Source organism: Symphalangus syndactylus, chromosome 2, assembly GCF_028878055.3.
Source record: "Symphalangus syndactylus isolate Jambi chromosome 2, NHGRI_mSymSyn1-v2.1_pri, whole genome shotgun sequence".
Taxonomy (NCBI): domain Eukaryota; kingdom Metazoa; phylum Chordata; class Mammalia; order Primates; family Hylobatidae; genus Symphalangus; species Symphalangus syndactylus.
This window is the reverse complement of record NC_072424.2, coordinates 115,522,052-115,594,140: the sequence shown is the minus strand read 5'-3', so window position 1 is coordinate 115,594,140 and position 72,089 is coordinate 115,522,052. Positions and strand designations below refer to the sequence as shown.

The 72,089-nt window shown below is 41.7% G+C and overlaps 2 long non-coding RNA genes across 2 annotated transcripts; both read left to right on the top strand.

Annotated features, from left to right (window-relative positions):
* The first annotated feature begins 14,333 nt into the window (after nt 1-14,333).
* LOC134733441 (uncharacterized) lies at nt 14,334-35,906 on the top strand. Its single transcript, XR_010116889.1, has 3 exons — nt 14,334-14,677; nt 21,591-21,745; nt 35,197-35,906. It is a non-coding gene; the product is annotated as an uncharacterized lncRNA (long non-coding RNA).
* An 8,230-nt stretch (nt 35,907-44,136) lies between these two features.
* On the top strand, nt 44,137-52,348 carry LOC129474197 (uncharacterized). The gene is made up of 2 exons (XR_010116894.1): nt 44,137-44,342; nt 51,922-52,348. It is a non-coding gene; the product is annotated as an uncharacterized lncRNA (long non-coding RNA).
* Nucleotides 52,349-72,089: the final 19,741 nt, after the last annotated feature.

The window sequence follows — 72,089 nt, the reverse complement described above, 5'->3', positions numbered from 1 at the left end:
TTGTTGAAGATGCTTTAGGAGCCAGAGTTCTAGGCCACTGCTTTGAGATAATCCTTACTGAGGTTTCTCCAGTGTGATGTGCACTGTGTGTATTAATAAACCTGTTTGTTTTCCTCTTGTTCATCTGTCTTTTGTTACAGGAGTCTGTCCCAACTAAGAACTCAAAGGAGGCGTGGCGCAGTGGCTCACATCTGTAATCTCAACACTTTGGGAGGCTGAGGCTGGCAGATTGCTTGAGTCCAGGAGTTTGAGACTAGCCTGGACAACATGGTGAAACCTCATCTCTACCAAAAAAAAACACAAAAAATTAGCCGGGTGTGGTAGTGTGCGCCTGGGGTCTCAGCTACTTGGGAGGTGGTGGGAGGATCAGTTGAGCTTAGGAGGTGGAGGTTGCAGTGAACCATGGTTGTGCCCCTGCACTCAAGCCTGGGCGGCAGAATGAAACCCCCTCTCAAAGAAAAAAAAAAAAAAGGACTTACGGGGTTTGAGGAAGATTTTTATTCCTTCCGTGACAAAACTCTCATGGTTCTAACTTATGCTTATATACTGTTAATATCAAAATTATGTCTTTATATTAGATCATGCCAGTGTGCTTCCAGCTGGTGAACATCTTTAGCTAACTGTCTCTCAGGTCCCTCAAACTCACTATTCTCAAACATGGCTTCCTAGCATCCTCATTCTTTAGCTAATAGTTCACTGGTTACTCAGGCTTGAAACCTGGGTGTCATTCTTGTCCTCTTCCTGTCTCTCATTTCTCATTGCCCAGGTCACCTCCCCATACTCTTTAATTTTTTTTTTTTTTTTTTTTTTTTTTTAGATAGCTTCTCACTCTTGTCTCCCAGGCTGGAGTGCAGTGGTGGCACAATCTCCATCTCGGCTCACTGCAACCTCTACCTCCTGAGTTCAAGCATTTCTCCTGCCTCAGCCTCCCGAATGTCTCGGATTACAGGCACCGGCCATCATGCCCAGCTAACTTTTGTGTTTTTGTAGAGCCGGGGTTTCACCATATTGACCAGGCTGGTCTTGAACTCCTGACCTCACACAATCCGCCCACCTCGGCCTCCCAAAGTGCTGGGATTACAGGCATGAGCCACCGCCACCGGCCCACATTTAATCTGACTCTCCTCTCCCTCCTTACTCAAAGCGCTCTAAATTAAACCCCCAGGAGCTCTCACTGACCTCCCTGACAGCATCCTGACTGGTTTCTTTGGTACTATTTTTGGTGCCCCTCAAATCTGTCTTTCACAAGTCCCTGTGAAATAGGTAGGAGGAATAAGTGAGGAAGGTGCAGGGCCCAGGAAGTTACCATAAATTAATGAAGTGGGCTGACTGGGACTATGATAAAATAGGAAGATTGTGGCCATCCAAAAAAGGTGAGCACTCCTCAGCCACAGCCATTTGTTATTTTCCTGGAATGGGAATCCGCTTTTGCCAGATCTTCGTTTAAGAGAAGCTAGAAAACCAGACTTGTATGTGAAATCTCTTGGTTTTTAAATGCTTGCAACTGCTTGGACCAGACACAGCCTGTATCTAAGCTCTGCCTCTGCTCAGTGGTACCACTTTTCTAAAAAAAAGTCTTCAGTGGCACTTAATATTTATGGGATAAAGTTCCCACTCCCGGACCTAGTGGAGTATCTGAAACAGTTTTCTTTTCCCTTCCCAGTAGTTCTGACTTTTTGCTCAGTATTCCGTAAACTATGCAGACCTGGCCCCAGGAAAGAGGAAGACAGAGACAAGTGGAAGAAAAAAGCTGTTGCTCAGCTTTGGGTTTACATGTTAAAGTCCGTAAGGAGACAGCAGACTCAGAAATCAGGCTTTCAAGAGACAGGAGTTTTCTGAGAACTCTCAGTTTACATTCCACGTATCAAGAAACTAAACTTAGAGGGCTAACTGCAGAGTGGATCACAGACCTAGGAAGAATGCAGGATAAGATGCAGTTCCCTTCTCTCAGTAGAAAAGCCCAAGGGAATTGGGAGTGGAGAGGGCAGGGAGGAGGCAGGAAGATCCTCTGGCTCTTGCATCAGGCCCAGAATCTGATGTGGGGTGGGGTACATACAGTTTCAAGGGAACATGAGAATGTTCTGGAACTCTGTTCTCCTGGGGGTAGCTGGGAGATTTGCTTGCCTTCCAGAGAAGTATGGGGTTGAGCCTGTGTTCCACCTGCGTGACCTTTGTGGCTGCGGAAGGGGCTAAGGAAGGTGGCCCCCACACAGCCTCACCAAAGGCTGTACTCTGAGGCCATAACTTAGTACCCAGGTCCCAAGGTAGGAGAGTGAAGGCCAATGGCAGTGTCAGCAGCAGGATTGTGATGTTATTGTGGAGATGAGGCTGCACTACCTTCAGAGCTCCTGGCCCTGGACGTCCTGTGACCAGGCAGGTCCACCACAGCAGAGGCCACACGGAGGGAGGCCCATGTCTGAAAAGGACACAGGTGAGTCAACAGTGAGTAGAGGACTGGAGGGTCATCCCCCCAATACAAAACAGTGCATGGTAACTTCTGTGCCCTAGGAACTTAGAAAAGAGCAGGCGAAGAAGTGTTAAAGAGAAAATCATTTGCAACACTTGTTACTTGGGAACTATCACTATAGGTATAGAGACCACTGTACTGGGCCCTTGCAGTGGGGGAGAAACGCTGGGCTCACCTCTGACTCCAACAAGGGCAAGTGGGGGTTGATAGCCAGGAGTTTCTCAGTGGAAAATTACTAAGAGGAAACATCAGGAAGAAGGGGATTTCTTCTTAGATGGACAAAATAGAATTCTTGCTGAAGGCAGGCCAGGGTGATAACAGAACGAGGGTGGGGGATAAAGACAGATTCCAAAGGAGGGGGATTTTTGCTAAACTGACTTAGCAGGATTCTTGGTCAAACTGGATTCTACAAGGGCAGAGAGAGAAGCCCAAGGTTAGGACCTCATCAGAAAGAAGCCTCAGAGGAGCCTGACTCACATTTGGTGAAAGGAGAATCTTTCTCAGAGGGAGATGGGGAAGAATCCCCAAATAATCAGGTATTTACCCCCAAAAGAACTGCGTGTGAGCTGGAAAATCCTGAGATAAAATACAGGAATTTGGCTGAAAAATCACTGCATGGGATTGAGTACACCGAGTGATATAGAAAAAGAGCTCTCCTTTAAGCAGAGTGTGGGATTCATAGCAACACCAAGTCAAGTTTAGAAAGAAAATTAGTTGTGTTTCTGCACATCTGTCTTGTAACTACTCAGCTTTTACCTACGAGAGTAGTTAAAAACAAACAAACAAAGTGCTTTCCATGCTCCATCCTTCTCACCACCTACACTTCATTCTCCAGTATCACCAAACTGCTTTATGTGTCTCATGGGAAGTCAGCGCTAGTACCATTTGTACGATTTATCTCCTTTGTATCTGCTAATCACAGTAGAAGGAAGCTCTTCAAAGGCTGGGAACAAATTTCATTACCCTTTGCATTCCCAGGACCTAGCACCAGGCCTGGGAGATAGAAGGTCCTCAATAAATGTCAGACGGATATATAGATAAAAACATCCCAACACTCGTGGTCAAATCACAGGTAGGAAAAAGCAAGAGGTTGAATTATCTGTAAATGGAAAGATTCGAATACCTTCCTATAGAATTTTGTCCTAGAAATTCTTCTACCAGAGACTCTAAAGTGAGTTAAAATGCCAGCTCCTCGCACCTTATTATTCCATCGTTATGGAATACCAACATCAGCATCTTATCACATACAAACTCAGCTGAGTAGGGGCAGAGAGCAGGGTTCCAAGGAAGAAAAATTAAGAATAGGAATGTCTGGGGAACTATGGGGTAGGCAGTTCCCTTGGACCAGCCAGGAAGAGACTTCTCATGGAGGCTGAAGGCCTGTTGGTAAAGGAGTGGGAGCAAACCCCCTTCATGGGTATGCCACCAGATCATTCACGTATGGCCCCACACTTAACAGGACCTCATGCTAAGTTTAACACTCTGCTGTCACCATCTTGAAATTCTTAATATTTTTCTAACATGGGATTCCACATTATCATTTTGCACTGGGCTCTAAAACTGAAGAAAAAGATGCAAAGAGAGAAAACAGAAAGAGGCACAAGAAAAGTTATTCCATCTTCATGGTTTTGCATAAGATCCTGTGGTCAGCAGAGCATGGTGGCTCATGCCTGTAATCCCAGTACTTTTGGAGGCTGAGCCAGGAAGATCACTTGAGATCAGGAGTTCAAGACCAGCCTGGCCAACATGACGAAACCCCATCTCTACTAAAAAAAAAAACCAAAAAATTAGCCAGTAATTGTGGTGCGTTTTTGTAATCCTAGCTGCTTGGGAGGCTGAGGCAGGAAAATCCCTTGAAGCTGGGAGGCAGAGGTTGCAGTGAGCCAAGATTGCACCACTGCACTCCAGCCTGGGTGACAGAGAGAGACTCTGTCTCAAAAAAAAAAAAAAAAAAAAAGACCCTGTGGTCAAAGCCAGGAAGCTTGCAGGATGGCCAGGAGGACAGAGCCAGCAGAGAAGAAGCCTCAGGGTGAGCACCAACTAAGTGTTCATGCGTCTCATAATGAGAGACGGTCTTCTGAGATGTCAGAATGTGGGGGCTTTGGGAACCTCTCGCTTGCCATTCTCACCACAGATTTTGCAGCCTCCTTCCCTGCCCTTCAATAAGACCATCTGTTTCTTGTCACTGAAGGCTCAGGCTTTTCTTTGAAGCTGAAGACTAAGAGTTGGATGTCTTTTGCTAATGTCACATCACTGACCTTCATAATATTCTAGGAGGTAGCCAGGCAATAAGGTTTATCATAGCTGTGCTGCACACAAAGAGACAATTGAGCAGAGATGCTAGAGATCATACAGTACATTTATCATAAAGCTGAAGTTTTTTTTTTGTAATAATCAGTGGTTATGCCTTGCTGGGAAACAGTCTCAATCATTAATATCATATCTAAGAACCTGTAAAATACCTTCCTGGTTGACACACTATGGTTAGGCATGTCCCCTATCCCTTTCATTATTTGAAACAAAAGATGACAATCTGCTTTATCTAATGCATTTCCTCTGTGAATTCATCATTAGCGTTGTCATCTTCCTTTCCAGATAAGAGTTCTTCACGTACAACGAGTCAGACATTTATGTCCTTACATGTAGTGTTTTTTCTTCAGTGCAAACGGGAATGCAAATTGATTGAACACTTTGTTCTTCATCTATAACTAAAATAAGGCTGAAAAATGACAAGCATTGCATGAAGGAAAGTCCCCTCTTTGACATTTTTATGAACAGCTTTATAAACATTTCATATATTTGGCTCTGTGCTAGACTTAAAGCAAATCCAAAGATAATCTTTGTCCTGGGGCAAGTAATCTTATATCTAGAACACGTGGAAGAACGCACACAAATGCTTCCTCACTGTTCAAGGGGGGCCGCAGAATGTGGATACAGAACGCCCATGAGTTGAGTTGCAGATATTTATTATGCTATGAACATAATACATTAAAGAACAGAGGAGCATTTCATTTTAATACAAAGAAGCAGAACGGAGACAGGGGTTTTGCTAATCCTCAAATGAAACAACAGAACTTTTCTAGAGTGACGTACCAGCACGGCCCTGGTGGCCAAAGGGAACTCCCGTTTGTTGTTTATATGTTGTTCTGGGCTATGTCCTTTGCAGTTAATCCCTCATTTAGTCTCCATGAGACATTTCACATTGCCAGCATTGCATAAATATTTGTTTAATGATGACAGATATGAATGTAAATCTTCTGCTCCCAAATAGAAATTTCACTGGGGCTCTTTTAGTCCTATAGAAATTATTTAATGAAAGTTTTTTAGTCCTGTGGAAATCACAAGGTAAAAATAAGAATGAAGAAAGTCTTTTTTTTTTTTTTTTTTTTAAGACAGGGTCTCGATCCGTTGCCCACGCTGGAGTGCAGTGGTGCCGTCTCAGCTCACTGCAGCCTCGACCTCCTGGGCTCAAGTGATCCTCTCACCTCACCTCTGAATACCTGGGACTACAGGCACATGCCTGACTAATTTTTGTGTTTTTTGTAGAGATGAGGTTTAGTCATGTTGCCCAGGCTGGTCTCGAACTCCTGGGCTCAAGCGATGAGCCCACCTCAGCCTCCCAAAGTGCTGGGGTTATAGGCATGAGCCACAGTGCCTGGCTGGAAGCCTCCTTTTAACACCCTTCTCCAGTGACCTTCTCTTCTCTACTTGTTGTCCCCAAAGATCCTCTCCTTAGGATGGAGAGCAAGAAAGAGGCAGCAAGAAAGGGTTGGTCTCCTCACTCTGGTTGGAGCTGTTTCTTCATTGTCCCAAGAGGTAACCGGAAACACAGAAGCTCCGAGGCTGTTTTATTCGTCCTCTCCCACTCAATAGGATGGTCTTTTAGTCTCAGCTTGAACAGTACAGTAAAAGGACCTCAGCATCTCCTGGAATAGCCTATTCAACTTTTGAAACAAAAATGTTAAGAAAATTATTTCACATGTTGAATGAAATATTTGTCTCTTTTTAATTTCTATCCACTGGCTTTGAACTTCTGAAGGGCTTTCTAGCCCCTTTCTCTCTCCAGCCCTTACCATTGGCCTGGAAGAGAGCCATCTTTGTAGAACAATGGAAAGCTGGAAAGGGTCCAGGTTATGCACAAATTGGGAAGTTGAGATGCTGTACTGGTCAGAAAACCCTGTCTCCGTTCTGCTTCTTTGTATTAAAATGAAATGCTCCTCTGTTCTTTAATAGGGGCCGGGCACAGTGGCTCATGCCTGTAATCTCAGCACTTTGGGAGGCCGAGGCGGCAGATCACCTGAGGTCAGGAGTTTGAGACCAGCCTGGCCAACATGGAGACACCCAGTCTCTATGAAAAATACAAAAATTAGCTTGAAGTGGTGGTGCGTGCCTGTAACCTCAGCTACTCTGGAGGCTGAGGCAAGAGAATCAATTGCTTCAATCCAGGAGGTGGAGGTTGCAGTGAGCCGAGCTCATGGCATTGCACTCCAGCCTGGGTGACAGAGTGAGACTCTGTCACACACAAAAAAAAAAAGAATAATAGGAACAGATCCTAGGGGAGGCTGGCAACTTTGGGTTTAAACACGTAAGTAATCCCAGTTACAAATCACAAACTAGAAAATTCCAGTAGGCAATCTGAAATTAAGAAGGAAGTGGTAAGAACTAGGAATAAATGAAATCATTCATGATGAGTGCACACTTTAAGAAGAGAAAAATGAGATCATTATAGCCCAAAGCAGTTATGTTAATGAGGTTACAAACAATTTAACAGCATTATGACTCTAATATCAGTTTTATAGTAAGATAGAGAATAATAATATGCCAGTAAACCTATCAGAAAGAATAAAAATAGTAAAATTTACATGAATGACTAATGAGGAAATAAGATAAGAATATGAAGTGGGAGGAAAAGAGTGTTATTGGCAATTGGGCTGAACCTGAGACCTAGCCACATGGTAGATATGGTGGACTACAGGAATTCGCACCTAATAATTGATCATTATTTGTCAAATGAATCCCTAATTATTGCATCAACTTTATGAGGTGGTGGAAATTAACATCCCCATATTTCACAGGTGGTAATAATTTGCCTAAAGAGAGCGAGCACGCCAATAAGTTTGAATTTCTTTGACTCTAGCACTTTGCTGCTTCCCCAAGATGACACACTGTTTCCCTGGATTGGGAAGACAGAGCTTTCTGGGCCAGCCAGGGTGGCTTATGCCTGTAATACCAGCACTTTGGGAGGCCAAGGCAGGTAGATCACCTGAGGCCAAGAGTTCAAGACCAGCCTAGCCAACATAGTGAAACGCTGTCTCCACTAAAAATACAAAAAATTAGTTGGGCATAGTGTCTCGTGCCTGTAGTCCCAGCTACACAGGAGGCTAGGACAGGAGAAAAGCTTAAACTTGGGAGGCAGAAGTTGCAGTGAGCTGAGATCATGCCACTGCACTTCAGCCTGGGTGACAGAACAAGACTCCGTCTCAAAATAAAAAAAAATTTTAAAAAAAGACAGAGCTCTCTGAAAGTGTGTCAGTTGATGGGATTTAGGAACTTTCTGCTAATTTTTAATAATATTAGCCCAATTGCCTGATCTGTTATGACCAATTGGAAGACTGGATAGATAGATGGATGGATGAAAGGATGGATGGATGGAATAGAATCACAAACAAGGAGGCCTTCAATAGTCAAAGAATGAAAGTATGGATCTAATCATCATTACCTGTCACTCGGATTGCCCTTGGGCCTGGCCCACAATAATTTAAGTTTGGGTCCTAGGGAGAGGGGCTCCAAACAGAATCTAAAGGACAGTTCTCTAAGATGATGAGCGTGGCATTGGGTCTCCTCATATAAATGGTGTTGGCACTCAGCATGGGGAGAGGTATTCTCTTCAGTTCATCAAAGTCCAGACTGACAGCACTGGCTTTGAGGGCCCTGCATGCAAATGCTTCAGGTTCTCAGAGCCTTTGGCTCAGTGAGTCACCTTCAGTTCTGCAGAGCACTGATGAGGAATAACTCAGATGAACATTAATGGCAGATGGTAGTAGCATCTTGGAAGCTGACTTCATAGAGAATTGCAAAATGCGCATGTTACTTCTTGTTTTTTTGTTTTGTTTTGCTTTGTTTTTTTTTTTTTTTGAGACAGAGTGTTGCTCTGTCGCCAGGCTGGAGTGCAGTGGTGCAATCTCAGCTCACTGCAACCTCTGCCTCCCGAGTTCAAGCAATTCTTCTGCCTCAGCCTCCCGAGTAGCTGGGACTACAGGTTTGCGCCATCACGCCCAGCTAATTTTTGTATTTTTAGTAGAGATGGGCGTTTCACCATGTTGGCCAGGATGGTCTCAATCTCTTGACCTCGTGATCTGCCCACCTATGTGTTACTTCTAAAATACGCAAAGAAAATTTAACTTCACTTTCTTGTTTTTTTTTTTTGAAATGAGATCTCACTATGTTGCCAAACTGGTCTCAAACTCCTGGACTCTAGCAATCCTCCTGCCTCAGCCTCCCGAGTAGCTGGGATTACAGGCATGTGCCACCAGGCCCAGCTTTAATGTCAATTTCTATAACTGATTTGGACTTTTGCAAGAATCCTCATTTTTTGGTAGCAACTATCAGGAAAAACTGTGAGAGACTTTGAGCAAAAATGTTACTATCCCATCTAGTACACCCTTCTAGGTTAACTCTCCCCTTATTGCCTTTGAGCTATTTTAAAACTCTGTAAGTTGTAGAATACTGAGAGTAATGCAGATGACTCTTGCCAATGTGTCTGGTGGAGATGAGTTAATAATTGCCTTGTGGATATTAGCCAATTTTTAAAATTCATTTCAATCTTCTGGATGGCCTGTATGTGTGTGTGTGTGTGAATTCTCCTTTGAACTGGTTTTAACATCTTACTGGCTTCCTTTTGTTTTGAAATAAAATCTTTAACAGATGAGAGTCATAGTTTTGACCCTTAAAAATACATCCTTCAACACAAGAGAAAACTAACTTTAAGCTTGACAATATGCGACCTCACCATTTCGTCAGGCTTCATATATTTCAAATAATGACTTGCTCTTTTTTTGTTTCCTGCTGCACCTCCCACTGCACCTTTCCAAGGGGGCATCTTGATGTGAGTGGGACGAGGTTCATGTGACTTGCTGTGGTGGAGGAGACAAGACCTGAGAATCACATGGTGCATGTGTGGTCATTTGGTCATCATTCTAGAACCACTGCCTGACAGGAGACTGTGGGCCTGGGAAGTATACTATGTCTTCTTTTTCACCCCAAGTCTTGGTGCCCCTCAATATGGTACATGCAAACTGCTAGTTACAGTGCATGGTCTGTGTAGACCATGGGAAACCTGGAATGCTCCCTGACATGCAGGTATTTAGCCACTGCCCTTCACCAATGCGGGTCTGTGGCTCCTTCTCCATGCTGCGTGACTGCATCCCAGAGGTGCCATTAGGCCCGGAATGCTCTTGGTTTTTCCTATACCCATATGGACATTTCTGCCATTAAACTGATAGCTTATAAGTCTGAACCTTCTGCCCAATCTTTTTCCTTTTTTTTTTCCTTCCCATCATCCACCAAGACCAGATTGGCACTTTCACTTCCAATCTTAGGGATCCTTCTTCTACAGCATACATGGTGCCCTTCTGAAGTGTCACACACTCTCTCTCTTCTTTCCCTTTGGACTATAATGGCACAATGGCTCTTAGGGAACACCATATATGGAGAAAGGACATGGAAAGCCCATTGATGTAATGGCTTCAAGACATTTTCACTATTATATAGAGTACTGGAGGCCTTGAAAGTAGAAATTCTCACAGAGAGTGACAGCCAGTGAAAGAGAGAGAAATTGTAGAAACCAGAAAATAATGGAGAAGGCTGTTTAAACAAGGAAAGCTAAGACAATTCTTGGGACACTCCTTGTGAGTTTGAATAGTGCAAAATCTTTATGAATGCATCTTTTGCATTAAAGGAAATCATTTTCAACAATCATCAAGAAAGTCTATTTATTTGGGCATTTTATGCTTCTAAAAACCCATATTGGCCCCTAGGGATAAATGCATTTTAACAAATTTACTCCCAAACCACATGCTTACTAATAAGTTTAAGAAATTTGTCAAAAACAAACATTAGGTCACTATTCGGTGGAATGCAATTTCTACTTCTCTTCATAAAAAAGGAACATTTTACCATTTCAGTCCTCGTGAACTTTTTCTGTTGTTCCAAATACCAGAAAATGAATGATTACATGGACGCTCCAAAGACAAATAATATTCTAAAAATGTATGAATAAATAACTTTATCTTCATAAGGTTCAGAGTCTTCAGATGAAGTATGGATTCCAGTGCATTGTGCTGGAAGGCTCTTGAGTACCTGGAGAAAAAGTCTTTTCCTTTTTCTCTCAAAGGAGACAGACATCGTGTCTCCCTGATAGGAGATATTATTGGCTCTGGGCAGTAACTATAACAATACTTAGACAATTCTGATTCTAATTCTAATATAACAATGTTAGACAATTCTGATAACATGTACAGGTTAAGCAGCTGCTTATAGAGTTTCCTGGTAAAAATTAGTGATGAAAATGGCATTGTATAATTGAAACAGTAAATGCCTCTTCAGTGTAGCATCATCAGTATTAACCCACACATAATTTCCTGTCAAGTATATGACATTATAAAATAAACACACACACACACACTTAGTTGTCCGGAAATAAATGTTTGGCATGTTCTTCATATAGAATGTATGTGTTGGACTCATTCTCAAAGGAAGTCATTGGCTAATGAGTCTTACCTTTAGTGGCAAAGAAAGAGACAGGAATACTAGTTCCTCCCTAGCTTATGCTGCACCAACACCAGTTCAGATTTCTCCATATGAAAACATTAATTCTAAAATCTTTCTTATTTGAAGTCATGGAATATCTGTTATCATCTAACATGTATGAGGATTCATTCTGAGCCAAACACTAGGAATATAAAGATGGGAAAGAGGAAGTCTCTGTGTTCCAGGAGAATGCACTTAGGTTAGATAATGGCTTACTCTACTGGAATTTAGATATTGCATATGTCAGTTCCTTGACCCCAGGTCTCTACTACACCAAGCGCAAAACAGTCTCAGCCCTGGGGGGGCTCATACATGCCTGCTTTTTGGAAGCTATGGTGGGATTGTCAATGTTTTGTGCTCATGATAAATTGCTTTCTTTTTGAGACACATACTAAATTATGTTGAAGTTTCAGTCTTTATAGCTCAGCCATGTGTGACAGAGATGGCTACCTCTAGTTTTTGGCTCCTTGTAAAGCAATTTGTTTATAAATCAAAATTTAAAATTCAAGAAACACTAAATTTGAACTCATATGAGAATGCTAAAAATCGCTGTCCTTATTTTCAAAAACATTGTTTGCTTAAAGTTTATCTTCATCACACCATGGATCTATGGTGATTATAGGGACAATAGTGTTGGGGATGGTGACAGTGATACATCATTTGGCTGTTGGTGAGCTGATGCCAGGACCAAATATTTGTGTCTCACTCCCTTGCCCTAATTAATATATTGAAGCCCTAATCACCAATGTGGTGGTTTGGACTTTAGGAAGTAATTAGCTCATGAGGGTGGAGCCCTCATGACCACATGAATGGGATTCGTGACTTTATAAGAAGAGACTAAAGAAAAACTTTCTCTCAGTCAGGTGAGGATACAGCAAGAAGGCAGCAATCTGCAAGAGAGCCTTCTCCAGGGACCAAATTAGCATCTTGATCTTGGACTTCCCAGAATAATTCTGGAGGCTGGGAAGTCCAAGATCAAGATGCCAGATAATTGTTGCTGTTTAAGCTGCCCAGTCTACAGTATTCTGTTATAGCAGCTGTAACTGTCTAAGACAGCAGGGCTCTCAGCAATCTATTATGAGACCAGTGCCCACTGTGGTTCAATATGCCTACTCAGACAGCCTCATGTTGAATCCACAAGGGGGTGGAAATGAAGAGGTGAGGTAAACCCTGGATCTCGATATGTGTTACTGACCATGAGATGTAGGAACTATGTAGTTCCTGACCATAGTTCAGAACTAGCATTGTTTTGGTTGACTAGCCAACCCAGAAAAAGGTGAACCTAGGCTCTGTCATGCACCAATTTGCATATAAGGAGCACGAATTACAATTTGAAAATGGACTAAAGATGTTTCCTTGAAGATTTTTGGTGCTATGATGGGGAGTCTTATGGCCTAGTAGATAGTAAGCCAGTTCATCATAACATCAGCTAGCATTTACTGGGTGTTTTTTCCATATGCCAGGCTCTGTGCTGAGGACTTTACATGCATTAGGCCATCTAATCCTCATAACAACCTTCTGGGGGAAGTACTATTATCATCGTTTTTACATATGAGACCATTGAGGTACAAATAAATTTACTTGTCCAAGGTGTAGAGTTAGAGGTAGTGCCAAGATTAGAATGCCAACAGTCTGTGCTCTTAATCACCATCCCACATCCCTTCATTAAGTGAAGCCCAATTATATAATGCACACAGCAGCACCATGCTATAGGCACTACCACAGCCCCATTTTTACATGGCAGGAAATGTGAGTAAAATAAGGGACTGTCACTAGCCTCAGTGTGGGTCGAGGGGTACATTGCAGAGTTTGAACACAGGTATACCAGACTCCAAAACCTGCTTCCTTCTCATTAGCACAACACAATGGCTCTGTTCCTCATTCTGAGATGTCCTTAGGAACTTGGAAGTGTTGGCCATCCTAATCATAAAACTATTGCCTTCCTACTCCCTGCTAAGAAAGCTGATAACGTGTTTGGGATCAGATGCTCTCCTTTGCCATCCCTCCACTGTTCTCTCTACACAACCCTGTATTCACTTGTTTTTGCCTTTCCATTCTTCCTTTTAGCTCTTGGCTTATTAAGTCTCATGCTGTGGGCACCTAACAGGGCCTGGCACAGAGCTCGCACTGAGTACATGATTGGTGACCTAAGAAGTTATTACACAATGGATTATATGTTATCCCCTCAGGTAGCTTTGCATCAACAGTGGTCATGATGCAATAGAGGAGAGACTAAGATGAGACTTCTAAGCAAAACGGTAGCCCCTGGGGGCATCTGTGATCTTTCCCTACAATAGAGAACAGTTCTGGAGAAGAACAGAAAGCCTCACTATGGGAATGTAGGGCTAGTGTGTTTGTGCAAACAGAAGGGGTCTAATAGGTGCTTGAGGTTCCCCAAGATGATGCTGGCAAAGCAGGTCAATAGGGCAGAGCTGTTGGCTGCATACTTCTGCCTTCTGTTCCCCCAGCACACTCCAATCCTAGTTCTTTTGAAGAAAAATCATAGGATAAGAAGCCAAGAGGGGAAAGCCTATCCTATTCACCACATATTAGCTGTGTGAGTTTAGAAGTCAGTTTGCCTCCCTAGGCGGTCATTTTGTGACCTGTAAAGTAGGAATTATAATAATATATGGACTGACTACTGCTTAGGTTTTGTAGATCAAAAAAGATTGTAAAAATGAAAGTCCTTTGTGAACCAAAGCACACTGCTTGTCTAAGGTATTATCTTCATCTGCACACTTGGTCTTCCTGGGGTGATTTATGTTTATGGATTTCTTTGATATGTCTCAGGAAATTCCTGGCAGTCCTGACACTCAGGTGTCGTTTACTTGTCTCTGTGCTTTAAGACATGCTGGGAGATTCTCCTTATAAAATGTTCTCTCTCCGGGGCTTCCATTTTTTCAGCATCTGTAAAATGAATGTATAATGTGTTTTACAGCCAGTAAGTAAAAACCACATCCCTTTATCTTTGTTCTGAGAGGGAGGTCAAATTACAGGTTCTGTGAGAAAGGAACGTCTTTGTTCCTCTTCTTGCTGAGAATAAGTCTTAGATTGCTAAATCATTCCCAGAGATGCACGTTGGGGCTAACCAAGGGGTCACCCCAGCAGCTTATGTGCAAAGGCAAATGAATCCACTGTAGTTTAGTGATTTCTGAGTAGAACAGCAGTTCCTTTGCAACAGCAAAGGAAGAAGGGTCATGAGAAGAAACGGCCAAGATATACCAAAGAGGGCTGGAGAAATGGCAGGAAGCAAGAAAGAGAGCAAGGGGAACATTGATGGAACAAGAAAGGAATTTTGGTGGTGACTCAGGCCTGTCCAATCTGGGGCCCCAAGAGCATTAAGTGGTTGAGAAGCAAGGTCAGCTGCTTGGGTCCTGATCTTCCCACTCCGAATTCCCATTGGTAAGGACTTCCCTCTCACTGATTTTTCTTCCTTTAGATTTCATGTTTTCAGTGATGTAAAAAGAATAGTTGTTTTGTTTGCAATAGCCAACGAGGTGAGAGGCAAATATGGGGAAAACTTTTCCTCTACCCTCCTAGGTTCAGTGACTGAGGCCTGCAAATTAAACTGACAAAAGACAGATTAATAGAAGAATATTTCACATGTACACAGGAGCTTTACAGAAAATAAGTGAAAAACCTAAAAAAATGGTTAGGCCTAGAGGCTTATATCCCATTTTAACAAAGGATGATAAATCCTAGAAAAATGACTAGACAAAGGAAAAGGAATTTGAGCTTCTGATGGGAAGGTAAATATTTGGGGGAAACTAATGACAGATAAGGACAATTTTATAAGGCTTGTTATGCAGACTCGAGTTGGTGCAACTCCAGTGACAAGAGTTGTCTCTCTGGTCATTAAGAGTCATTCTCCTTTTCCTGGTACAGCAGAGGAGGACACCTTTACAAATGGAAATTTCTGTTTCCTTTGCAAAGGAAAATGTATGGCCTCCTTTAAAAAAAAAAAAGTCTTCTTCATAAGCAAAGGCACCCTTGCTTCAATTCAAGTCTCGGTATCTTCCCTGGACTATACAGGATGACGCTGGGCACAGGGTGGACTCATGCTACGTCTTCCTGGTTTTGGGTTCTATGTGTAAAAAGGTGGTGAGAAGGATGCTAATCTAGCCAGAAAATGCAAGCCTCGCCAGCTATCTACTTGAAATGCTCTGTTATCTGCCCTAGTCCACAGAACCCTGAGATCAAACTGTGCTTGGTCTGCTAGCCCTCCTTAGCCCTAGGGTTGGAATGAAGTGTTGCATCCTAAAGACAGTCTAAAAACCTAAAAGAAAAAAAAAAATCACAGAATCTTTTGGAATTATCAGAGGATTTAGGGAGCTCTAACCTAACCACTCCTCTCTCCCTCCACAAAAGGAGACTGAGTTTCAGAGACAAGACTATCATGTAAGGTTAAGCAGATTGTCTACTGCCCAATTCTAGGGGAGATCAGTTGCACTGTTGTCATTAGAGACTTTTTTCTCCCACTGAATGTGATAAAGTGTCTTGAGCAATGTACATATTTTCCTAGTGTGTATGAGGGTCCTGTATGGACTAGCAAGTGTTTTACTCTGAGGGGGTCAGAGGGAGGTATACCGACTTGTTCAAGAAATAAAAAGAACAGAAAATTTTTCATCCACTGTCATTCTTCTTAGTAGGTTAAAGTCATTCGAACTACAGCACAGTTATGGAGCATTGTTTATGTAGTTACAGTTATCACTCCTTCAGAAAAAATTTTCTAAAGGATTCACAGTCGGTAAGTGACAGGTCTAGAATTTGAACCCAGGTGGTCTGGCTATGGTACCCACAGTTTTAATCACCTCAATTATCCAAGACTGTACCTTCATTTTAGAAACAACATTATTAGTCTAGAGAAGTTTCTGGTGGAATAAGTTGAGGAAAATTAAACAATTAGCTATGACTTCTGCCTTACTCTACGGTATCCAGCAAAGAGAGTAAAATGAGGCGGTATCTCACAGTTGAGTCCTTTATCCCCATCCTCTTATTGTTAGCTCCAAACTTGGACTTGATTTTCATGTACTGTATCTCATAGGTGTGGCCAGAGCATCAGGGAATATAGGTGGTTTTTCCATTATATTGAGTTTGCTTATAATAATGGACATAATAATAAGTTACATTTGAATAATTGTTTACAATTTTAAAAGTACTTTCACGTTTATTTCCTCATTTGAGCTTCACAACAACTTAGGTAAGGAAAATATAATTATCCTATTATTATTACTATTATTATTATTATTATTATTATTTTGAGACAGAGTCTCGCTCTGTCACCCAGGCTGGAGTGCAATGGCACAGTATCGGCTCACTGCAACCTCCACCTCCTGGGTTCAAGCAATTCTCCTGTCTTAGCCTCCCAAGTAGCTGGGACTATAGGTGCATGCCACCATGCCCAGCTAATTTTTGCACTTTTAGTAGAGGTGGGGTTTTGCCATGTAGGCCCGGCTGGTCTCGAATTCCTTACCTCAGGTGGTCCGCCTGTCTTGGCCTCCCAAAGTGCTGGGATTATAGGCATGGGCCACTGTACCCGGCCCTATCCTTTTATTATTTTACAAATAGAAAACTGAAGTTCAGGGAATTTCCAAAGGGAGAGATGTATAGATTGTTCTCAACCCAAGTGTCTTGATTCTTAATTTTATGTTCTTTATACTATATTCTGTATGGATATCTATATAGATGTGTGCATGTGTGTTCAACTATATAAATATTTTAAATCTTATTTTCATCGAAAAATATTATTTTAAAATGCACTTTGGACACAGTGTGGATTTCCATGTGAGCTTTGTCATGTTTTCTGGGGAAAAATGGGTCCAATCTGTGGGGATTTATTGGTGACACAGCTTTGGGAAGACTTGGCCTTCTTGCTACCAGGGCTCATTGGGAAATGAATTTTCCCACCCTGTTTCTTTATTTTATGTGCTTATATGATCAGTTCCCAAAACTTTAAGACTCATTATTTTCCGCCTTTGGTGGGACCTTTGTGAAATTTCCCCATTAAGGAATTTCAAGTTAGTCACTACCCTTTGCTTTGACTTTGGAGATTTCTTATACACCATCTCAGCTGCAGAAAAAGAAATTCCCACAGAGGAAGCCCACGGTTGGACAGAAGACAAACACCTGCAATGCCAATTCACTTGAGTGACTAAGCCCATCAAGGTGTGTTTAAGTGTAATCTTTGAACAGGAACTTGAAATTCCATGTAGACTTCCAAATCTCTGTGCTTTTTCTGGACACCCCCTCCAATTTTCTATAGTCATTTTCCTTAAGAAGCTGGAAGACAGCATTAAAAAGCACCAGTCTTATTAGGAAAAGCAAATTTTACAGCCTTCCCAGTTAGAATTGTTTGGATCATTAATCAATCTCCTTTCTCATTTCCCTCAATTTTATGGAATGCTCCTATCTACTTTTTGACTCACATCCATCAACACATCACTGAAAAAACACAAAAATTCCAGGAGCCATGTAATCCTCTAGTAACTTCACTTCTTCTCAAGGGCTTAATGGGATTGGGGCTCATTGATAGTCTAGTGGAAGGCATCCAAAGAAACTCCCAATGCATTCAGGAAATGTTATTTTAGTGACTCAAAAACCATACTAGTTTAGCTTTATTCAAGTGTTTCAAGTTTGAAATGATTTATACTTGATCTACTCATCATGAAATAACATACTTCTTCTCTGACACATGATGCCTCTTTGTGATCCAAGATAAGTTACTTAAGCTCTCTCCCTCTAATTTCCTAAGTTGCAATAAACACAGGGCTAGGCATGTGGAACTGATTACCTGTTAAGGAAAGTGACTGAGTTCTTATTTATAACATATCCTGAAGATCAAAACTACATACACATAGCATAATTAGTAACACTTTGTAGTGCTTGCCAGAACCTATAGAATGAATGGCCATGAATGAATCAATGGCCTGGGCATTATATTCAGTAGACTAGATCTCAGAAAAGAAAGAGGAGCAGCATAAAATACGGCCTTGGTCCAACATTTTGTCCACAGAGCAAATTTAAAGAGGACCAGAGGAAACATCTCCTTCAGTGGTGGAAGTAGTTTCCACAGACACAAGATAACCAAAAGTATGACATGCTGGGGAGATGAAAGACATTTTAAAGGTCTCTGAGACTTGATCAATGACCACTTTCTTGGAGAGCCCCACATGGTGTAATTTATGCAAATCCTGTGAAGCAGAGTCATCTATCTGCTCAGGTATGCAGAAATCTTTCAGGAGAAGGGTGGGAGATTTTTGGAGGAAAAGAAGTACCAGTGGCCAGGAAAAGAATTACCTTAAGAAGGTAATATGTTGATGGGAGGAGCAGATGCCCTGGAGTAAAACTGTTTCCCAGAAGTTTCCTGTCCTAGTGTCCAACTGGATAATGATGAGCAATCCTTGAACTCCATCATGTGCCTCATGGAATAGAGTGTATTGTAAAAATGCAGCTCAGCAAACGTCTGTCTTCAAAAAGTAGCTTTAAAACCTAGGACACATTTAGCCTACTCAGGGAAAAGAAACAAAACAAAGCATTCTATAGCAGCCCTATGACCCATTGCTAAAGGAACCCAAAGCCACCAGCACAAGGCACAAGAGTCATTATGAGGCAAACAGCAGTTAACCTGTGAGCTCTGAAGTCCTCCAGAGGCTGTGTGTGTGCAGTTGCCATGGGCCGTGGATGACCCAGGGTGTTGAGTGCCTGTTCATTGCTCAACCTGTCATCCTAAATCTCATCAGTAATGGAATAAGTAGGTGAGTGCACTCATCTAAGTTTGCCTTTTGCAAGGGTCCAATTTCGTCCTCATCTTTTAGAGTAGAAATGAGAAATATTCTATATTCTACTGGGGATCACTGGAACACACACACACACACACAGCAAGTGAAGGAAGACTTCAAGTAAAGTATGTTATAGATTCATTAGGTTTCCAAGAGATTTTGTGTGGAAAAGAATATTTACTACCACTTGTACTTTGTTTAAAAGTCTAATTTAGTAATCTTATGAATTTATTTAAAAATCGTTTTAAAAACAACCTTCCTTTAAAAATTCACATACTTCTTGTCTAATACATCAAAAACATAATTCCCTAAATATGCATACATCAATTATAAATGTAAAAACATTTAAATAGAAAATGAAATCACAAATCAAGTATATCAGAGTTTCTTAGGCATTCTCTGTAGGAAGCTGATGCGTGGCCACTGAAAGATACCAGATCCTAATCTGGTAAATTTTACCTAATGAGGAAAAAGGGTCTTTGCTGATGTGATTAAGGATCTGGACTTGGGGGATTACCCTGGATTATCTGAGCGGACCTTAATTCCAATTACAAGTGTCCTTATTGGAGGAGACAGAGGGAGATTAGATGGAAACACAGAAGATGAGGAGGCCACGTGACCACAGAGGCAGAGATCAGAGGGCTGAGGCCACAAGTCAAGGAATGCCATTGTCACTAGAAAGGGATGAATTCTTTCTCAGAGCTTTTGGAGGCAGCACGACCTTGATTTCAGACTCTTTCCTTCTCCAGAACTATGAGAGAATAAATTTCTGTTGTCTTAAGCTACCAAGTTTGTGGTAATTTTTACAGTAGACACAGGAAACTAATAAACTCTCTAATACCTTAAGCAGCAGGCAAAACAACATAAAATGTCACTATGATTACAAAACTGTTTAAATATCTTCACATCATTTCTGGTTTAAAAAGTGTGATGGGCCAGGCATGGTGGCTCAAGCCTGTAATCCCAGCACTTTGGGAGGCTGAGGCAGGAGGATCACTGGAGCCCAGGAGTTGAAAACCAGCCTGTGCAACATAGTGAGACCCCATCTCTACAAAAAAATTTTTTTAAATGTGATGGATTTGACTTTGTTTCTTAATCTTCTTCTTTAGGCTGGAGTGCAGTGGCATGATCATGGCTCAGTGCAGCCTGGACCTCCCAAGCTCAAGGGATGCTCCCACCTCAGCCTCTTGAGTAGCTGGGATCACAGACATGTGCCACCACACCTGGCTAACTTGTTATTTTTTTCTGCAGACGGGATCTCACCATGTTGCCCAGGCTGGTCTCAAACTCCTGGGCTCAAGCAATCTACCTGCCTGGGTCTCCCAAAGTGCTGGGATTACAGGTGTGAGCCACTGTGCTTGGCCTGTTTCTTAATCATATTTTCTATTTTCCTGGGTTTTAATAAATCTCCTTCCTAAGATTTTAGTAATTGTACCAAATACTTTCCAATCGGGACATAAGTTTGCACATTCTGCATTTGTTGACCAGTTAACTCAGTTGGGCCCTGAGGTCTGGTTGCCCAGGCTAAGGTGATGCGAACGTGAGCTGCTGATCCCAAGCTGAGGTCCTTCTGTGATCATCTTCTCTGGTTTTCTCATAGGATTTTTTTTAACTGCCTTTCCTATTGACTTTATGTTTTTTCAGATTAGGTGTCTTTAAGTTGGTTTGGCCTATAACTATACCACAGTGACACATTCTGTAGGGTAATTGTAGCTGCTGGGACTTCCTTATAATTTGTAGAAAAATCTAGAGGATTCAGTTTCTTGGCTGGGCAAGTAGCTCTCTAATTAATTTTCTCAAAATGGCCCTGCTGGGATTGCTTTTGTACTGGTTATTGTGCAGGTCCCTTTGCGTTCAGTTCTTTCTACCTAATCATCCCGCTAGAATGTACTCACCACAATTCTGTTCTCATGTTCCTGATTACACAGATTTTTTAAATGTATATAAGCTCTCTTCCTATAAGCCACTGAATATGTAAGCATAGTCTATGCATGTGCCACAAGCAAGAGTGGGGGCATTGAGTCTGTCGCTTGAGGCCTTTCTTCTCACTCTGCAGCCTTAGTGTGTTGGCTCTTTGCATTTATTGCTTCGTGGATTAAAAATATTGCAGCTCCAAGCTTCATGCAGGTAGAAGGATAGAAATGGGCAGCTGCCTGTATATCTACCCTTCAATCAGGAAAGCAAATGCTTTCCCAAAATGCCCTCTCTCAACTAAGCCAACTTCCACATACCTCTCATTGGCCAAAAATACATCACGTGACCTCTTGGCTTCAAAAGAGACTGAGAAATGCTTAGAATTTCTAATCTCCACCAGAGTGGGGGAGGCAAAGGAGAAGGGCCGGGAAAGTGTGATTGGTGAGCCCAGCTCCTGGGACCTCACGACTTTTCTCTGTATGTCTGCTGTATACTTCCCTCTCTCCAGGCTTCTTTTTTCTGCGTCACCAGTTATAGGACCAAAAATGTCCAGCTTAGCTCTAGGGAACCCCCAGTCCAGAAGCCTATTTCCCAGATGGTGATCCACAACCTTCCTGTTTTAGATTCACCAGGGATACGCGTCGAAATACCGATTCCTGAGCTCCAAACCTGCTACACCAGACACATTTTGAAGAGCAAAGATTTTGAAGATCAAAGATCTTTCAGCTCCAATCCTGAAGATACAGTGGTGGAGCATAGAAACTCACCAGGGTCTTAGGTATGCTAAGCTTTGAGAGTTGATGAACCAGAGCCCCTGTGTCCCAATTCCAAATTCCCTGGAAAGAGCTTCTGATTGGCCTGCTTGGGTCCAGTGTGTAGAACACCCTCAGTCCATTCAACTGAGGGTGTCGTTGGAAGGCAGTGGGCTCAGACCTCATGGCCATCGCCCTCTAATCAAGGATTTTTGGAGTAGGCAAATCTGCTAACTTTTCTGCTACAGTGCTTACAATTCCCAAGGCAGGTAATTTCATACTTCACAGCTGTACCCTGAGGATCCCAGCTGTCTGCCTCTCCCAGTTTCTGCTTATGCAACTCAGTCATTGCCCTGATCCAGGGCCTTGCCGTCCTCTCTTCTGGTTGGGCCCAACCCAACCATCCCTGTCCATTCCTGGCTTCACTCATTTCCCTCAACTTTGCAATGCTCTGGGGCTTTTGAGTGGTGCACCACAGTGTAGCACATGGAGCAAGTTCAAAATTTATAGTCACAGTCCGATGTGAAAAAACGTAACATTTTTTTTTTTTTTTTTTTTTTTTTTGAGACGGAGTCTCGCTCTGTCGCCCAGGCTGGAGTGCAGTGGCGCAATCTCGGCTCACTGCAAGCTCCGCCTCCCGGGTTCACGCCATTCTCCTGCCTCAGCCTCTCCAAGTAGCTGGGACTACAGGCGCCCGCCACCACGCCCGGCTAATTTTTTGTATTTTTAGTAGAGACGGGGTTTCACCGTGGTCTCGATCTCCTGACCTCGTGATCCGCCCGCCTTGGCCTCCCAAAGTGCTGGGATTACAAGCGTGAGCCACCGCGCCCGGCCCGAAAAAACGTAACGTTTTAAATTTTTCTGTAATTGAACTCAGCTCAGCTCCAGTTGTAGACTTCATTTTTACTGATAGTCTAAAGCTTTTAATTTTTCTATTTTAAGACAACTCTACTTCTGGGCTGGGCACGGTGGCTCATGCCTATACTCCCAGCACTTTGGGAGGTCAAGGCAGGAGGATGGCTTGAGCTCAGGAGTTTGAGACTAGCCTGGGCAACATGGAGAGACCCTGTCTCTACAAAAAATACAAAAATTAGTTGGGCCTGGTGGCTCACACCTGTTGTCTCAGCTACTTGGGAGGCTGAGGCAGGATGATCACTTGAACCCAGGAGGCAGAGGTTGCAGTGAGCTGAGATCACACCACTGCACTCCAGCCTGTGTGACAGAGGGAACCTGCCTGGTTCAAAACAGCAACAACAACAACAACACAAAACAAAAAAGCAGATAACTCTACTTCTGGTTTAAAGTGTTGCCTTTTTTAGTAAGGATTCTGTGAAATTCAGAGTTCTCACTTCCTTCTTCCCAAGAGTGACCTTATGATCCATGGAGCTTAGAAGTAACCTGGGTTCTCACATAGCCTTCTCCCATTGATGGCCACTGTGTCGTCATGCTCTGGTCCTTGGGGAATTGTGGCTGGCACCCAAAAGGGGTCTCCATCCTGCCTGGTCTTTGACATGGTGGGCTGGTAGCTGCTGCTGCTGACCCTAGTCCCTGCCTCGCTCTGATCAACAGTGAAGTCCACATATCTGTGTCCTCCTGCTCTTCTCCCAGACCCCCTGTGACCCACCCACTCCTACAGCTCTTCTATTCCTCTCCTTGAGGACTGAAAACTCTCTGTTGCCTATCTTTAGTATTCTGTGATGTACATGGTTCTGCAAGGCTGTGCCAAGGCCTGGTCTGCCTCACCACCTCTCTCAGTCATTTTCGAAGAGCCGTGTTGTTCAAATGCCATTCAAAATAGATGTTTTTCTATGAAACTCTGTTAGAAACTGAATGCTTGTGTCTCCCAAAACTTATATGTTGACACCCTACCCTGTAATGTGATAGTATTAGGAGGTGGGGTCTTTGGGAGGTAAGTAGGATTAGATGAGGTCATGAGAATGGAGCCCTTATAAATGGGATTAATGTTCTTAGAATAATCTTACGATAGCTTGCTTCTTCTCCCCACCATGCGAGGACACCATGAGAAGGCACCGCCTGTGAGCCAGGAAGTGGGCCTTTACTAGACACCAAATCTGCTGGCACCTTGATTGTGGACTTCCCAACCCCAGAACTATGAGAAATACATGTTTGTTGTTGAAGCCATCAGTCATGGTATTTCATTACAGCACAGGAGGTGATTAAGACACTGGCTGCTGTCTTCTTGGGGTCTGCCATGGAAAGTACTACTAAGTAAGGACTTCTGAGTGTCTTTACCACACTCCACCTAAGGTTTGACCACAGGAGGGAACAGATTTTCTCACTAGCTATCTTATTCTTATTAAGCACTCTATTTTATTCTCTCTAAATTTCCTTTCTTGCTCACTGGGAAATCCTCCTTTCCATTGTGGCTAGGAAGGCAGATATAGCAACTGGCACTCTTCACTGTTCTGCAGACGTTACTTTTCGGTGTCCAATCCACAAAACTTGAATTATAAACCGTATAATCCAATCTTATTAATCTCAGCTTTTAGAATTCCATGGAATCAATTTAGTTCACAGAACAAAGCCTGGTTCTCACAAATAAACAACCCTTTGGCTTTCAGATTATAGTTTCTACTCTGCATTTAAGAAATCCAGTCACATTTTTAATGGACTTTTTTGTTTTAGGCTGATCTGCCCTACCCTAAAAGAAGCTCATGTAGAAAGTACCACTGGTGCCTGAAAAACCTGGAAAAAGGAAAGATAAAAGCCACCAAGAACAGATAGTGTAATATAAAACACTGTCCTCACCTCATTCACCCGCTCAATTATATTGTCTTGTGAATATTTCACTGTGTTAATTTTGCCTCTTGTAATAGATTAAAAGCTCCCTGATGGCAGGGCTCATGCATCCTTCATCTCTCCTCAACCCCCCAAAACTCAGCAAGTGTCCTTTCCACAGTTTATTCAGTGTCACTTTTTTTTGCATTTTTTTTCCTGTGGATGATTTCACTATTTAAAATGGATCCTGAGCATAGTGCTGAAGTACTGCCTAGTGATCCTAAGCTCAAAAAGGCTGTGATGTGCCTAACAGAAAATATCTGTGTTAGAGAAGCTTAGTTCAGGCATGAGTTATAGCATAGTTTGCCATTATTAATATTAATTAATATTAATGAGTGAAAAACAAATAAGGTGACTTTAAATAGAAACACACATGAAACAAGATTATATATATATGTATATATGTGTATATATTCACTGACAGAAATGTTGTGACCAGAGACTCACAAGAACCTAACCCTGTATTTCTCCTGGGAGCAATGGCTCAGTATTTGCTAATGTAGTTTTCATAGAGACTGTACAGAATGTGACTACTGCAGATAATAAGGATCAGCTGTATGTGTTTGCAGACCCATGTGAAAGTAAGTTACAGTCTTTGTAACAACTCACCACTACATCTTCAGCTATCTTTGTTATCAATGTTAATTTTCAGTGATGTTTATTTTTACAATATAATAAACTAGGCAGAGAATTACATTTAGATTTAGGCACAACTGTGAGTAAACCCATGTTCTACCTCTGAGCAAATAATAATCTCATTGATCTTTAGTTTTCTTACCTCTAAAATAAAAAAAAAACACACAAATTTGTTTTGATGGTTAAAATGAGATCATGTATAAGCCTGGCCTACAGGAGATATTTAATGAATAGTAAATATGACTGTAATTGGCACTAAACAATAGTCGATTTCTCAAGATAGGTCTAATTGGGTATTAGAGTAGAAGCAGGTAATCTCTCCAGTCTTTGCTCCACGCTCATTTCAATGCAAGCTTTGGTATGTGGCATTTGGACTTCTCACCTGATATCACATCTCTGAGATCTTCAGAACAGGTTAGCCTGAGCACCCTACCAGAGTAGAATAGAGGAATCCAACCAAAATCAGTTTATCATAATTAATGCAGGCCATCTTGGACATCACTAGAATATTAAGAAAAATACTGCTCTGAGGGCACCTTTCTCCCTTTTTTCCACCCCAAAGGAAGGATTTTAACTACACGCATCAGAAGCTACGAATCAGTGACACAGAATTTTATCTAGAATCAATGATTGTGTTTTATAAGAATTTTGTTTTAGCTGGGTGTGTTGGTGCATGCCTATGGTTGCAGCTATTTGGGAGGCTGAGTCAAGAGGATTGCTTGAGCCCAGGAGGTTGAGGTTGCAGTGAGGTACGATGGAGCCACTGCACTTCAGCCTGTGTGACAGAGCAAGACTTAGTCAAAAACAAACAAAAAAAAAACCAACAAGGAAACAAAGAAGGAATTTTGTTGATATAAAAATTATGTTTCTGATACTGCAACTGAATCATTACTTGCTTCTATCAGATTTTTATGCCCACAGAGAAATTAAGTTTTTTTTGTCTTTTTTAAACTGAATCAACTTTTATGTGTTGATAGAGGTAACTTAAGAGTTATTTAAATAAAAGTTTTTGAGAAAATTCCATAAAAAATAGTGAATATCACTTTCTAATAGTGTTAAGCTTTTTCTTTTCGATTTGGTAAAACTGAATTAGATATTTTGTATAATGTAAGTTTACATTACACTTTATATAAATATAATTTTTTTTTTTCTTTTCTTTTTTTTTTTTGGAGACAGAGTCTTGCTCTGTCACCAGACTGGAGTACAGTGGTGCAATCTCAGCTCACTGCAACCTCTGCCTCCCAGGTTCAAGTGATTCGCCTGCCTCAGCCTCCTGAGTAGCTGGGACTACAAGCACACACCACCACACCCGGCTAATTTTTTGTATTTTAGTAAAGATGGGGTTTCACCTTGTTGGTCAAGATGGTCTCGATCTCCTGACCTCATGATCTGCCCACCTCAGCTTCCCAAAGTTCTGGGATTGCAGGCGTTATCTCCCAGGTGTGGTCCTAATCTCCAGACCTTATGCCTAGCTGTCTACTTGGAATGTCCACTTAGATGTCTGACCATCTTTACCCCATCAATCCCAAACCAACTCTCCACTGCTCTTCCTTATCTTAGCAAATGACATTGCCTTACCTATCAGCCTGTGGCTCAGGTCTAACATCTGGGAATCATCTCTGATCTCTTTCTTCCCTCATATCTAATTCTTTGGGAAGTCCTGTCCTCTCTACCTCCAAAATATATCCCCAATCCAACCACATCTCATCTGCTCCATCACTGAGGATCACCTGAGCAGCCTTTCACCTGAACAACTCCCATAGTCTCCTACCTGGTCCGCCTGCTTCCAACCTTTCTCCACCCATGAGAACTCACCTTCATTCTTCATACAGCACACAGAATAGTCTTTCTGAAAATTACATTTCATCATATCACTCTCCTGCTTAAAACCCTCCCATCATTTCTCACTGTAATTAAAATAAAATCTAAGCTCAATGTGGGCCTTCAAGGGCTTACTTGAATTGACTCCACCAACACCTAGGACCTAGCCTGTACCCTCCGCTGCCACTCATAACATGCCACTTATAACACTTCTTTCATGTCCCTCATTGGCTTTTCTTTGTCTCTGGAAACGTTAAATTTGTTCTGGTTCCAAGGCCTTTGCTGTTTGCCACCCCCTGTGGCTGGAATCCTTGTTCACAAGATCTTAACCCACTCTGACTTCCTTTCCATCAATCAGCACTCAGACAAAATGTCATCTCCTAAGACAGGCCTTCTGAGGAGGCAGTTGGAGAAGTCCAACTGCTTAGCTAGAGGAGCTAGCCCTTGCCCCAAGATACTCTCTACCCTGTTACTCTTGTATTTTTTCAATAGAATATCACTTTCAGATCTCTCTCCTCTCCCTCCTTTCCTTCTTTCCTCCTCCCACCCTGTCTTCTTTCTCTGCTTACTTGCTGGCTATTTGCTCCCATCACAGCATAAACCTCATTAAGACAAAGATTTCTTTCATTCATTAGTCTAATTTTGGTATCTAGAATACTGCCTGAATTATTATAGAGGCTTGATTAATAAATACTATTTATTGAGTTCCTCCTGTGTGCCAGGCACTGTAGTAGATTCATTAGATGCCTATGGCTATTTCTCACAACAAACTTTCCAAGCTTTGGGTATGAATAAGTTGAAGCACAGAGAAGTCATGTGACATAGCTAGTGAATGGGAAGCTGAGTTGAATTCAGAAGGTTTGTCTGATTTTAAAATCCATGCTTTTTTCTGTGATTCAATCTGCTTCACTTTGCTTGATTTTCAGGCCCCACATTTATGGTTAAGCATCCTTGTGTTTCTCTTTTGCCAAGTGATTGCTTTCTTACAGCTACTGGTATCAGGTGTCTTCTGCTATCAACATAAACCTATTTTATGATCTTTAAGATTATTTTGCTTTATAACTACAGCATTTTAATTGAATATAATAAAATTGATGTTAATTAGCGCTATTGAAATTAATTTTCCCTGAGATGTTAGTACATATAGACAGACAAGAGTATTTAGTCGTTTCAACTTCCTCAGTCAATTTCTTTGTGACTTACTCTGTGACAGTAATTATACCCACTGGTATATTTCCTTCCTCTTTTCTCCACATGGTTTTTCATTTTCTATTTCAATTTATATAGAATATCAACTTATAGACCTCAGATCCTTTTTGAAAGTGGGTGTGGGTAATGGGGGAGGTGGTTGGAAGTATAAGCCAGAAATGAATTTTGTATTTGGAACTGCTGTAGCCATGAGTGATATCCTGCTGAACATCTTAAAGACAATCATGGGAGTGAGGGAAGAGCTTGTGGTGAATTGGGAGAAGATGGGGAGAACATGGGGTTGACTGGATTGAGGGCAGGTATTTCTGACTAGGGCCTCACGTACTAGCTATATTTTTATATCTCTACTTGATGGGGCAAATCTGAACACTGGTGAGAATTACCCTGGAGCAGTGGGGAATAGTGTAGATTCCACCAACAGACCTCCTCCCTCCCCATACCTTGATCTCAGACACCCACAAACTCCCCAGCATCTTCCCAACCTCCCCATCCCTGCCTGGGGTGTGTGGATGATGCCCAGAAGCCCAGGCTCCCGGCTGTTTGATGGTGCCTGAATTAGCTGTTGTATCTCTTATGGGAGAGGTCACCTAAGAATTCAGAAGAAAGGGACCATGGAAGAACTAAGACTTACCCATCAAGATGTGGAATGAAACTAGGATAGCACACCAAGGGCTGCCCAGGAGCCCCCTCCTCCAGCTTCCTTATCCTACAGCTGACCCAGTCCCTTCTCCTTTCTTCGTCCTTTTTTATCCTCAGCTTCTTGGCACCAGCTCACACATTCCTTTCCTTGGTCGCCCTGAGGATCCTGTGCACTCCCTGTGCCCTCCCCACCCTGTTCACCCATCAGCCTCTCCTGCCTCTTCCAGGTTTCCTGTGGCTCTGGGGCCTGGCATCTCTGGCCCTGCCTCATGCCAGCAGTGTGGGAAAGGGGATCAGCTGGCTTATCTGCACTCTCTCACAGGAAGTCCCCTCTTCTATTTAAGCCACACCACTCCTATCCCCTCCATTAGACTTGAAGAAAATCAGAAAGTAGTTCTCTACCATCAACAACACCAAATGCTTGAGGATTGCCAATGTGACTCTTTAGTGTTTGTAGCCCAAGCAATTTAATTTCATGCATAAGGTACTTGCAATGGCTACCATGCAAAACAAAACAGAAGTATGAGCAGTTCCCTGCCTCTTCTTTATGGTTTCAAAGAAATATCAACCCCTTAAAATTTACCTATACTTGATTGATTCTCAATCTATATTAATAGAAAGCCTGCACTATCCAAAACTTCCAAACAATTAAATTATGCTCAGAAAAGCTTTTCTTTTTTCCCACAGGCAGTTAGATAAACACTCAACAAAAACATTTAACTACTTTTGTCCATATCTATTAAAGGTAAAGGTCAGTATGTATTAATCTGCTATGTGGAAATTTTACATGAACAATTTTAGTCTGTATGTAGTAATTTTAAATTTTACAATGTTTATTTAGTACCAAAAGGGGAAAACTAAACCAAGTTGCTAAAAGGCTAACAAAAAAAAAAGGTAAAAATTACCATGATTAAGTTTTCAAGTATCTAGATATATCAGGTGACAAGCTTTTAGGAATTAAATTTTATGCAAGTAAGGACACTTTGATATTTCACATATCTTGACTATTCTTATGGTATAACAATACCATCAATATTGTGTGAATGAAGGCAATTTATTAATTATATAAAACAGGGCTATATGCTGTCAGTACAACTTCTTTATTGTACCAAAACACAATTTCTCTCAGCAAATCTAGAGCACATTCTGGCATGTCAACCTGCTTTTCTTCATACCCTTACGTGATGTGCATTTCCTTAGATAGTGAACATTCCTTGAAAACGTGATTTGTGATGATGGCAGATTACGTGATCAAATGCTGTTTCATGATTTTCTTGATGACATCCCATCAGATTTTGGTTGTTTCTTATTTTTCCACATTAAAGAAAATGGAGCATTAACATTATTTGAGCTCAAAATCTATTTTCTCCTAGCCTGAAAGTGCAAGGATTGGTATCAAGTTGAGACGGAGTTGAAATGCTAGTGTTGGACACTTGAGTCCTGTCCTGTTTGTCATGTAGAAGGCATGGGGAGTTTTTAGGTTTCAGGTTTCCTATAGGCCTTGGCTGCTGTTTCTTCCCTTCCTGGCCTGAAGCTGGGCCACCTGACCACAACTGGGCCAGGAAAGGTAGAAACCCAGCTGGTTTCCCAGTGGCCAGGACCATGCTATAGATGAAGTTCAGCACGCCTCCTGGGCTGTTCTTCGCTCGTGGCCTCCTTTTCCTGTTGGATTGCTGGCCTCTCACTTCCTTAGATCAGTCCTCATCGGATACTACACTTTTTGATGGCTTGGTTTCTTTTGGTTGCAGTTTTCAAATTTCACTTCTGGTAGCTGCACAGACGACCCAGGCTAATTTCAGTACTAAAGTCCATGTTGGGCTTTCACATTCCATGCCCAGAAACTGACCATGACCCTGCAGCTGGATCCTACTCTCTGCTGAAGAGCCCCCCCAACATCCACAGGTTGTCCCCTCCCTGCACAGACCTGGAGGATCACTTCCTCACAGACTTTCTGTTACTGTTGTCAACTCCTGTTTGCTAGCCTCAATATTCTTGGCCTTTCCTCTTCAAATATTGTCCTTAGTGTGAAAAATGATCTCTTCAGTGCCTGCAACTGTATATGTTCTTTAAATACCTGCCCCATGCCAGTAATGGTCAGGACTGGCTCCTGGTAATAATCCCTTCTGCTGCTGCTTATTCTTTACTCTGTTGGCAGATGACCTCTTCTCTCTGTGTCTCAGCTGCTGGGTCTTTAACATGGAGATAATAATAGTCTTCTATGAGGATAGAGTAGTAAGGATGCCATGAATTAACCTGTATAGAGAGCTTAGATCATTGTCTGGCACATACATATTTAATACAATTTAGCTTAATTATCACGAGAAGATTTCTCTCCAAGCACTACTATCACTTGTGAATTCAAGCTAATTTTGCCTTGGAGTCCCACCACTGTGGGGATGGACAAAGATAGGCAAGGCGGGAAGCATCTGCACTGCTTTCTCTCACTGGGATACGTTAATTTGCTTCACTGTCATAACCATCTTACTATCTCTATATATCCCATAACATCGTGTTGTAAATCTCAGATATACACAATAAAATTTATTTTAAAACAAAGGCATCTCAGGGTTGGGCATGGTGGCTCATGCTTGTAATCCCAGCTGAGGATTGAAAGGCTGAGACAGGAGGATTATTTAATTATTTAAGGCCAGGGCAACATAGTGAGACCCCCATCACTGCAAAAATAAAAAATAAAAGAAAGGCATTTCAGCCTTCCTGCCAAATTCTGAGCTAGCATTGGACTGTTTCCCTTTCATCTAAAGTGAAGCAAGGGAATAGAAAGAAGAATTTCCCTCTGAATTGTACACAAGGGGACTCTAACGAATATTCGTGAAAAGGGACACCATACGTGCAAAGGGCTTGCTTTGAGCTATATCTCCCTCTGCCTCACATTTAGGCTTAATGGAAGATAGAAGTAGGCTGGGAAAAGCATATAGAAATTCAGTACCATTATGTAACTTCCAAGAGGTGGGAGCAAAAGGCATGCTGAGACTCCTTCACAGGTGTGCTTCCAAATTGTAATCAATTTTCCAAATTTATTGGTGGCAAAAACCATTATTTATTTATTTAATTCCATTTTTTAAAGACAGTATCTCACTCTCTCGCCCAGGCTGGAGTACAGTGGCACAATCCCAGCTCACTGCTCCCTCAAAGTCCTGGGCTCAAGGGATCCTCCACGGAAACCTCCTGCGTAGCTGGGACTAAAGGTGTGTGTGCACCACCATGCCCGGCTAAAACTATTTTTGTAATGTTTATTACTGAGAACACTGAAATAAACTCATTAGATGATGGTTAATTGGTAGAGCAGGTTAACTGGCTGTAAGAGGTAAGGATCATCGTTGGATATTAAAATGATACATTCAGACGTTTTAAATGCTGTTCACTGGAATATGCAAAAACTGTGACTTGTGACTGTATCAGAGGCCACAGTCAGGGCAGTACACAGTTATTCTCACAGTGACTCTATGTTGAAGGCTGACAAAAAGAATGAGATAGGAACAGTTTTAATGGGCACACCGAGACACTGTTAGGCAGTGTTGGTGGTTGCGTGGTAATCACTTCTGATGTGTATGGTTCTGTTTAGAGCCTATTAATCCTTTCAAATATGTGCCTAAAATTCTTGTGCTAAATTTAACATCAACCAGAAAGGGCTGCCACTGCGATATTCTGAAAATGGGCAGGAAGGAGAGATGTTTCCAGTGTGTCCTCAGCACAATTGGAAGCCACACAACGGAGATGACAAGAGTTGGAAATGACAAAGAAACCTGTCAAGTGGAAAAGCTTTTGTTTAATTCTGATCTACCCATTGTGCCAGGTCTGAGGCACCACCAGAAATAGCAGTGGGTCCTGGAAGCGACAGTCGCCGTCTGAATATATAATGGAAACGGGAGGAAACAGGGAGGTGGAGGAGGTTATGCCTCACTCCTTTCAGCTACCCTTATGTCTACAGGAAGTAACGGCCAGGACTGTCATCTTTTAGGACAAAGGAGAATGATGTAAGAAAAGTCTGAAATACGAAGATCTCAAAAAATCCTCCCTAAGCCCTGGAGACAGCCTGCATAACACCTCATCTGATTTATTTTTTGAACCTCAACAGCTCATCATGCAATTTCCTTGTTTGTGTATCTCCTTTTATCCCGGGAATGAGACACATTTTCTTTTTCCCCCATCAGGATCCAAATGTCAACTTGATGACATTAGAATTCTTCCCTCAAGGGACACAACAGTGGTTATTTTAGGACCTTTTTTTTGACATAGCTCAACAACAAAATTTTGGAATGGTTCTTAATCCTACGTAAACACAGAGCAAGGGAAGGACTTTGAGGGGAGATACTTTTTGTTTCGTTTGCTTTTTTCCTTTTTTACACAAACCAAATACAGTAAGGCAGGCTAAACAATTAACTTAAATGTCCCTTTGAGATCATGATCCTTCTGATAATATAAAGCAGCCTTATTCATTTACTTTCACTTTGATGCTTATGTTTGCACATGTAATAAAATGAAGTTATTGGTGTTCTTTAGCTATTCTTATCCATAATTGCAACAACCACTATTTTTAAACTTACATTTTCCCGTAAGTTTTGGAACATTTTTTAACCAAATACCAATTAAAATGATAGTAAGTTGTAAGTTTTGAAGCTTGCTTATAAATAACATTAAGTTTTAAAGAGTTGCTTTTACTTTATTGTATATATTTTCAGTGTACAATTAAAGTACTTATCTTTGATAAATACAGTATTCAAGACAGTAGCATGTAATATATTTTTGACATTTGAATCCTTGCAGAGTAACTTTCTGCATTACTTTTGCTCCTTTGAGAATTGAATACAGGCAGCCTTTTCCTTGCACAGTGCTGTGTTAACTGAAACTCATTTGTATCAGAACAGTGCAAAGCAAGGGCTGCTGTATGCTTTTCTGTTGGTTTGTATGAACTTATCAGGATTCAAACATCACTTTTGGGAGACTGGAATAACTTTGTCTTCTGATTGCATTGGCACTTTCCTCTACCACTGAGAAGTTATTTGGGTCGTCTTTATCAGACTTACATTGCCTCTGTGAATATCAGCCTTGGTCTACTCCGAGTGCAGGACAAACACAAAGAACTCTGCACAGTTCATTACTCCATTAGGTGGTTCAGATGCAATTCCAGCCTTTGGTCAGGTTCTTTCCAGTGTCCACAAACACAGTGAGGAGAGTCCTCTAAGTGACTCTTTGTGTCTCACACAACCTCTTAGGTTCCCGGGTCACTGGTATAGTAGCCAGTTACATCCAAGAAGCCAGGTGAGCCTGTGCCACCAGTCACAGATACTCCTTACCAACCATCTGCCAACCCATGCCAGCCCTGCTGCCCATGGATGTGCTGCTGTCCATGTGCCAAGCCCCCTCCCCCCGCGCCAGTCCTCTTGTCCCTGTCTCCTGGTAGTCTATTCATCTGTGCTGAGAAAAATGGGTGATACTATTAGTATGTACCTCATAGGGCTATTGTAAGGATGAAATTAAATGCCTACAGTGCAGTTGGTATTTTCCAGGAACATGGTAAATATTCAATCCATGTTAGCAATTATCATTGCTGTTTTGCATGCTCACAGGAAATAATTTGTGGGGCTTGTAGCCACAGCCTTATAAAGCATTAATTTTTACTTTTCAAGAGCAATTTGAAGCTTTCATTCTATTCTGATCTGGGCTACTGTATTAGTTTCCTACTGGTACAGTAAAACATACCGTAAACATAGTAGATTGAAACAGCACACATTTATTATCTTACAGTTCTGGAGGTCAGAAGTCCTGAAATCAAGGTAGTAGATAGGCTACTTTCCATTTGGAGGTTCTGGGGAAGACTCCACCTCCTGACCTTTTCTAGCTTCTAGAGGCTGCAGCATTCCTTGGTTCCTGGCTCCTTTCTCCATCTTCAAAGCCAGCAGTGTAGTGTCTTCAAACCTTTTTCTCTCTCTTTGGCCTCAGCTTCTGTCATTTCCTTCTGTGACTTTGATGCTCTTGCTTCCCTCTTCTAAGAAAACTTGCAATGCTATTGGGTCCACTTAGATCATCCAGGATCATCTCCCCATCTCTTCATATCAAGATCATGGGTTTTAGGGATTAGAATGTGGACATAATTGGGGGTCCTTTATTCTGTCTGCCACCGCCAATTTTAAAATTTAATTTTATTTCTCATCTTCAGTAAAATCTAAAGACTGGGTAACACTGATATTTTGAAGTTAGGTGACTCAGAATCATCAATTAATTATTCCCAGGATTATTTATATAATATCATGTGTCAGAAATGTCCACAAAAAAACTCTGACGGACATTATGAGTTGGCTGATCCAGCAACCAATTTTAACCTTCTTCTCCCTCTATTTCCTCTACTTAAAAGTCCATCCTTCCTTGGAGTGGCTAATTGACAGCTCTTACCAATGAGATGGAAGTAAAAATCTGTTGGAGAGTTTTTGAAAACTTTGCTTTCATCATTAAAGAAGACATACATCTTTCCTTTTGTGGACGCAGCCCTGATCATTGGAGCTTCAGCAGCTATCTAGTAATAATGAGAGAAAGGCCAAGCCCAGGGAATTACAGAGACATTGGCCCTGCCATTATTGAGTAACTGAACCAACTCCAGCAACTACCCAAGAAACTTCCTGTTGTGAGAGAATAAGCAAACTCATATCTATTCTAACCCCTGTATTTAGCTTCTCTGTTACTTGCAGCTGAATAAATACAGCATTTAAAAAAATTACCTAACGTAATCATAAATGCTTCATCCCACAGAGACGACGTGTAGGTCTGACAATAGTGGGAATAAATACTGATAATATTTTAATTGATAATGACTTGATTCTATTATTTAATACTTTTTAGACTAATAGATAATTTTTAGATATTAATGGAAAAACCTCTACTTGAGTCAAAGCAGTAACTTTAAAGAACCAGAAATAAATTGTTGGCTAATGCAGGCTGGTCTAGGAAACGTTGCCAAGTATTTAAAAAGGAAAAAATCTCCCGCTTTTATGTTTAACCCAACCACTACTTGTCCATAAAAACCTTATTTTTATAATAAAATATATTTTTCTGCCTTTGTTTACACTAGACTTGGTTTACTTATTCTCTCATCATTGTTTTTCCTTGGGTCATTGACTTTTGTTCCTTTCAGTTTTGAAATGTCAAGGTTCTGTAACACTGCAGAAACAAAAACCTTTGTTTTTAAAGTATAAAATGCTTCCCTGAGAGGGGCTTTCCAAAAGAATTGAATGGTGCAGTCAGGGGTGCAAATTATAGGGAAACCCCTTAACTTCTACTGTTCCCCCAAACAGCAGCCAGCTTTCAGAAAGCATTGACTGCAGACTCAATAGAGGAATATGCACACCTTCTGACTTCTGAAAACATTTACAATAAGTCAGAAGGCTGAGTAGTTAACAGCATACATGTAGAATTATGAAGAATTTGAGATGCTTAAGTGAGAACCAGGAAAAGAAAAGAGAACATAAGAGAGAGTGAGGTCCAGTTGTCAGCCAATCTTGACAAAAGCTTTGATCATCAGAGAAAGTCTATAATTCTGTCTAAAACATGTTCATTAAATTACAAAAACTGTTCCCAATGTAATTCCTGTAATACTAAGAAACACATGAAAAATTTTGTAATTTCATGTATTTCAGCCCCATTTATTGTATGAACACATGAGAGATATTCATATATATTTAATATTTTAAAGATATATATGAATTCTACAAAGCACTATCCAGATTTACAAAGATTTTGCAAAACACCATCAATGTAAACAGTGTTTTAAGGATGAAAAAGCAACTACATTAAATGGATACATCAATTCTCACAGAGCTGAATTTCAGGAAGATTAGAAGTGTGAGAGGTGAGAATTTTAGTCTAGAGGGAAAATGGTAGTTCTTAGTTCTTATTGTTCTACCAGAGAGATCTAAGCTCAGATTTCTCACTTCAAATGTGAGAAATGTGAGCTATAGTGGAGGTGGGGGGCTGTAGTTGGGGAGAAGTTGCTGGGAAAAAATGCCAAGAGAATTGTGAGAAAAGAAAGATCACAACTTGGCTAAGATTTATACCAAATTGAGGACTTGAGTATCTTCAGCAAATTGTAAGTATTTCATAAATAGTTTTACTCATCCCGGTTTATTTGAAGGTGAACGGGACCTGCCTTTAGCAATATTGTGAAATAGGTGAAGAGTCATTATAGCTTATGGAAAAGCTCCCAGGGACATCAAGAACATGAGTTTAGGTTCTAACTTTGCAATGAATATGTGATATGACAGGGGCACAGTCTCTAAACTTGCAATATGCTCTTTTCCAAAATTAGCGTTGAAGGAGGGTTGATCTCCCCTGAAATATCTGAGCAGTTGGGAGCACAGAGTTGTATTTCTTTGGAATTATCCAGTGAGTTGGGAGCAGGGCTAGGATGGGGGTACTTTTCCCATTTTAGTAGAGTGGCCTCAGGGCCTTGGCTGGCACAATGCAACCTCGGGGGCAGAGTGAGAAGCAACACTGGAGGCAGGATCTGGCACCTGCTGCCCACTGACAAGGTTTATACTCCTTAATAATAGCCCTCTAGGCAAAGGGGCTGCAAGAGGAAGGAGGGTAAAAACCACCAAGGCCACAAAGACCACGCGGCAGCTGAAAGTACAGAAGCACCTCCACTTTCAAATCTGCAGGATGACAGATGGTGAAAGTCAAGTGCTCGTTTAGCCATTGGCCCTTAGCTTCCTGCCCATTCCTACATTCATGATAACATGGACACACTAATAAGCACTATTAACCCAGTCAAGTCCGGTAAGTGATAGAGCAGTGGATAAGAAGAGGTTAACGATTACAAAGTGACCCAAATGTGAGATAATATAATAAAGGGGGATAGACAGAGAGAGAGAGAAAGCCTGCTGGAAATGCAAATGAAACGAACCTTAAAAACAGTGAAAAGGATTTTGAAGACTAAAAGTCTATCACACAGCAAATCAAATCGTATCCTGTGCAATGTAATCAACAATAATCACATGCTTTTTACTTACAAATAAATAGACTCAGGAACAATCTTTTAAAACCTAACCTAATCTTAAAGATAGGAGCTTTTTTCCTTATTCTAGAGTGGTGTTTTTCAAAATGTAGGTCACAAATCATCAGTGGGTCATAAAATCAATGAGTGGGTCATGACTAGCATTTTTTCTTTTCAATGGCAGATCAAGTAGAATAAAAAATATCTGACTGCAACACACAAAGTAAGTTTTGTGAAACATTTCAGTTGTGTGTGTGTGTGTGCGTGTGTGTGTGTGTGTGCTGGGAGATGAGGCAAAGAGTCTTTCTTACTGTGGGTAGTTGTCAATAAAAAGGTAAAAAATGATCCTTGTGAGACATTAGGTGGGACTTCTAGAAATGTGGGGACACATTTTGTGTTATGGATTGAAATGTCTCCCAAAAACATATGTTAAAATCTTAAGTCCAGTTACCTATGAATGTGACTTTATTCAGAAACAGTCTTTGAAGACCTAATACAGATAAATATATTCAATAACAATTTAAACGTAATGCAAATTTTGCATTTGAATATGTGCTATTGATTCTGGAAGAAATACTAAGTGAATGCATTAAAAACTGCACTCAGGTGAACCAAACTATATAGAAAAACTCAAATTATTCACACAAGCACACCTCAAAACATCCACCAGCTAACCTCGGTTCACCCTGTTACGAGCTACACCTGTTCATGTCTGTTGGTGTAACTTCCCCACTGATTTCAGAAAACTTTCCTTCCACCACTTTACACTAACTCGTAAGCTGCAATCCTTCCCAAGCAAATTTCTGGTCTTTGTCAAGGTAGAGTATGATATTTATTGTAGTATTTTTTCATTTTTTAACCATTTAATATGTATGAAACTGTGCCATTCTTTTTATCAGGTTATCTCCTTTTTTTTTTTTTTTTTAATTTTGAGATAAGATCTCTCTCCTTCACCCAGGCTGAAGTGCAGTGACTCAATCGCAGCTCACTATAGCTTTGACATCCCAGGCTCAGGTGATTCTGCAACCTCAGCCTCCCGAGTAGTTGGGACTCCAGGGGCATGCCACCACACCCGGCTAATTTTCTGCATTTTTTTTTTTTGTTGTTGTTGTAGAGTCAGGATCTCACCATGTTGCCCAGGCTGGTCTTGAACTTCCGAGCTCAAGTGATTTGCCTGCCCCGGCTTCCCAGAGTGCTGGGATTACAGGTGGGAGCCACCATGCCCGGCCAGTTGCTGACATTTTTAAGTGTTGTGCCCCAATCACATTTTTTGCACAAGACCTTTGGTTGTTACCGTGTGTATTTTGCATGGCACAGAGATTTTTTTTTTTTTTTTTTTTTTTTTTTTTTTTTTTTTTTTTACAAACGCTATGTTATATGACAGCAGAATAGACTGGATGAGATCATTCAGTGGGTGAGTGTAGATACAGAAGAGGCCAAGGGTTGCATCCAGAGACACATCAACTATAACAGGCCTAGGAGAAGAGGAGCCAGCAAAGGAGCTGTCTGGTGAGATAGGAGGAAACCCAGGAGACCATGGTGTTCTGGAAGTAAAGTGAAGAAAGTTCAAAGAAGGCTTGAATGCCCACATCTGGCTCTGCAGAGAGACAAAGAAAATTAAGAGGACTTACTGTGAAGTGACCACTGAATTAGTACTACGGTGGTCTTGAATAATTTTAATAAGTTTGATTTCAGTGGAGTAGCGGGGATAAGCCTAACTGGAGATAATTTAATAGAAAAAAAGAAAAAGAAGAATACATTTAAAAAATAATCATGGAATAAATTTGATTTTGATACATGTCTTTTTCAAATAAACTTCGTCATTAAGTGCATATTTTTGTCTTCTTTGGTATCTGATAGATCAGGATCTGTTTATAATTTTTAAAGATTACTGTAAAGTTCTGGCCAGGCATGGTGGCTCATGCCTATACTCCCAGCATTTTGGGAGGCCGAGGCAGGAGAATTGCTTGAGACCAGGAGTTCAAGACCAGCCTGGGCAACATAGCAAGACACCCCACAACCCTCTTTTTTTTGTTGTTTTTTGAGACCCAAGCATTAGTGCAGTTGCGCTATCTTGGCTCACTGCAACCTCCGCCTCCTGGGTTCAAGCAATTCTCCTGCTTCAGCCTCCCGAATAGCTGGGATTATAGGCACAAACCACCACATCCAGCTAATTTTTTTTTTTTTTTTTTTTGTATTTTTAGTAGAGACGGGGTTTCACCACATTGGCCTGGCTGGTCTCGAACTCCTGACCTCAGGTGATCTGCCCTCTTCATAATCCCAAAGTGTTGGGATTATAGGCATGAGCCACTGCGTGAAGCCTTTTTTTTTTTTTTTTGATTACTTTAGAGTTCCTACTATGTGCCTGACATCATCTGTTTAAGAGAGCTGATGCTAGAATTGAGACAGACATACTTGTGAATTCTGGTTCTGCCACTCACTAGTTGTCTAAAGTAAGGTTTACCCTTTAGATTCCTAAAATGAGGTTAATATCCTAACTCGGTTGTTGTCAGGGTTAGGTAAGTGAAGTGCTTAGCATGGTGTCTGACACACAGAATGGGCTTATGAATGTTACTATTAATATTTTTCAGGCTGGGCACAGTGGCTCACATCTGTAATCCCAGCACTTAGGGAGGCCGAGACAGGTGGATTGCTTGAGCCCAGGAGTTTGAGACCAGCCTGGGCAACATGGTGAAACACCAAAAAAAAAAAAAATGCAAAAAATTAGCCAGGCATGGTGGTGTATACCTGTGGTCCCAGCTTAAATTTGGGAGACAAAACAGAAAATCAATTTAAAAAGTATATAAATGGTTGATGCACAACTAGTGCCAAAATAGGCTGAGACACCTTGGAGTTAAGATGACCAGGCAAAGTGATATTTAAAATAGAACTTAAGTAAGAAGTCGTTCTGAGAAGGGATCTTAACTTTTACTATATACCTGCCACTCTGCGTGGGGCCGTAAGTACAGTCACGTGTTTAAGCCTCACACCCAACTATGATGAGGCATTCTTATTCCCAGTTCATGGGTGAGAAGACAGGCTCTGAGATGCTCATTCACTTGCTCTGGGTCATCAGTTAGCAGGAGAGCTGGAGTCAGCCTGGGCATGCTCATCTCCAAAGTCCAGGCTTGGTGGTGACAGAGCAGCCTAGCAGGGAGGTGCTGAAGGTCAGCTCCACTCTCTGCCTTTTGCAGATGATAAGAAACAAACAAAACACCCATAGCATGTAAAACCTCATGTTAGCCTGATAAAGTACATCATCTAGAGAACTATATTAAAGCAAAAAACCCCAAAGAAACAAGCTGCATGTTTTTGCTCTGGACTTTTTTCCTTGGGTAGAGATAATTTGTGGCAAAAAGTGGTTCAAAGGAAGGTGAGGGAGAAACAAAGGTAGGGAATGATCAACAAATGCCTATCAAGAGGTGATTGCACTTATGGGAAAACAGTTCCAGTCCAGTGTGGTTTCTGTTTCCCCACCGGGCTGGCTGATCTGAGATTTCATCTCTCCATGGGTTGCATTGCAGCAGTCCTGTTTCCTGTGTAGTTCCTGCTGGGATATCTAACAGGTGGGCAGGCATTTAGACTTCCAGCATGACTCCACCCTGGCTGAGCCCCTCATTCAAGCTAAGAATGTAAAGGCAGCAAGTGGCCTGCAGGGTGTTCTCTGAGGAAAGTGCCCAAATCACTTTCCATTACCTGGCCATTAAGGGTTCTTAAAGAGCCTCCTTAAGCAGAGTTTAACTGGAAGAGATATATTGTCATTGTTGTTTTCTTAGAGTTCAGTTTTTGGAAGGGAAAGAGATATATTGTGTTGCTAGTCATCAACTTAGCTGCTTAAAGCATTAGCAAGGACAGTTTATTCACCCACTGTCACCTGGCAAAGGCTGTGACTCTGAAGGATAAACCCATGACAGAAAAGTTTTGATAGATTGAGAGAAAATGAAACATGGGTCTTTGTCAGGCTCCCCTGAGACTTGGAAGGAGGGCCTTGATGGGGAGGTGTACGTGGTTCCCAGGGCTGTCGTAACAAGTGACCACAAACTGAGTGGCTTAAAACAACAGACATTTATTCTTTCATAGTTCTAGAGGCCAGAAGTCTGAAATCAAGATGTAGGAGGGTTGGTTCCTTCTGGACATTTTGAAAGAGTCTGTTCTATGCCTTCGTTCTAGCTTCTGGGAGTTGCTTCTGGGAATTGCTGGCAATCTTTGGTTTTCCTGGGATTGTAGAGGCCGCTCTCCAGTCTCTGCCTTTGTCTTCACCAGCTGTTTTCCTTGTGTCTCTGTCTCTGTGTCTCTTCTCTTCTTACAAGGACACTGGTTGTATTTTATTAAAGGCTCATCCTATTCCAGGATGACCTCATCTTAACTAGTTGCATCTGCAATAACTCTATTTTCAAATAAGATAACATTCTGAGATCCCGGGAAGAACATGAATTCTCTGGGGACACTCCCCAACCCGGTAAAGAGGGAAGCATAAAACCATGAGGTTGTTATTGTTCAGGGATAGAGAATAATGAGGAAAAGAGAGGAAAAGTCTTGAAGGAATAGTTGAAAAGATACAGAATGCTAGTAGAGCAGGCAGGATTTAACACGAAATAGATATCCCATCGAATGGGGAACTCGAGGAGAGTTTAAAGAAAGAACTGTTTCAATGAGTGTCAGACTTAAGTAAAAAGTCAAACTAGTGGCAGTGAAGCCTTCCCCAGTAACAGTGGCAGGGCTCCATTTTCCCCAATCCTGCTGCCCTTCCCCTTGTCAGAGCTGTACCGTCAGGGCTGCTGCCAACGGCCTGCTCCATGGTGCCTTCAGGTCCTGCCCTAGGCCCTCCCTGATGCTGGGATGCCGATGCCTATGGGACCCTGCCTGGCCTTCTGGCATGTGCAACCTGGAAATGTGGGTGAGTCAGTGGGGTTGCGCTTCTCTTAAAGAATGAGGGGTGGAAGGTGACTGGTGCACATTCCTCATCTTCCTCCCTAGCAGACTATCTGAGGTGTATTTCATAAGATTCTGCAGAAGATTCTGAGGAATGAAGTACCCATTGACAACAGCAATGGCCAACTCAGTAATTCATCCCTGTTGGCTTTGAACCTCCCTGTTGTTCACTCTTCCTGCCCCTCATTCCTCTTCTCTAAGCTGAGTTCCCAAATAGATCACCTGCACCCAAGCCTTTGTCTCAGGCTCTTCTTTGGCAGAAGGTGTAAAGGGAGTGTGGAGCTACTGGGGCAAAAGGGAGGGGGAGAGGCAGGGGACAGAGCAGGAGCAAGCTGAAGGTGAAGACAAATTGCTGTCTCCGGGGAAGAATGCAGTGACTGCCAACTCTTAGACCAGCAGGCAACAGGGAGGGGAAGCACACAGTCCAACCCAACCTCCTCCCACTCGCTAGCCCCTGCAAAGACATTCCATGGCTGAACCAAACCCCAGAGAGTGAGGAAGGAATTCATTTAATGGAGGTCAGCCTCCTAGAGCACAGAGCAGGTGGGAAGGATGGAAAGGAGAGCTGGAAACAAATAGAGAAGGCCCAGCATGACTAGGTTTGTTCACGTATCAGTTTTCTCTCCTACTGATCATGAGTCCTACACAATTGACGCAACATTGACGTAATTCACAACGTCATCTTTTCAAAAGGGTAAGTGCTTCTAAGATGAAGTTACTTTTCCAACTGCACAGGAAGAACTTGTCTGCTACCTAGATTCTTCTATTTATCTAAAGTTGTTGAGCATAATGGTCTTAGTAAGCCTGGCCATCATCTGAGTTAAACAGCCTAGTATATTAGGAAGAAACTGGACTAGAATTCGGAACAACCCTGGTGCAAATCCCAGCTCTGCTACTAACAAGTGATGTGCCATTAAGCAAGTGCCCTAACCCTTCTGGATCTCAGTTTCTTATTGCAAAATGGCTTTAAAGTCTCAGCCATATATCACAAAATTTTTGTGAGGATTCAATGAAATACAATATTGTAGATGGTGGCTTTTAAAAAAAATTACTCATTTGGGTAAGTGCCTCTGTTTTCTTATATTCATAGATATTGATGGATATTATTAATGAATTATACAGAGTTCTAAACATGAGAGGATTTCTCTTAAAGTTATGGTTGGGTAATTGCAGTATTTTATCATCGCTGTCTTCTTGTGGTCAACCATATATAAAATATCCTAGAGTTAATAGTAAGTAACAAATGAACAAGGTGTTTTCCAAGTGCATTCAGAGTTTAATGATGGTTAAACCCAAATTGGTGGAGATGAAGTAATTTATGCTCAGACCTTGTGAGACAGTTTGTCTGATTGCTGATAGTGATGAATCACTGAGGGAAAGACCCACATTTCTGTGCTGCTGGAGGCTTTTACTTAACTCCTGCGTCAGCTGAGCAGCATACAAGCTCAATGGCAAAGTGACCTCTGCCTGGAAACCCAGCATGAAGGGACTTCTCATCTCGGGGCTTGCCCTCAGCTGTTTGAAAATATTTTATGAGACTCTATGACCAGTATGCATTGACGGAAGGATGTGCTCTTTCTGAGGTACAATCCATCTTGCATCCAATAATCTGTCTGTAATTTTGTGAAATAGAACATGTTTAGTTCTTTCCTTATCCTTTGTGGAAAATCTGCCCAATGCTTTTGGAGCCATGGTGTCATGTAGAGGAAATGTCTCTCTCCTGCCTTGCAAATTATTTTCCCCCTTAGTTTCTTCCTCTTTCCCAAATAGTATTTTTTTTAAGGTGAGTGAAGATAATGAGAAAAAGAAAACTTAATGAAAAGGAAGCCATGGATACCAGTTTATGATAATACTAGCCTTATTTTTTAAAAAGGAAAACAATGAAGTAGAGGCAAATTGGATAATAAAAAAATAAGATATATTATCTAAATAGTAATGCCTATGTGTCCTCTCCGGATTAGATAGTTAAACCATGTATTTAATTTGTTGAGTATTTTGTGGTTATTGCTCTGTTTATAAAAATGATTGTTGGCTTAAACTCTCATTCAGAAGAGAAACCCAGGTGACATTGTAATAAATATGTATTAGTCTTAAAATAGTGTTTAAACATTAGAGCTGATAGTTCTTAGCAGGGCTCTGGTGTTACAACCAAGGGTTAAGCCACAACAGAATTAAAAATATGGCTTACACAAGAAATTTTTTCTCAGGGGCTTATATTTTGAATCTGTTTTCAATGAGCAGAGAAGGGAGATGCTGAGAAATGCATTTTCGACTGGGAGAAGTGAAGGAGACACATGGAAGGAGACAAGAGATTGTTTCCTTTAAAAAAATAAATCACAGAAAAACCCCATTAGTAATTTGAGATTGGGCACTATGAGTACCATTGCTTTTGAGACTCTGCCAATAGAAATTTTTCTAAACTAGTTTTTTAAATGACAAAAATTATATATATTTCTCATGTGCAACATGTTGTTTTGAAATATGCATACATTGTGGAATGGCTAAATCGAGCTAATTAACACATGTATTACCTCACGTGTGTGTGTGTGTGTGTGTGTGGTGAGAACACTTGGAATCTACTCTCGTAATTTTCAATAATACAACCTATTGTTATTGACTATAGTCATCAGTTGCACAATAGGTCTCTTGAACATTTCTCCTGTCTAACTGAAATTTTGTATCCTCTGACCAACATCTCTGTAAAAATTCAACAGGAATTTTTGGTCAGAGGTCCTTGGGAAATCGACCAGGCTCCTCCCTGTCCCACATTTCTCTTTTATAGTAAGTGCCCCCTGCCATAGAATCATTGAAGCCCTTCTTCCTCCTAGAATTAGAAAGCCATTCTGGAGAAAGAGGCAGGATCTAAGGAAGAACTTGGTCTTGCTCAAGGCGGTGCAGAGTGGGAACCTGAGTTATATCTTATTCTCGGTGCCTCTCTTGCCTCATCCTTGTCCTAGCCCTGAGAGGTAACTAGTGTTGTTGGAGAGCTCTGAGATTTAGGCAAGACAGCGATTCGATTTGGACATCTCCCAGGCCCATGCATGACTGGGAGCTCACACTGGCTCAGGTGGGGCAGCAACTCCAGTAAAGAGAAAGTACTAGTTCTATGCCTCAACCTCAACTGTGCAAAGTGACAGTTTACCCCATGACTAACATGCTCTTAAAACACCCAAAATGCACCTGCAACTGATTAGATCTCCCAGAGTTAGCCCAGGCTGATCCACCTGCCTGCTCATGCAGCTGAGAATTTGTTTCAAAACTGTGTGGTTTGACTCTCTCTCAAGAGGCTTACAGATGGCTGGCTTGCTTTTCAAATAGATTTTCTGTGGTCGATTCTCTCTAATTCTGACCATCTATCCCCACTCTCCAGGTCCTGAGATCCACCCTTCTGTTCTGTTTGGTGATCAGGCAATGACTCCTGACCTTTTGCTCCTGTGATCAGAATGCCCAGATACTAGATCACAGCTGGGCTGTGTCTTCTCCATCAAAGGAAATGAGATTGTTCTTATAAAAATTTTAGAATCTAGGTGTCTTGACTGCTTGGATTTGGCATATTTAGATAAGGCTGTTTCCCATCCTCCCCAGGCATGGCTCCTTCCTCTCCACTCCCCAAAGCATCTCGATTATTTACTGCTTTCTCTGGCCATATTCACAGTGCAGGGTTTACACATTTTGTCCTCATGAGACTATGGGCTCCATGAGTCCAGGGACAGTATCTTATTAGGCATTGGCCTCTGCAGCACTTACTCCAGTGCCTGGGACTTCAGAAGAAATTCGTAAATGAATGAATGAGTGAATATTGAATGTGTAACTATCAAAGGGAGTTCACGGGAACTTTTGTTTCTCATTGGACTGGAAAGTACTCTTCTTAGTGCACAAGCATGTCTTTTGCTGGCCATTGAAACTGCATTAGGAAGACATTGTGATAACTGAGGCATGGCCAGAGGAACAGATCCAGAGAAGAGACATTGCCATGAGTCAAACCTAGGTACTTGTTTAGACAACAAAGGGTAACCAGAGTTAGTAATAAGGTAGACTAGACAGACTACCTTATTACAAAAGCATAAAATGAAGACATAATTGTCAGTTGTGAGCATGTTGCTTTAGAATATAAGTGAAAATGTTGGCAAATTGTATTTATGTTGGGTAAGATCCTCAGACTATTATCCCAAATATATTGTCAAATTTTCATGACTCAATATAGCATATCCATGGGGTTGACTCAGGAGTATCATGATGTGGTAGAAAGATTCTTACCTCAATATGTACCTCCACCACTACCTTGTGGGTGGTTTTTGAATGAAGCACTTAAGTGCTCTGGGCTTGATTTTTGTTATAGAAAACAAATAGAACAGGCGAAGTGGTGCCTCGGCCTTTCAAAGTGCTGAGATTACAGGTACAAGCCACTGCGCCAGGCCAAAATATTAATATTAGTTAGAAATTAATTAGATACTCTAAATCATAATGTTCTCATCACGATTTGCTGAACAACAGTTTGTTAGGGCTGATAGGAGGGGACTACTTCTCTCTGGAGCTGTGAGAACCCTAGAAGCCTTTATTTACAACTCTGGAGGGAAAAGTGATAAGCTCATCACAAGGAGGAAATAGGGAAGAGAGCTGGAGGGGGAAAGCAGTCATTCATATTTGATTTATTCCACGTAATTGTTCCTCTACCATGACCCACAGAGCCAGGAGGAAGTGTGGAGAAGACAGAGATGAGTTACCAATGTATTTGAACAAATTGAAATGCATGGTTCCCTGTCCTTTCTGTCTCCCGTTATTACCCCAGTGCTCCCAATTGTGCAACAGTGTGACCTTACATCAGACAGAAAAAAGAGGGAGTTTGGCAATAACGTGAGAAAAGCTTCTGATGAAAACATAATTCCTTTTGCTTTACAGAAACATATAAATTATGTACAAAAATTATTTATGCTCTAACTTGAGCATTCAGTTCCATTGATACACAGTATATGCTACCAATGTCTGCTAAATAATAAGATTTTGCAGGCTTTCTAAGCTTGTTTAATAATGAGGAAGATGGTAAGGCTTGGCTTTTCCCTGTAAGAATGCTGAAACAGGTTCTGATAAAAAACAAACCAACACAAATCAAACAACTTCCTCTTTCCTCTGTGTTTCTCCTCTTCCACAGCTTTGGATTCTTCCAGAATACTTGTTACCTCAGATTAGGGTGGGATGCCTTTGAGATAGCCCCACAAGGAGGAAACTAAGCTTTTGATGGTTTTACATACCAGGCCCTGTGCTAGCTGTTTGCATTCATGATCTCATGGTTGCCATGCAAACATTTATATGGGATGAAGTCTTCTTGATTGGAGCCATACTCTTATCTTCTTGTCTATCTCTGCCTAATTGTAATTAGTGTCATGGGAATTTTGCAACTGATTCAGAATATTTTTCAGGGGGAGCCTGGGCTCTGCATATACTCTTTGTGGATAAATTCTCCCTGAAATCCCAGAAAGTTCAAAATTGAATTGCCTGGTATATGGTTGCCTTGGCATATGATCTGTGAACAAACTGATTTTATCTGGTATGTTGTTCAGAGTGTCAATGAGGGTGTATAGTAGGTGGCAGATGTAGGAAGAAGGCAATTTGACGAATGACGGCTATAAAATGAAACAAGGAAGAAACATCATTAAATTTGCGTTCAAGTTACTTCTGCCATTTGAGGGGCCCTAGATTGGAAGTGACAACAAACTGATAGGGTCAAAGAAATGGATTGCTAAGTTTAGAAGTGTCGGCCAGGCGCGGTGGCTCACGCCTGTAATCCAAGCACTTTGGGAGGCCAAGGTGGGTGGATCACGAGATCTGGAGATTGAGACCATCCTGGCTAACATGGTGAAACCCCATCTCTACTAAAAATACAAAAAATTAGCTGGGCGTGGTGGCAGGCGCCTGTAGTCCCAGCTACTCGGGAGGCTGAGGCAGGAGAATGGCATGATCCCGGGATGCAGAGTTTCCAGTGAGCCGAGATCACGCCACTGCACTCCAGCCTGGGTGACAGAGCGAGACTCCATCTTAAAAAAAAAAAAAAAAAAAAGTGTCAAGGTTGACTAGAGTTCTTTCTGAATAAAAAAAGCTTTACCACACGATCAGCACTGACTGAAAGTGGAAAAGAGACAGAATTGGACAAGTGCCCAGAGAAAAATGGATTTTGTACATACTTTACAAGCTAACATAGACCATTCCTTGCAAAACCCCCCCCTTTGAGAAAAATCACACATGCTCCTCCATCCCCCTGCTTTGATTTATTTGTATTGTCTAACAATTTCTCTTTCTTTCTTCCTTTCTTTCTCTCTCTCGCTTTCCTTCTCTTTCTTTCTTCCTTTCTTTCTTTCATTCTTTCTTTCTCTTTCTTTCTTTTTTTTTTTTTTTTTTTTGACTGCATCTCACTCTGTCACCCAGGCTGGAATGCAGTGGGGGTGATCTCGGCTCACTGCAACTTCCGCATCCTGGGTTCAAGCAATTCTCCTGCCTCAGCCTCCAAAGTAGCTGGGACTACAGGCACGCACCACCATGCCCCACTAAATTTTGTATTTTTAGTAGAGATGGGGTTTCACCATCTTGGCCAGGCTGGTCTCGAACTCCTGACCTCAGGTGATCTGCCCACCTCGGCCTCCCAAAGTGCTGGAATTACAGGCGTGAACCACCATGCCCAGCCTTGTTTAACAATTTCATGATGCATGTTATTTCTTATTACAATGCATCCCCCGCCCCTTTATTTCTCTTGCGGAATCCAATATGAAGAATTGGAAAGAAATGTGATATCTCAACTTCTCTTTAAGACTCAATTCTAACGCTGTGTTTTGTTTTGTTTTGTTTTTTCTAAAGCCATGAAAACAAAAAGTACCAAGTCTGTGCCGGGTTCTTTTTCATTTTGTTTTGTGTCTGTGTGTGTGTGTGTGTATGTGTCAAAATAATGAGTGACTTCATATGAGCTTCCAGATTCACTGGTTCTGGCAGAAAGATATTTGTACAGCTCTTTCACAAGCTCTCTCCTGATTAGCCGAGGTAGGGCATCCAATCTACAGTTGTGGAAAAACAACATTAGCTGAAATAGACATAACACCCACAATTTTTTATTAGCGTTGTTGCTTTCACCAAATGCTTATTCAGCTCTTAGTTATCTTTCAAAACCTGCTCAGGCATTGCCTTCTCAAGGAGCCTTCTTTAGCCACACTTCTTACTCCCTCTCCTCCCCTAATGCCTCATTTTTCTTGTACTATTTCTAGACTTCGCATATTTCTACATTGAAACCATCCTCTGCATTCTGTTTACGTGTCTACCTCTCCTACCAGTATGTGAATATCTAGAGAGAATAGATGTGATTTTGCTGGTAGCCCTCCACCTAACAATGAATGGCAAAGAGTAGGAGCCAAATAAGTGGACTTTTACTGGACCTGACTGCGGTCATTTTTATAGAGTGCACCGGCAGCTCCAGAAGCATACTGTTCTCTTGGTGCAGGGTATCTGCCATTGATGTTTTATTTATTTTCTGACTCAGAAAGTTTCTTCAAAGCCAGTTCCGATCTACTGTGAAATATCCTTTTTGTGAGCCACTTCCCATTCCATCCCTTAATACAGATATGGCCCAGGCAGAGTGTTTCTTTGTGGGTTCTAGGCGGTGACGGGAAATGGAAATACTACATTGCATGAATTCTAAAACCAAAATTTTTTTCTACTGCTTCTTGAATTGAAATTAGGGAGTATTTCACAGTCAATGACATCTTATAATTATGATTAGCAGTGTTTTTTTTTTTTTTTTGAACAGTACCTGAAATAATGTGTCTTATCATTGATGGTATCTTAAGTACTTATAAAAGAAATCTTACCGGTAGCCAGCCCAGCCCTGCCAGGTTATATGTAAATTCAGGATATGTTCCAAGTGCTACATTAAAAATAAACCAAAACAGAAACAGACTTTGTAGAATAGAGTGAAAGAGTAGCCTTGAAGGATCCGATGGCAAGGTTCACATGCTATTCGTTTTTCTGTCCCTGGCATCTGATCTACTATGCACATGGCACATATTTGCCACTTAAAACACAAAAATAATTGCTAACAGTCTGAGTCCTTACTATGCAGAGGTCACTGTGTTTTAAGTATTTTTCATATGTGAGCTAATTTAATTCTCAGGACAACTCTTTGAGTGGGTTCAATTATGATTCCATTTTTCAGATGCATAAAGTCCAGCTGAGGATAGACAGATGACTTGCTCTGAGTCCCATAGGTAGCAAGTAAGTGGCAGAGCCGTGCTGGATCCCAGGGCCATTTGACTTTAAAGACAATGTTCCTATGTGCTGTGCAGCACTTTCTCCCTAATGAATATTTATTTTACATAAGTGTTATTTCTACTGATTTTGATGGCTATTTGCTTGGGTCCCCCACCTCCAGTTTCCATTAGTCATTAAATGCTTATCTGAGATTAATATTTAGATAAATATTGCTAATTTTTAATAAACAGTTCATTGGAAAATATTTTCTTTATTTAATGTTATAGGCAAAATCCTATCAAAAATAAAACTCCTAGCCAGGCACGGTGGCCCATGCCTGTAATCCCAGCACTTTGGGAGGCCAAAGCGGGAGGATTGCTTGACCACAAGAGTTCAAGACCAGCCTGGGAAACATAGCAAGACTCTGTCTCTACAAAAAAATAAAAAATTAGCCAGGTTTGGTTGCACACACCTGTAGTCCCAGCTACTTGAGAGGCTGAGGCAGGAGGAGTGATTTAAGCCCAGGAGGTTGAGGTTGCAATGAGCCCTGACCACACCATTGCATTCCAACCTGGGTGTCAGAGCGAGATCCTGTCTCAAAACAAAACAAAACAAAAAAAAACAACTCTTAAAAAAGCCATTTGTGATTATGATGGTGTTGTATTTCATAGAAGAGATGTTGTTGAGATAAGATTCTTTATAAGTAGGAAAAATGCAATCCCTATTTTGGAGAATTGTCACCCTTTCATTCCCTGTGAGAAAATAAATGAAGTTCAATGGGCTTTATTAATCTCCTCTGTTGGGACTGAGATGTGTTTTTTTTCCCAACACCAAAAACCTCAGGCATAATCTTAAGAAGTCACTGATGAAATTGCACTTCAGATACAAAAGATTCTGTTAGACCAGTTCACTTTTTTCTCTTTTCATTCATTGCAGAGGGTCAGAACTAGAGGTGGTGGAGTGAACACCACGCCAGGCAATGGAAGAAGCACTGGCCTAGACCAAGCTTGAGCGTGCACCCCTGTCACCTGGAGGCTTGTTCCAACACAGATGGCTGGACCCATCCCCAGAGTTTCAGATTTATTAGGTCTGTGCTGGGCCCTGAGAATGTTTGTTTAAAACAAATTCCTGGATGCTACTGGTTCAGTTGCCACACTCTGAGACCCACGGGCCTTGAGCTTAGAAGATGTGGGTTTAATTCCTGGATTCCACACTTTACTAGCTGTGACTTGGAGAATTTAAATTACTTACCTGAGTCTTGGTTTCTTATTTGCAAACTGAACTGTAAACTATCTGTTCTACCCATTTTATAAGACTTTTGTAAGGATAAAATAAAAGAATACATATGCAAATTATTGAAAAACCTGTCGTTGTTGTTATTACTAGTATTATTGCGAAAGAAGCTGTAGATTTATGTCATCCCCAGACAGGAGTTGACAGAAGCTTCGAGTTGCACAAGGCCTGCTGGAGCACTTCAGAGAATTCCAAATGAATCTTGATTGCATCATGGAATGTACAGCACTGGGGCCCTGGGGACCAGCATGGAACGTGAGTAAAGACAAGATAGGTTCTATCGTCCTCCAGACCTGCAGATGTGTGTTCAAATCCTGACTCCACAGGGCTTGACTCTGTATCCTATCTGGAAAAATGGAAATAAAAGTGCCTACCCTACTGGTTTATTGTGAGGACTATTTGAGATAATGTATTTAAAGAACTAGCACAATGCATGGCACATAGTGGGCACTCACTAAATATTAGCTCTTAATATAGTTATGAAAACTAAACCCAATGGGGAGAAAATGCAAGGCCATCTTGGTAATACAGCTGTATGTATTATGAGGTAGCCAGCTCTCTGAGCCCAAAAGACCGTATTCCAGGACCAGGCACGGTAGCTCACGCCTGTAATCCCAGCACTTTGGGAGGCTGAGCTGGGTGGATGACTTGAGGCCAGGAGTTCGAGACTAGCCTGGCCAACATGGCAAAATCCCCATCTTTACTAAAAATATAAAAATCAGCTGGGTATGGTGGCACACACCTGTGGTCCCAGCTACTCAGGAGGCTGAGGCATGATAATTGCTGGAACCTGGGAGGTGAAGGTTGCAGTAAGCTGAGATTGTGCCACTGCACTCTAGCCTGGGTGACTGAGCAAGAAAAAAAAAAAAAAAAAGACCATATTCCAGTGCTGCTGCTCTGAGAGAGCAGCTGGACTCACTGACCTCCCACGTTGCTTCCAAATGAGATTCTAATGTCAGCATAAAGCAAATGCATCTAGTCAGTTGCCAGCAACCAGGGCTATTTTCCCCAGACTTCCCTTATGACTGACAGCTACACCATTCATTTCTTTGCTATGACCTACCTTGTAATTATTAAGCAACACTTTCTGGAATTCCCTAGCAGGCAGAGCACTAACAATAGAAAAATTGAAATTAAATGGAGATCAGTCCACAGAGCTCTTCATTTTCCCTTGGATTATGTGACAGTGGAATCAAGCCTAAACTAGACAACGCATGACAACACAGTGAGCTCTGCACTAACAAACGCCAGATAAGCTCCCGCAGTCTGCTTTCGGCGGGTGGAAGTTCCAGGCTTGCAAAACCCTGTAGATAATAGAAGGAACAACTGGAGCACAATTGCTGACCCACTTGCCAAACTTGATGCCATGTCATGGGGCTGGAATGCAGCTCAGTTCCATGCTGGACAGACTTTTCTCTTATACTATATGCTGATCAGAAGTTATTCACCCAGGCTGCATGTCTTCTTGCACATTACATGAACTAACACTTTGCATTCATCTTGACAGCACAAGAGATACAGATGGGCAGGGTGTCCTTAAACATGCATGCCTGTTCCTGTGATAGCAAGTGATTGACTCAACAAAAATGGAAGAGAATTTGCTCAACTTTGATCTTTCTCTTCTTCACTGGGTTTATGCAGGCTAGGTGGGTCACAGGACAGGTGAGGAAATGTGAGGGTGAGGCATTTCAATGTTATCTGATAGCACCAGTTGCCTCTCTTGACATTCCTTGCTAGCAAATATGAAAAAGGCAATACCCTATATGAATACACCTAATATGTCATTTTCCCCTAAGAAGGAAGAAGTGAGATTCTAACTATTATTATTAATTTTTCCAATGGAAATGCTCACTATGATTGCAGGATAATGCATCATCCATTTTGTAGACAACTTATTTTTTCTGATTTGCTGTAAACTTTTGACTTTTCTGCCCTTCTTTGCCCAGTTACTTCTAATTCTGAAGACTTTTTTCTCACATTCTTTCATGGTTTCAGTCTCTGCAGCACTGACATCCTTTCCATGTAATTCACTGCCAGATTTCCTGGTGACTTCCAGATTCATAATCTTCTGGTGTCTTCCACTTGGATGAGCTCTGTCTCAGCCACTCCCCAGGAGGCCACACCTTGTGCTTGGTCGCAACTCAGACCGACTCCACTTTCAGGACAGCACATTAGGAAATCCCTTCCTTTTCTGCCTCCCTCCTTCCCTCTTTCTGCTTTGCCTTTCATCTTAATTGAGACCTCTACTGCATGACTTTTATCTGGTCACCTACTCTGACAATGCATTTGGTTTCATTCTTCTACATCATTCTGAACTCACTGGTGCATCATTCAGTTCAGGATCACCTACAATCCTCTTCTGTGATTTCTCTCAAATCTGTCTTTCCTTCCCTTCCTGCAGGTGCTCTCTAAGACACTTACAAGGATCTCCCACCCAGTCTCCTTATCTTCTAATCTGCTCTACTCTATTCTATATTAGTTACCCCTTCTAAGAGGATCATCCTGTTTTTAAAATGCCAAGAAAGCTTTTCCAACTCTTATCCTCCAAACCCCTTCTACTTCTCCCTCCAAGTCTCACTCCAGCTCTTTCCTCTCCTTTGAAATGCTCTTTCTCATCTCTGCCTGAAAAATACCATCTGTTCTTTCTAAAGACCATTTCCAATAACATCTCCAGATTCCTTAAACTTTACTTGACCCCTTCTTGGTGTTATATGTCCATGCTAGCTATAGTGGTTTATATATTTGTTTTATCTTCTCTGCAGTGTGATCAGTGGAAGGTTCATGAGCTCTGGATTTAGATAGAGATCTGGTTTAAGTTATCAGTATTTACTAGCTGTGTGATCTCAGGCAAGTCACTCCATTTCGCAAAGACTAAATTTCCTAATCTGTATAAAGGGATGATGCTATCTATCTCATGGGATTGTTAGGATTAAATGAGATAAAATGACTGCCATATGAAAGCCACTGAATAAATATCACTTCTTCTCTTTCTCCGCATTCGGTGCAACCTTGAGGTATGAGATTATTTCTATTCATTTTGTTTCCTTGGAAGGCCAACATTGTTTGGCGCCTAGTAGGCTATTAATAAATAATTACTGTATTCGTGTATTCATATCATGTGTCTTTGCTTTCCTGTTAAAAGTTAGAGCTCCAGAGACAATGTATTTTTCATTTGCAGTTCATTTCCTACTTAATTGTGGCAAGTTTAAAGCAGAATATTCTTTATATATTGAGCAGATAGTTAACAGGTAAATCTAGTGCCAACAATTCTGTCTTGTCTATTGAGAAAGACTAGCGGCTATGTGGTCTGTGACTGGCTTGGAGTTAAGGAGACAATTTTTTAGTGTGTGTGACAAAAACTCAGTCATAATAGTGATATTTGGGAAGCTCCCTTTTCAGCTTATTGATTCAATAGGACCCAATAAGATTGTGGCCAGTCATGGTCCTCTCCCAGCTTCATAGCCAATAGGAAATGAGCTGGTAGCACTGATTCACATCCTCGTGTGTATGTGTGTGGTGGGGCTTGGAGAGGGGGTAAATGATTCTTGTTACAAAATCTAGTGATACTACAGTATTCCTGGCTAAAGAAGTGCTTCTTTTAGGAAAAGCTAAGCTTCAAGCTAGATATGTTTTTTTAAAGTATCATGATGTACAGCGAAGATTATTGAACTTGGAGTAGTGGAGAGGCTTGGACTCAAATCTCAGCCCCACTACACATCAGCAGTGGAACCTCATGCATGTTACTTGGACCTCTTTCACTTGTAAAAGGCGAGAACAATACCCACATCACAGATTGTTGTAGGGATTGAAGCCACGCTTATGAATGCACCCTGTAGAGTGCATGGCATTTACAGAGAAAGCAGTTCACAAATGTTAGCTTTGGAATGCCAAAGTGTATAGAGAACTTCTCGTGAAAGAAAGACCTAGTTTACTTTGCAGAAATGCAATAGTAGGCATTATGTTATCATCATCTGCCTATATGCCTGTGTGATAGTTTTTATGTGACATCTTGGCTAGGCTATGGTGCTCAGATGTTAGGCCAATAGCAGTCTAGAAATGGCTGTGACAGTATTTTTTAGATATGACTAATAGTTCAATCAGCAGACTAAGCAAAGCAGATTACTCTCCATAATGATGGTGAGCTTCAGCTAATCAGTTGAAGGCCTTAAAAAGAAAAAAAGAAAAAAATCTGAGGTCCCCTAATGAAGGGGGAACTCTGCCTCCAGTCTGTCTTCAGACTAGAACTGCAACATTAGTTCTCTGAGTCTCTAGCCTGCTGATCTCTGCAAATTTTGACTTGCCTGCCCCCAAAATTGCACGAGACAATCCCTTAAAATAAATCCCTATCTACCTATCAATCTGTCTATCCTGTTGGCTCTGTTTCTCTAGAGAACTCTAACTAATACAGCCCATCTTGCTCACTGGGTGGTAATCGAATGTCAGGAACTATATCTAACTCATCTTCACATCTCCAGTACCTAGAACAATGCCAAATCTATAACAAATATTTATGCTTATTGAACTGCAGAGAATAGCAGCTCATATTCAGACACTATCTTATAAAAATGGTACTTGCACAGAAGGTTTAATTCATTCATTCCTCTACCTAGTTATTCATCCATCAAACATTTTGAGGGGAGTTTATTCCATATGACTGTGCTTGACACTGGTGATGCAGAGAGAAAAGACAGAATTCATTCTCACTATTTCATGGCGGCGTGAGGAGACGATGCGAGTGAATGGGGCAGACGCAGGAAAGGAGGGTGAAGTGAGACACTGGGAATCTGTTTATTCAGGTGAGAAAACAGGACAGCCTGGCATAACAGGGGACAATTGGGAAGAAGAGGAAGCGATGGGTTTAGGAGGTAGAAATAGTAGGAGGTGAGAAACAAGGAGTGAGGCATCTCCCATGACTGCCTGGTTTCTGGTTAAGGTGTCTGGGAACACAGAGGAGGAACAGCGTTTCTCATCATCTTATCTGATCCTAACATTCCTCAGCATCATACAACACAACCCCCTCATTTTAGGGATATGGATACAGAAACTGAGAGAGAGCAGGTCTTTTGCCACCACCCTCATAAATCAGGAGCTGGCAGAGTGAGTTTTAGAAGCCAAGTGCATGCTGTTTTGCTGAGTGTCCACTCTGGCCCACACAATGGTGCCTGCCAAGCTCCTTGCACAATGGAAGGAAGGGAAATGAGCTCAAAGAGTCCCTGTTACTTCTGTGTGGTGCGGTTTCACTCTCGTGAGCTGTTGCATAGCTGACCAGCCTGCCATGCTGTCTGAGGGTCAACTGGGACCTGACCCAGCACCAGACTCATTCCATTTGGAGGATGGGTGTAATACCAGGCCTCAGTCCCCCACCTCTACTCCAGCCATGTTCAGCTGTGAGTTCACCATCATAATTTCCTGAATCTCAAGGGACAGCAATCAGATCCTTGCCAGATGGCTAGGCAATGGGATGCAATTTTTGTATGAAATCTAGATGCTGTGACCAATGGAACTACCATTTTCATGGAGACCGGCTGAACCCTGCTAACTGAAAATTCAGAGCATCTCCAGCCATTGTATCCAGTCGATGAAGTTGATGTTCTCCAACCATACACATTATTTTGAATCCAAATTCATACTTTACTTTCCAGGGTCATCCTGAGGATTGGAGGAAGGCACAGGAAATATCAGCCATTATCCTCCATTATCAGATTATTTTACTTTTTGTGTTAACCTTTCTAGCTGTAAAATAGCTTGGAGAGGTTTAAACCATCTCTTAACCCACATTCTTTTGTAATCCTTTTTCAATTAAAAATCAGTGATATCAATGGACTTCAATATCTTACTATTTAATCCCTTGTATAGATCTGCAAGCTTTCAGTTATTTATTTCACCCTGAGTTTCCAGTTTGGGCAAATAAAGAGTTGCCACCATGCACAGGGGACTCACCATGCACATGGGACTTCCACTATGATAGAAGGTCATGGTGTGCCTGATGGCCTAGGCAAAGCTCCCCCACATTCACCTCCAGGGCTTTCCTCTTTCCCTTGGGCACATGCTTGCCATCTGCTGGGCTGTGTGTTCCATGAGGTCAGAGCCTGTGGCTGCCATGTCCACCACTCTGTTTCTAGTACTGAATCAGGGCCTGGCACCCAGAAACTACAGAATAAATATTTATTGTGTGAATGCCTAGAGACTAATCATAAGCGACGTAATCATGTTATTTGTCCTTTTCTACAACAAATGATTCTCAAAGGTCAGAAATGAGAAGACGAAACCAGGAGCAAAGCGGATTAAATAGAGGTATGACATAATTTCCTATTGTATCCATCCATCTGCAGTCAAGGTTATACTCACATCTCAGATCTTCATCAGAGTGGCTTTCCCTCTTCTCTTAAAAGAAAACAGAAGAGTTCTGTGCAGTTAAGAGGTTGAATGAAAAAAGGGAGGGAGGGTTCAGAAGAAAAAGTCCAAACATCCTCTTCCCCATGGAAATAATGATAATAGGAATAATGAGAAGGCTAAATTATTCACTTACTATGTGGCACTGCACTTTATTATTTAATTAATCCTCATGGCAAGCCTATGAGGTAGATAGTATCATGCCCAGTTGTGGGGGAAACAAAGGGGGGGAATTTAGAAGAATGTAAATAACTTGCCCAAGCTTGTAGGTAGAGAAGCTGGAATTCCACCCCAGGTCTGTCTGAGTCCAGAGATTAACCACCAACACTTAGCTGGTTTGAATATTTAAGGGCAGGGTCCAAGTCTCATTCATCTTTGTTTAACTCATAGCACCCGGCCTAAGGTCACACCTGCCACATGGAAACAGCAAATATTAGTTGATTCAAAAGTAGAGCTAGTCAAAGGCCCTGGGATAGGGTTACTTTACTGGAAAACAGGGCATGCATGAAAGGAAATATAAAAGCCAACCAAGACAAAGTAGAGTGGCACAAGTGGCCTTATATCACACCAGAGACAAAGGTTATCCTTAAATGTGTTTGGAATTCATAGCATGAAGTTAAAAAAGTATTTTGAAGTGGCTATACGGTAAGAATGATAAATCATAGGAAACAGCTGGAAGGATCCTGAAGGTCTTTTTTCTGACTTGTTCTTTTTCCAAGGACTGTAGCTTCCTTAGCTTAGGCCAGCTGGTGTGAGTTCTTGTTGGTGTGTGAGTATATGGTTTTCACAAGTAAAGCAAATTTAAGACTCGGTTATGACAGATTTGTGCTGTGTTTGCACCCCAATCTTCAGGCCACATCTCTACTGTGCTGTCTTAACCAGCTTCTCATGGGTAGGGCTGTCAAGTCAACTCCCCGACTTGGTGGGTTGTCCGCTCTATCAGCCTCCTTCAGAATGTTCGTGGTGGCATCTCTAGATCCTTCTCAGAATGCTGTCTCATTTATTTCCTGACAGTTAAAGAAAACTTAAGAAAGTGAAAGCTTACATGAGAAAATGAGTAAGCACTTTTAAAACAGAACTATTAAGCTCACTTTCAATGTTGCTAAAGTTCGCCCTTTTTAGACACCTTTAAATCCCTAATGCCCAGACAAATCAAGTGCCTAATAGGGCTTGTTTCCAGTGTGGTCTACAAGGACACTTTAAAAAAGGTTGTCCAGGTAGAAATAAACCGCCACCTCGTCCATGCCCTTTATGTCAAGGGAATCACTGGAAGGCCCACTGCCCCAGGGGATGAAGGTTTTCTGAGTCAGAAGCCACTAACCAGATGATCCAGCAGCAGGACTGAGGGTTCCCCGGGGCAAACGCCAGCCCATCACCCTCAAAGAGCCCCAGGTATGCTTGACCATTGAGGGCCAGGAGGTTAACTGTCTCCTGGACACTGGTCCAGCCTTCTAAGTCTTACTCTCCTGTCCCGGACAACTGTCCTTCAGATCTGTCACTATCTGAGGGGTCCTAGGACAGGCAGTCACTAGATACTTCTCCCAGCCACTAAGTTGTGACTGGGGAACTTTACTCTTTTCACATGCTTTTCTAACTATGCCTGAAAGCCCCACTCCCTTATTAGGGAGAGACATTCTAGCAAAAGCAGGGGCCATTATACACCTGAACATAGGAGAAGGAACACATGTTTGTTGTCCCCTACTTGAGAAAGGAATTAATCCTGAAGTCTGGGCAACAGAAGGACAATGTGGATGAGCAAAGAATGCCCGTCCTGTTCAAGTTAAACTAAAGGAGTCCGCCTCCTTTCCCTACCAAAGGCAGTACCCCCTTAGACCCGAGGCCCAACAACGACTCCAAAAGATTGTTAAGGACCTAAAATCCCAAGTCCTAGTAAAAGCATGCAATAGCCCCTGCAATCCTCCAATTTTAGGAGTACGGAAACCCAACGGACAGTGGAGGTTAGTGCAAGATCTCAGGATTATCAATGAGGCCATTGTCGTTTCGTACCCAGCTGTTCCTAACCCTTACACCCTGCTTTCCCAAATACCAGAGGAAACAGAGTGGTTTACAGTCCTGGACCTTAAGGATGCCTTTTTCTGCATCCCTGTACATCCTTACTCTCAATTCTTGTTTGCCTTTGAAGATCCTTCGAATCCAACGTCTCAACTCACCTGGACTCTTTTACCCCAAGCATTCAGGGATAGCTCCCATCTATTTGGCCAGGCATTAGCCCAAGACTTGAGCCAGTTCTCAAACCTGGACACTCTTGTCCTTCAGTATGTGGATAATTTACTTCTAGCTGCCCGTTCAGAAACCTTGTGCCATCAAGCCACCCAAGCGCTTTTAAACTTCCTTGCCACTTGTGGCTACAAGGTTTCCAAACCAAAGGCTCAGCTCTGCTTACAGCAGGTTAAATACTTAGGGCTAAAATTATCCAAAGGCACCAGGGCCCTCAGTGAGGAATGTATCCAGCCTATACTGGCTTATCCTCCTCCCAAAACCCTAAAAGCAATTATGAGGGTTCCTTGGCATAACAGGCTTCTGCCAAATATGGATTACCAGGTATGGCAAAATAGCCAAGCCATTATGTACACTAATTAAGGAAACTCAGAATGCCAATACCCATTTAGTAAGATGGACACCTGAAGCAAAAGTGGCTTTCCAGGCCCTAGAGAAGGCCCTAACCCAAGCCCCAGTGTTAAGCTTGCCAACGGGGCAAGACTTTTCTTTACATGTCACAGAAAAAACAGGAATAGCTCTAAGAGTCCTTACACAGGTCTGAGGGACCAGCTTGCAACCCGTGGCATACCTGAGTAAGGAAATTGATGTAGTGGCAAGGGGTTGGCCTCATTGTTTATGGGCAGTGGCAGCAGTAGCAGTCTTAGTTTCCGAAGCAGTTAAAACGATACAGGGAAGAGATCTTACTGTGTGGACATCTCATGATGTGAATGGCATACTCACTACTAAAGGAGACTTGTGGCTGTCGGACAACTGTTTGTTTAAATATCAGGCTCTATTAATCGAAGGGCCAGTGCTGTGACTGCACACTTTTGCAACTCTTCACCCAGCCACGTTTCTTCCAGACAATGAAGAAAAGATGGAACATAACTGTCAACAGGTGATTGCTCAAACCTACACCGCTCGAAGTGACCTTCTAGAGGTTCCCTTGACTGATCCTGACCTCAACTTGTATACTGATGGAAATTCCTTTGTAGAAAAAGGACTTCGAAAAGCGGGGTATGCAGTGCTCAGTGATAATGGAGTACTTGAAAGTAATCCCCTAACTCCAGGAATTAGTGCTCAGCTGGCAGAACTAACAGCCCTCACTCAGGCACTAGAATTAGGAGAAGAAAAGGGAGTAAATATATATACAGACTCTAAGTATGCTTACCTAGTCCTCCATGCCCATGCAGCAATACGGAGAGAAAGGGAATTCCTAACTTCCGAGGGAGCACCTATCAAACATCAGGAAGCCATTAGGAGATTATTATTGGCTGTACAGAAACCTAAAGAGATGGCAGTCTTACACTGCTCGGGTCATCAGAAAGGAAAGGAAAGGGAAAGAGAAGGGAACCGCCAAGCGGATATTGAAACCAAAAGAGCCACAAGGCGGGACCCTCCATTAGAAATGCTTATAGAAGGACCCCTAGTATGGGGTAATCCCTCCGGGAAGCCAATCCCCAGTACCCAGCAGAAGAAACAGAATGCGGAACCTCACGAGGACATAGTTTCCTCCCCTCAGGATGGCTAGCCACCGAAGAAGGAAAAATATTTTACCTGCAGCTAACCAATGGAAATTACTTAAAACCCTTCACCAGACCTTTCACTTAGGCATTGATAGCACCCGTCAGATGGCCAAATTATTATTTACTGGACCAGGCCTTTTCAAAACTGTCAAGCAGATAGTCAGGGCCTGTGAAGTGTGCCAAAGAAATAATCCCCTGCACTGCAGGCCATACATTTCAATCCCTGTGTCTTTAACCTCTTTGTTAAGTTTGTCTCTTCCAGAATCAAAGCTATAAAACTACAAATAGTTCTTCAAATGGAGCCCCAGATGCAGTCCATGACTAAGATCTACCACGGACCCCTGGACCAGCCTGCTAGCCCATGCTCTGATGTTGATGACTTTGAAGGCACCCCCCACCAAGGAAATTTCAATTGCATGACCCTTACTATGCCCCAATTCAGCAGGTAGCAGTTAGAGCTGTCATCAGCCAACCTCCCCAACAGCACTTGGGTTTTCCTGTTGAGAGGGGGTACTGAGAGACAGGACTAGCTGGATTTCCTAGGCCAACTAAGAATCCCTAAGCCTAGCTGGGAAGTTGACCACATCCATCTTTAAACACGGGGCTTATAACTTAGCTCACACCCAACCAATCAGGTAGTAAAGAGAGCTCACTAAAATGCTAACTAGGCAAAAACAGTAAGTAAAGAAATAGCCAATCATCTCTCATCTGAGAGCAAAGGGAGAGGGACAATGACCAGGATATAAACCCAGGCATTCGAGCCGGCAACGGCTGTCCCCTTTGGGTCCCCTCCCTTTGTATGGGAGCTCTGTTTTCACTCTATTAAATCTTGCAATTGCAAAAAAAAAAAAAGTCTCTAGTGCCCAGAACTGTATATTTACTATGTATTTATTGCTTGAATGCATGTGTGAATGAATCTCCACTAACTATTTCTTTAGAGGATCCTACGTGTAACATGTCATGGTGATAAATTCATCCTCACTCATCAGAATAAGAGAAGTTGGCTAAAATCCTAGTATGTAGGAAGGGGGGATAGATAATGACGAACCTGACATTCATTCTTACACATAATTACATGGGTCTCAAGGGAAGGGTGCAATGACTTTTGAAAAAAATTCAATATTCACAACTTCTTGATAAAAGGTGTGTTAGGTAGCATTTACTTCAGGGAAGAAGAATTTATAGTCCTCCGAATACACCTGGATAACCTCACCACAGACTAAATAGATCCCAAACCACTACATTTGCCCAAAGACTTTCTTGTTTCCCATGTCTTCATTTTTCTGTTAATTGTGACTCCATTCCCTAGTCACTAGGCTTTAAACACAGCTGCCAGACACAATCACTCTTTGTTTGAATTCATTTAGTTACCAAGACCTACTGATTTTTTTTTTAGCAGTCTCTGTCTTGTCACCCATTCCTTCCTTTCCATTCTTAGAGCCCAATTTTCTAGATCAAACCTTGTATTCTCAGTCTCTAATATTTCATGTGTAGGTCCAACTTGTCTCCTTGCATACATTTCTCCCTCCAGCAGCTGTTATGAATTGAATTATGTCCCTGCCCACCCCCAGATTCATAAGTTTAAGCCCTAACCCCATGTGATTGTGTTAGGAGACTGAGCGTTTTTGGAGGTAATTGTGGTTCCATGAGATTATAAGGATGGGGCCCTAATTTGATAGGACTGGTGTCTTTATAGGAAGAGGATGAGACACTACTCTTTCTCTCTGCTCCTACACAGAGAAAAGGCGGTCATCTACAAGCCAGCAAGAGGGCCTCACTAGGATGAATTTTCCAGCATCTTGATCTGAACTTCTAGCCTCCAGAACTGTGATAAATTAAATTTCTGTGGTTGTAGCCACCTGGTCTGTGGTATTTCATGTCAGTCATAACAGACTAATAAATAGGCTATCTGCCCAGTATTCTCAGAGTTACGTGCATAAAACACTAAACTGACCCCATGCTTTACAAATCCCCAAGGCTGCCACTGCCCACCCCCATGACTTGTAAGTCCAAATGCTTTGGCTTGGAACCTGAGGCCACCCTCCGTGTAGTCCCCATAGTTACGTGCCGAGCCTCTCAGCCTTTATATTGTTTAAGGCAAACATTCTGATCTCATTGTCCTCAAAACCCACATGGCATTTTCTGAAGCCACAGTGAAGCATGATGCCTTTGGGGAACTGCCCATGGTTGCCATGGCTGCAAGGTGAGTCTACACCAGAGGATGGCAGGATGTGAGTGAGAGGAGTCACGTTGCAGACATGGCTCCCTCCTCCCTCTTTTCCTTGTTAACAGAGTCCTCACTGAGTTTAGAGAGGAGAGGTGTCCAGATCAGAGGCAAATAATGATGTCTAAGCTGAGGGTCAGCAAACTATTTTCATAAAGGGCCAGGTGAAGGTAAACATTTTGGGCTTTGTGGGTGATATGGTCTCTGTCACAGCTCCAACATTTTAGTGCGAAAGTAGCCATAGGCAATACCTAAAAAAGGGAGTACAGTTGTGTTCCAATAAAACTTTATTTACAAAAGCAATTGTTGGACTAGATTTGGCCTGTGGGGCATAGTTTGCCACTCCCTGATCTGCCGATCCCAGAGCAATGACATTGTTGATCTTCTGAATCAAGTGTAGAACAACTTTTGGATTTCTCGTTATATGAGAGGCAGAAAACTATATCTTTTAAAGGCCTTTTTAAGCTCTTGCTATTCACAAAGTTTGCCTTAGACCAGCAGAATCAGCATCACCTGGGAGCTTGTTAGAAATGCAGAATCTCAGGCCCCCACTCCAACCTCCTAAATCAGAATGTGCATTTTAATAAGAAGCCCTGGTGATTGGAAGGTTTACTAGAGCTTAAGAAGCACTGGTTGGAGCCACTGTTGATTGAATGTCTTATTACTTGCAGATGAAAGCACCCCTAACCATTGCTGACAGGAACAAGTCATCAAGACCTTATATGCTTTGCTAAGGACCGTGGTTTTGTCCTGAAAGAAATTAAAGGGCTTTACGTGGGGAATGAAATGATGAGTTTTGGGAGGCATACAACTCTTCTCTCTGATGAAATAATAAGCTCCTAAAAATCAGAGTGTACTAAAGAAATATCCCTGATATTTATCCTACTTTCCAAGGCCAGGCAAGTAGGTAGACTCCACCACTGCCACACCATTGGATGGAATTCAAAAGCAGCCTCTTTTATAAGACCTGCTCTCCTGCCCATACCTACTGCCTCAGGCCTCAGGAGGAGTCTCTGTTTCTGGCATATCCATGGGGCTTAAAAGTAATTGGAAGGCTGTAACTCCAGCATTATAATTTGGCATCTGAGAGTGGAGAACTTTAATTTTAGTTACACTTAACACTGCCACCACCCAGCTTGGTTCAATTTATCTTCTGAATATATATTCACCTCTCCAATAAGACTATAAGCTACTTTGGCCTAAGCAATCATATTTTAAGATTTTTGCATCTCTTCCGTAAGGCTTGCCAAGTGCTCTGCATATGACAGTCATGATAAATACAAAATTAATTCTTAAAATATAAGCCATCATTTATTGCTTTTCCAAGCTCTTCGAATAATACCTAAATGGGATAAGCATCTTGAATGTGAATATCATTAATCAGCTAAGTTAAAAATAGTAGAGTCAAAAGGATCCAAATAACATCAAATTTTTTGAAAGGCAGGTCTTCTCATATTGTTTATGGTTAGGTTCTAATACACCCCAGGAATGGTTTGAAAAAGAATTCTGCACAAGCATTTGCCCATATCAAGTCACCACATCTTCCTGTGGTTGGTTTATGAAGAGATAAAACCCAAACAAACACCACCTCTTACACAGTCACCCAGAGTGTTAGTACTTACATGGAGAGAGCACGTCATAAACCCTCTAGACACATTATCTCACTTAAACCATACGAGACCCTAGGGTTGGGTAGATTATTATCTTCACTGATGAAGAAACCAAAGTGCAGAGTGTTGATGTCAACTTAGTGAAGATCTCACTGGTAGAAATTTGGTGGTGGTAAGAGGTGACAGTTGGAATTTAAACCCAGATAGTTAAGCCCTGAGTCTGTGCTCTGAACCATTAAGCAGTGTCTCCATAAACAGAGCTTTGCTATGTCAAAGGCCAAACTCTCACCACCCTATTTTCATCTGCAGACATCATCAACTGGGATTTTCATGTGACAAATAACCCGTGTTAAGCCGAGATATGTTAAAAATAAAATGTTAGAAGCCACTTATTTTACTGTCAAGTTCAGTGAGTGACAGTTTCTATGTTTAAAGCCTTATCCCATTATGAGTTAATGGTTTGGTCTATCACGATTAACACTGGGAAATATCTTTGAAATCAAATTAGAAGGTTTTAGTTTTTGTTTTGGCAGTTAGTTATCGTAGAAAGTTTTTCTCTGTCATTTCAGGGTCTACAGTAAAGACTGTTAAAGGAGTACCTGTAATTATGATCTTATTAATCTATTTAAATTAGAGAGTTTATTACAAAGCCTATGACCATATCCAAACAATTAAATTAAAGCATGGAACAGTATTTCAATGACTCTGAGGAGCATAGACAGCCAGGTGGGATTATTGAAACCTGAAAGTGGATAGTTTTGTCTCCAGGTAATTCTGATCATCTGTCCTGATTCATTTAAGAATTTCAACTCTTATTTTCCCCTGGATTCCAATATTGACTCTGCCATTTTCTGAATCAATATGATCTTTAAAAATCACAGATCATCTTTAGCAAAGGCTCTTTATTCTCCAAGATGTAATAACCATGACTTTGTGTTGAGCAAATTGACACCAAAGGATTACCTTTTATATGCCTTGAAATTATGTATTAAATAATTATTCCTAGAGATTTTTTCCCATTTCTAAAGCCAAGAGGCATTAACTATTTTAAATGTTAGTGAATTCACCAAGGTAAGTTTGTAGAGAAAAACTAATGGCCCTACTTTAAGTTGTTGCTACAGAAATTTCAGTTTTTAACCAAAGGATATACACTGTCTTCCACGAGTCTGTCTGTTACCACTAATTATTGTGTATGAGTCCTTTTTATATGGGAGTGCATTTCTTTTAATTGTGTGTGCATATATTGATTGGTTGTACAAAGCCTTTCACTCCTGACATCCTTTTTGGCTTTTTTTCCTTCATTTTTTCTCTTGTCACAAGTCCTTTCATCCAGAAACTCTTGTATCCATCCATCCAATTGCTCAAGTAAGGAACCCAGGAATATCCTCCTCTAAATGCAATCAATAACCAAGTCTTGTAGATCAGATTTTCAAAATAGAGGTCCAATCTAATTCAATGTATCTTTACCACTCTTCCCCCAGTCCAAGCCATGATAATTTCTCTCTCTATGTGAATTCCACCCCTGGAGACAGACACAGGGTGATACTGTTTGGACCCCTGCAGCATCCTCTTAATTAAACTCCTCCATCCACTTCTGCACCATCATCCATTCTCCACACAAAAGTCAAAGTGGAATATGTCCCTCCACTTTTTAAGTCCCCCAAGGCTTCCTGTTGACCTTAGAATAAAATGCATGCAGGGAGGGTCTAGCTGTTCTCTAGCCTCACCGAGGCCTTTCACTGCATCTCAGCCATACTGACTGACCATTTTGTAGTCTTCTCCTCTGCTTTCAATTCTGCCAAGACACCCACTTACCCATCATGGTCTTGACATGTCCTATAGGTTACAATTCCAATATTTTTTTTTAGGAGATCTCTCTAAACTTATATGCTAAATTCAGTTCCTATGCTTTTCATCCCAGTTCACAGAGTCCTTCCTCATAGAGAACCTTTGTGTTTGTGTGTTTATATATTTATCTCTTGTGTTTATATATAATCTCTTTCTCAATAGATTGTAACCTCCATGAAGGCAAGGACAATCACTTTCTGGTTGATCCCTTAGTGTTGGATCAGGCTCATGGTAAGCCCTCAATTATTATTTGTAGAATTAGTAAATCAATATAACCTGTAACACATGGAATCTCATGAAATACAAAGTGAAGGTCCCTTTGGAAAACAAAAGTAACAATTCTCAAAGATAAATGTCATAATTCAGAGGCAAGGTTTTGGGGATCAACTACATGTTAATACAGGTTTTGTTTCTGTGAACCAAACCAATAGAAATGGAAATATAATGTGTTTGAGAAGCTATGTGGCAAAATTACTCTGGAAAAAAAGTCAATATAAACATCAATGTCTACCATAAACAACAAACACAACACAACACAAAGCGGTTTTTCCCAATAGGCTTGTTCCAGCAATATATGTGCAACCTCATCCAATAATCCAGCTTCTTTCAGGCTCCCTGTTGAGCAGAAGCAAGCCTGAGATAGCTCCTTTCTCCGAGCTAGGACATGGGATTTTTCCAGAATCAGAAAATTGCCCTACATGTAGGGGAGAGGGGCTCTCACAAGCATAGTCATTAGAATCAGGACATTGGACATCTTTCACCCTGTTTATAAGCATCTATAACAAAGCAGTTTCACACTTTTCCAAAATGAAAGCTCAAGGTTAAAGTTAATTTTACCTTATTTGCTTATGTATGTACAAGTTAGTGGCTAAAAATCAGAATGTCAACATCCTATACATCAGTTCGATCCTCTACAACCAGCCCAATAAACCTTCCATAGCCCTTGTCAATAATGTTATTTTCAATACAAAGCACACTGTATTTTTACACATAAAATCTAATCTGACCTTTAAGGCAGGTATTATTATACCTATTTTACTGCTTTAGTGGTTGATACCCTAGTGTCTCTCAGCTCCAGACTAAGCTGTTTATACTCAATTTTCTGATGCTAGGCTGGACTCTGATATCCCTATTATCTCCATGTCAGCTCCCTGTTGGGTTCTGCCCCAAAGGACCCTGAGGAGAGACTGGAAGGCAGAAGGAGGGAGAAGGGATTTCATCCTCTCTATTTGCTTCCTGTGCATGGCAGTGCCAGGGGCTCTTCACCAGGCAGAAGCCTTTGCCCATGCCACCTTCCAGCTTCTTCCTACTGTCCCTGCACCAGCCTCATTGCATCACTCTGGTGCAATGTCCGCAGCATCTGGGCAGTGCCTCCTCCCCAACAGAGGGGCAATGCAGACCTCGTCTTTGCACATGCTTATTTGCATAATAATAAACACACAGTGAAAACATTGTATTCCCACATCTGGCAATAATAGGGTTAGCTACTCACTGAATACATATTGGAAAAATTGCTGGAATGTGACCCTATCTTCACATGAATAAGACAGCTTTACAGAATTATAAAGTGACATTTCAAAACTCTGAATTTTCCCTACACTATTTATTGTTCAGTTCTATCCATGTTCCTTTCTATCTGGAATACCTGCCCTTCTCCCAGACCTGGTCAAGACCCCTCAAGGCCAAGCTGCACGTTTTCCTCTGTGAAACCTTGAACCCCATGGCAGGTAGAATTAGCTGCTCCATCTACTCAGCTCCCATTACTCCCTGGATACTCTTCTCTGGGACTTGAGAGACAGAAAACACACGCATGAGCTTGGAAATGGCCTGGCTTGGATTGATTCTTGGCTTGAATAACTCATTTCCTATGTGAGTTTGGATAAGTTATTTAAGTTTCAGTTCCTTCTTCTGTAAAATGATACTAACTTCTCCCAAATTTCTCCCTCCTGCATTTGTGGCATCTCCATCTTTCCAGCTGCTAAAGCCCAAATCCTTGGATTCATCATTGACTCCTCCCTTTGTTTCTCCCCCACATCCAATCCAATAGCAAATCCCATTGGCTTCACTTTCAGAACATAACCAGAGTCTCATCTCTTACCACCTTTACTGCTACCATTTTGATCTGAGTCATGGTCATCTTTGCCTGGATCATTGCGGTAGTCTCATAATTGACCTCCACAATCTTTCTCTATTCCCTTCTGGTATACAGCAGCCAGACTGATCACATAAAAATATAAATTTGACCACTTTCCTGTCCAGTGGGAAACTATCTTAGAGTAAAAGCCAAAGTTATTCCGATGGCCTACAGGGCCTGGAAAGACAGGTCTCGTGTGACTTCGAACTTTAGTTCCTGCCACCCTGCTCACTCCACGTGGCCACACTGGCCTCCTTCCTGTTGCTGGAGCTGGCCAGGCAAACTCATGGCTGAGAACCTCTGCACTTGTGGTTCCCTATGTCTGGAATGATCTTCCTCAAGATAGCTATATAGCTTTCTTCTGCTCCTCCTTCAAGTCTTTGCTCAAACGGAACCTTCTCAATCAAACCTTCCCTAAGCATTGTATTTAAAATGGAAACCCATCTCCCAAACTCCCTATCTCTCTTCCATGCTTTATTTTGGAGGCTGTAATACTTTTTTTTTTTTATCACTGTCACGTGGGAAATTATTTCATTGCAATCAATGGCAGCCTCTGAATCCACAACTAGGCAAACTCTCCCAGAAGGGATCACAGATCAAATGAAGATGATGGAATCACATGGTTTATTAAATTGACTCAAAATTCATGCTGGAGAAGTGGGGGTGAGTTAACATGCCTCACATGGCACACAAATGGGTAAAAACCCTAACCAGGACAATGTTCACATGTCTGTTTCTTTCTCTACCACACCAGCCTTTCCTGGCAGTCACTAGGACGAGCATTGAAGTTTTTTTTTTTTTTGAGATGGAGTCTCACACTGTCCCCCAGGCTGGAGTGCGATGGTGCGATCTCAGCTCACTGCAAACTCCTCCTCCCGGGTTCAAGCGATTCTCCTGCCTCAGCCTCCCAAGTAGCTGGGATTATAGGCATCCACCACCATGCCCAGCTAAGTTTTGTATTTTTAGTAGAGACAGGGTTTCACCATGTTGGCCAGGCTGGTCTCAAGCTCCTGACCTCAGGTGATCTGCCCACCTCGGCCTCCCAAAGTGCTGAGATTACAGGCATGAGCCATGGTGCCCGGCCTAGCATTGAACTTTTGGGCACGGAGTCTCAGCAGATGGAAATGGTATGAGGCTCCAGCACATGGGCGTGGCTGGTGCTCGCCAATTAACCAGCTGAGCAGCCAAGATTCTATTTGGTTTTTGGGGCAAAGGTCACTCAAGGTCAGAATAAATTTCACAAATAAGTAGCCAAATAAAGAACTCATGAATATTGAGTGTCTCACATATATTATAGTGTTATGAATCTCAGGTATTCTGGTGCTGCCCTTCCTTCCTGTCCCTATGTGTGTACGTATGCTCCACTTGATCTTTGTAACCTGTCTTTCATGCTGCTAACTGATCTTCCTATACTTAAACATGAGTTTCACTTATTTCAGTTGCTTTCTTCTTTAGCAGAATTGAATATTCTCAAACAATACTACCAATGCATACTATGGCCTTCTGCCATCTCACATTTTTTACTTACTTTGTTTATTATCTACCTAACTAAAGTGCCATGAACACAAGAATTTTCATTTGTTTTCTTCACCAATGTACATAGATGTGTACTTAAAAAATAATTATTGAAAAAAATGAAAGAAATTCTGAAAACCATGAGGCTTACATCAAATAATATTTGAATTGTACTAGAACAGCAGAGAAAATGACTTGGAGCAGGATGAGAAGATGAAGTTGAAAGCCCGTGCTATGGTCCCTGCCCTGCTGATGCCAGTCTCTTCCCAGGCCCATGGGTGTGGGAGTGCTTAGATGCTCATTCTGAAATTCTGGAGATCACCCATTCTTCTGGAATTGCT